Here is a 71876-nt window from a genome sequence, read left to right on the forward strand (position 1 = left end):
AATGTTCTTCAGGACGATCCTTCTCTTTCTTTTTAAAATTTTTATTAAGTCCGTCACAGGCAGGGTCATATCCAGATAGGCCACACTAGCTGTCCAGCGAGCTTCAAGAATCTTCCTCTCTCTGCCTCCAAGCCCTGGAATTACAAGCATGCACCACCGTGCCTGGCTTTGTTTTGCCTTTAGTGTTCTTTTTGCTTGTTTGGGTTTTTTGTTTGTTTTATTTTGAATGTGATTTCCAGGGGTTGAACTATGGGCCCTCATAACTGCAAACATTTCATTGACTAAACTATCCCCCATCCCCAAGCCGTCGTAACAAACTGTGGAAAGAACTGGATAGGTGTTTTAGAAGGTAAAGTCACTTGCTATGCAAGTCTGAGGACCTGAACTCAGTCCCTAAAACCTATGTGAAGGTGTACAAGCACTTGCTTCACACAGCTGCTCACTGGCCTTCACACATGTGACTTGACACATGTGCCCCCTCCCACATACATACACTAGGAAGGCAAAGAAAACCAGAGTTTGGTTCCCAGCATCCATATTGGTCAGCCCAAAACCACCTGTACACTGCAGCTCCAGGGCATCCTTCACACACACACACACACACACACACACACACACACACACACACACACACACACACACACACACACACAGAGTTAAAGATTTAAAGAGGCCAGTAGGAAGTTACTGCAAATCTCCTCGGGGAATGACCAAAATTGAAAAAGCCTCATTAAAAAATGCTGGGGGCAAGAAATGCTCTCAGTGTGACCTATAATCAACAGGACCAACTTCCAGCAGAACCATCCAGGGTGAGGAAGATGGAGAAGCCAAAGTTGTAGTTTAGGAAGTGGATGGTTCTTTCTACCTATCGAAAGTTGAGCGAGGGGCTAGGGATGAGACAGATCCCAGACAGACAGGCAGGGAGAGCTCACAGATAAATAACAGTTGGCAAACTTCTGGCTTCTTCCTCACCGTGCTGACATGAGGCAAAGTCCTTTGTGAGCTTTTCTCCCACCAGCTAGGGCTGCCAGCAGACAGATCAGGCAAGCTCAAGGCTGGACCAGGACAAGTTTACCCAAAGTTGACCACCCTTGGCTTCCCTGATTGTCTCTGAAGGGTGTGTCTGTGTGTATATGTGACTGTGTGTGTAAGTTGTGTGTGACTGTGTGTGAGAGAGAGTGAGTGTATGTGTCTCTGGGTGTGAAGGTGTATGTGAGTGTGTGTATGTGGGTGTAAATCTGTGTATATGTGAGTGTATGAGAGTGAGTATGTGGGTGACTCTGTATGTATGTTGTGACGATGAATGAGTGTGTGTATAGGTCTCAGTGTATATGTAGTATGTGTGTGAGAGTGTGTGACTCTGTATGTGCATGTGTGTATGAGTATGTACGACTCTGTATGAGTGGGTGTGACCGTGTGACTCTGTGTGTGTATGAGTGAATGTGTGTGGAGTTTGTATGCATTTCTGAGAGTGTGTGTATTTGCAATTGTGTGTGACTGTGTGTGAAACTGTGTGTGTGTGTGTGTGTGTGTGTGTGAACACTAGCAGGGACACACAGACCTTCAGTAAAAAGTGTTACCAGTTGAGTGCTGCGATGTCTAGGATTTTCCCTGCTTCCTGTTTCCCTAGAGATTTTAATTCCTTAAATGACAGCTAAAACGAACCAGCCCAGACCCCTAGACGGTAAAGCAGGGACGTACAGAACGAGATCTGTGTAGACGAGATAACTTCAGTAACTCAGTTTAGGACACGGAGAGCGGAAGGGCCCTGCGGGGATACGGTGTAGATGCGCCACAAGCTAGGAACAGGCATGGAGGACACAGGGTGAGAACAGCCAGGTAGAGAGCAGTCCACGACCACGAAGGCTCGCAGCACAAAAGGGAGGTGTCCTGGAAACCCAGATCGGTCATTGGTCATCGTAAACCAACCGCAGCTCCCTATGAAGCCTGCCAGAGACCTGGAGGCTGCATGAGGTGTATGAGGCTGACCTGAGACGCTGTGGGCACCTCTCAGGCTCCCTGCAGGCCTACGCTGATGTGAAGCTGCAGGTTCTACAGCAGGCGCCCAGTACTCAGGGAGCTGCTCCTTATCACCGCTGTGGGCTTAGAATGGATGTGGGCTACACTTTACACCAATGGCACGCAAAGCCCGGCTGGGCTCCCCTTTCCTGTGGATGGCTGCACCCCAGGCTCCCACTTCAAGATCAGAAGCTCATTTGTCCCAACCTTAGACCGAGGGTCTCTGGCACTTTTCAGGGGCGTTGTCAGTGAATGAGCATAGTCGGAGCATTGCCTTCAAACGAAAGGGACAGAGGACCTTGGACAGGAACACGGGAACCTGTGGCTGGCAGGCTGTGATTGGAGATAGGAAAGTCACCCTACATCTGGTTATGAGTTACCTTTTCCATTGCTGTGACAAAACTACCCGGCAACGGGCACTGTAAGTAGGAAAGGGCTTATTTCAGCTTAAAGTCCAAGGTCACAGTCTGGGTGGGGACGGCTGCCGATCACACTGCACCTTGATGTCTCCATTTGATTTTTTTCACTTTCTCCTCTATGTTCAGTCCAGGACCCTAACCACCCACATTTAAGATGGGTCTTTTTTAATTAAAACAATCTAGAAACTTCCTCACAGGTGGGCTCAGAGGCCTGTCTCCTTTATGATTCCAGACCCCACCGAGTTGACAATATTACCCATGGTAACCCTGGTTAGACACTTTCTCTCTGCTTCCCTGGAGTCCCCTTGGCAAAGCTACCTGCATGACTTCTGACATGGAGTCCTGGGCCTCATCTTCTCCATCCTTGGCTGGCATGACTCTCTCAGACCTCAAAAACAAAGAAGAGACCCACAGTTTAAGACAAACGGCTCAGCGGGATCCTCCAGGTTCTAACAGATGGGGATTGCATTTGTGAGGAACGAGTTATGCCAGGCCGCTGTCTGCTACTTTGAATTTTCAGCCCACCTGTGCTCGGTTTCTTCCTCAGCCTCCCATTTTCCTGGGCATGGGTTAAAACCTCAAATTCACGTCTTCACTCCAGAGTCATTGGGTTTAACCCCTTAGGACTACCCAGCTCAAGCCAACACGAGCTGATTCTGAAGAACTTGAGATTTGAGAGCCACATCACAAAGTTGTTGGTGACAAACATTAACACCTGGCCATACTTAATGCAGCCTCAAAATATCGGAATAATAGGATTATCCTTCATTTCTTTCTTCTCTCTCCAGGGAAAATTTTTTTCAGGGCCCTGTGAGATAGCTCAGTGGGTAAAGCCCTTGCTGATACCTGAGGACCCCAGTTCAGTCCCCAGAACCTACATGGTTAAAAAAGAGAACTGATTCCCCAAGGTTGTATGTACACACACACACGCACATGCACACATGCATGCATACACACACACACACACACACACACACACACACACACACACAGCTGCTCTGCTGGGATGGGCAGGGCTGTCAGCTGGTGTACCACCTGCTGGACTTTGCCTTTAGCAACCTTCTTCTTTCCCCTGATAATCACTAGACCACTCCGCACTCGAGGCTTGCAATGCTAATGCCCTTGAGTGATTATTAAACTATGTTCTTTCTGTAAATTACGAAGGATGGTGCTCACAGATACCTCTGGACCATGGCCTCCATCTGAAGACACTCCCTTGATAGCTGGGTGCTGAGACCATCAGAGGGGACTCTCTGCTTCTCCCCTGGCGGAGGAGGAAGGCTGGGGAGAAGTGTTCATCGACTCTGGTTTAGCTGTTTACTTTCCTGCCTCTTCAAAGATTACTCTTCCACATATGTCTTTCCCATCATCCCTCGCTCTAACACTGAGCACACCTGCTGGGCTGTCCCCTGATTGACTGTTCTGTAGACAGTGTTCTCTGTGGACAAGTGACAGGCACGGAGTACAACCTAATTCAATGTCTTTTTGCATTCTAGCCAACTGTAGCCTGGCCAGCCAGTGAGCTGAATTGGGGTTTCTCACAAGAACATGGGCGATAGATTCCTTAGAGAAACATGGACAATTTACCTATGGCTCTGCCGCTGAAGAAAAATCTCTCTCCCAGCAACTGTTAACTATCTAAATCCTTAGGGAGAGGCAGGGCCACATGAGGTTCCCACGCACCCACCCATGACAGAAAGTTAATGGGCCTGTTTCTGGGTAGGTTTCCGGTGGGCAGTCAGCTACTGAGAGTTCAAAGGGGTCTTGGCCACGGCGTGCCCTGAGGACAGCGTCCCACAACACCAGCTCTCCTCCCATTCACTTTCTGTTAAGGGAGAAAGCCAGCTCCTGGTTTCAGGATTCAGGACACAGTAAAGAAGACGAGGACAGTAAAAAGCGTTCCAAGTGTCCGGGATACCATCCCTCACTCCAGCTTCCACGCAAAGAGGGAGTGACTGGAGACACCACAGCGGAGGTGGTCTTGGTGGCTTTGATAGTTCAGAGACTGAGAACCGGGAGAGGAAGAAGAACAATCCAGGAGAGAGCAGAAGGACCAATTGGGGGGTCAAGTCTATCTGGAACGCATTTTCAAATATTTGTTGCTGTTTTAAAATAGACTTACTGCTTCGAGCCGTAACCAGAAACGTTGTTGTCTCGTAGAATAAGGACTTCAGATCTGACAAAGGTGGGGAAAATGTCTGGCTTCCAAGCATGATCTCCTGGGCTAGGTTTGGGGAGTAAATGAATTACTTTTCTTATTGCCCCAACAAAATACATGGCAAAGGCAACTTGAAGAAGGAAGGCTTCATTTTCGCTCACAGTTCCGGAGTATAGTCCATCACGACAGCAGATGCTTGAAGCAGAAGGTCACATTATGTCCATTGCCAAGAACAGCTGCTAGTGTCATCTTAGTCTCTGTCCTTCGGCACAGCGTGGGAGCCCAGCCCATGAGGTGGTACTGCTTACATTCAGGATGGGTCTTCCCATCTGTTGTGGACTTGACTACATGCAACCCAAGCTGCTGGGGACTCCTGTGAGGGATTTTCTTAATCGAATTGTTTGAAGCAGGAAGACCCACTTTAAATTTGGTGGTAGCCAGGAGAGACGGACGTGACCAAAGGAAGCTTTCCATTTTGCCTGCGTACCGTCAGTCTCACTAACGTGTTTACCAATGCTGGTGCTGCAGCCTGCTTTAAATCCAACTTCTTCAGGATTCCAATGTAGACTGAAGACCAGCAGCTCTCCAAAAAATCTCCTAGGACTCCAGCACCAAATTGAGAATACTGAGACATCTAGTCTCATAGACTGAACAACTACCATGTTATCAGCCTTTCAATTTTGAGACAGCCATTGTTATATTACATGGATCACAGCCTAATTAATCCCCTTTTAGTATGTGTATACACACACACACACACATGTATATATATATAATGCATATGTATGTATAATTGATACTTATACTCATTCTATCACTTTCATTCTTTATTGAACCCCGACTAATACACCACCTCAATTAATCTAATCTAGATAATCCCTCACAGACATGCCCACGGGCTTGTCTCTTTGGTGATTTCAGCTCCTATCAAGTTGACGATCTAGAGTAACCGAGACAGGAGATTAGCACCGTCTGATCCCTTCTGATTAAGCCTAATCTCTTCAGACTGGCCTAGCTAAGCAGATCTTTGAGGTTCAGTTCAGGTCTCCCTACTTCTGGAAGCTTTCCTGGTTGTGCTGCTTGGAGAGACTGCATTCCCACATGTCCTTATCAGCCCACAGTACTTTTGTACCACAATGACTTCTTCAGTGTAAGTCACTTCTCAAAAGTCCTCCTCGATGACCACAGCAAGCACATGATGTTTATCTGCTGATCTGTTGAAACACTCAACAGATGGACCACATGACCTCTTGGCAAAAGATGAGTTTTATGTATTTTTAACTTTTGTCTTTGAACATGTGTTTGGGTGCAAGTGCATTTGTACATCTGAGGGGGCTGAGAGAGAACCCTAGTCTCAGAGGACCTTTTATATCAGCTCACAAGTGTTGGGGTCGGAGTCCTATTTTATTTTTAATGATGTACGTGTGTCTGTGAGTGTGCACGTGTGGGTAGTTGCCAAAAGAGTCTAGAAGAGAGTGTTGGATCCCCTGGGGATGGAGTTACAGGGAGTTGTGAGCTGCCTGATGTGTGTGTGTTAGGAATCAAACCTAGGTTCTTCCATACTTTTAACCATTGAGTCATCTCTCCAGCACCAAGTGTCGAAATTTTAAAAGACCCTGGGGACTTTTAAAGTTGAGCTGAACATTACTATATTAACCCCAGTTCCAGTTGGTCCAATACCTTCCAAGGGCACCAGGCGTGCATATGGTACATGGACATAAACATGGTGCACAGGTAGAACATTCATACATATGATTATTTAAATCTTAAAAATATTCTCAAAGCCATGTGCTGAGGGCTTGGTTTGGGGGACAGTGTTTGGATTATGAGAGTCATGGCTTCAGAGATAGATTAAGCTGTGGGTGATGTCGGGGTCCTCTAGAGGAATAGAACTGATAGAATGTGTATAAATGTATATATAATATACACACATCTATACATACATATCACACATGAACACACACACGCAGAAGTATTGCCTACTCTTGGGGAGAGACTTCTCCTTGAAGTTAACCCTTCCTGCAACTACAGGTCCACCCAGAGTTCTCTTAGTTGAGGTTTTAGTTAAATTAACAATCAAGAGTTAATCATCACAAAGAGGCTCATAGTTTCTTTTCTAAACATTTATTTTATTTTTATTTATGTGGATATATATATATACATATATATATATATATACATATATATATATGTATATATATATGCATGCCCACATGTGTGGATGCCCACAGAGGCCAGAAGAAAGTGTTAGGTCCCTGGAGCAGTAATTACAGATAGTTGTAAGCCCCATAACAGGGATTATGGGAACTGAACTTGAGTCCCCTGTAAGGGCAATAAGTGGTCTTAATCTCTGAGCGTCTTCCTCCTGGACTCCTCTGCCCCTAGGTTTTGTGAAACAGGGCCTCACTAAGCAGGCCTGGAAACTGTCAGCGATATGCCTGCCTCTGGCTCATAAATACTTGGATTAAAGGTATCTTCTGCTACAACTCTCTTCATTGAAGCCTTTAAATAAACGTATAAACTTTCTGTTTTTCCATTTCACCTCCACAAACTAGAAACAAAGAACTGACTCTGATCCACACACTAATGTATCACCTCAACTTTATCTGGACATTTTACTGAGCCCCTGATAGCATTGTGAACGCGGAAGATTTCATCACAAGGCAAAGCAGACAAAACTCCGGAGGCCACAATAGCACAACAGAGAAGCGAACAGAAAACAAGGACATGACGCTCCTCGGGGGTTGAGGTTTATTGTGGATGTGAGGGAGGGCACAGCCAGAGACATCTGGGAAAGTGCAGGCTGAACAAAGTCAGCAGACTGGACCAGGCCCTCCGAGGAGGAGTGGACCAAGAGAGGCCCAGGAGCAGAGCCAGCCAGGAGCTGAGGGGACCAGTGGCTGAGGAGATGTGGGGAGCAGAGGCTGGCTGAAGGGAACCCCAGCTGCTGACCTGGAGTGGTTTAGGATAGGGGGCAGGGTAAGGAGGTTGTTCTTCAACTTTCCTCCATGAAGTTGTTTAGTGCAATGATTAAAACTACAACTTATTTTTAATACTGACATGAGGACAGAGTGGCCTGGTGGCATTTGGTTAGCGGCAATATGGAAAGAAATGATGAAGTGAAGGTCTTTAAAACTTTATGTGTATGTGTTGGAGGGAGCCAGAAGAGGATGTCAGATGTGAGGGCATCATGTGGATCATGTGGGTACTGGGAACCGAACCTATGGCCTCTGCAAGAACGGTCAGTGTTCTGAATCATTTAGGGGTCTTGCTGGTTCCAGAGGTATTTCTGAGCCCTCTCTCTTGCTGCTGTGTGCAGTGAGGAGATTTGGAGGAAACCAGATATAGCAAGAGCAACAGCGGGCTGGTGTAGTAAACTGAAGTGATCTAAAGAGGAGGATGGGGCCTGGAGCAGAGTCGCAGAGGAAGAGGATGAAGCACAGGATTCTTGTGCTGTTGGACAGCTCAGGTCAGTTTAGAATGCTTTACCCAGAGGCCGGGAGGAAACGGCCACAGCACTGAGAATTTGGCTGAAGCTATGGAATGGCCATGGGAGTCCCTGAAACAGGTCCTGCTGGAGAAGCTGGAGCTGCCTAAGGTGGATGAGTTCTGTGTGTTCATGTTGAGTCTGAGGTAGCAGTGAAGCATTAATCCAGTCAGGGTGACCGACAGTCACACTGTACAGGTATTCAGTAGTTCAAGCAACTCATCGTCTCTGAGAGCATGATCCAGCCTGCCTGCCCTCCCTCTATTCCTTCTTTCCTTCCTTCTTTTTCTTTATGATATTGATGACGACGTACTAGAATCCACAGTCTTTGTACATGCTGGTCATGTGCTGTACCACTAAGCCTCACCTCCAGCCCACATTTGCCCTCAAATTCTTTAATTTTCTCAAACAATTTCTTTCCTTTTCTCTTTCTGTCTCTCTCTGTCTCTGTCTCTCTGTGTCTGTCTGTCTGTCTGTCTGTCTGTCTGTCTGTCTCTCTCTCTCTCTCTCTCTCTCTCTCTCTCTCTCTCTCTCTCTCTCTCTCTCTCTGTGTGTGTGTGTGTGTGTGTGTGTGTGTGTGTGTGTGGTCTATGTGCAGGACAGGTGTCCTGGTGCTCAAGGACACCTAATGTACCTTAGCTCCCCTGGTCCTGGAGTTATTAGCAGCTGGGAGCCACCTAGTGTGGGTGCTGGGAACTGCTACAAGAGCTGTAAGTGTGCTTACCCTTGGAGCTTTCTCCCAGGCCCCTCCCAATTTAAGATTTGAAATGGACCCTTTTTAGCTTGTATGTGTCCCAAATGCCTAAGGCAAACTCAATTTTAGCTCCGGAAAAGGGAATGTTCTCAGTGAGCGCAGGGATTCTGTGTTGGTTTTTTGTTAAGAATGATGATTTTCCTCTACATGTTTTGTTCCAGTTAAGGTTTCTATTGATGAAATGAAACTTCATGACCAAAGCAAGTTGAGGAAGAAAGGCTGCATTTGGTTTACACTTCCATACCACTGGACATCACTGAAGAAAGTCAGGACAGGAACTCAAACAAGGAAGGAACACGGAGGTAGGAGCTGATACAGAGGCCATGGAGGGGTGCTGCTTACTGGCTTGCTCCTCATGGCTTGCTCCATCTGTTTTCTTACAGAACCCAGGACCACCCACGATGGGCTAGGCCCTCCCCCATCAATCTCTAATTAAGAAAATGTCCTACAGGCCTGCCTACAGGTCAATATTATGGAGACATTTTCTTGGTTGGGGTACCCTCCTCTCTGATGATTCTAACTTGCATCAAGTTGACAAAACAGCTAGCATTTATTATTCTGTTCAGAGTCTGAGAGCCCGGTAGTGCTGGGTAGTAAGACAGAATTTAAACAAAAGAAGAAACTCATTGTTCCCCATGAAATACATAATAAAGGAACTAAACACAAATATGATAATTACACATGAGGCAAACCAAAATTTCCTAAAAGAAGTAACATTACTACAAGGCTGACTAATTAAAACTTCAGTGACTCGAGACATTGTGATACTGCAGATCCAGAGCCAAACTATCTTGGGCCATAGTCCCTCAAATGGTAACTAATTACCAGTCTGTTTGTGAACCAAGAGCTTTGCAATTATTAAGTAAATTCATTCAGCAACCCCCTCACCTCCATCAACCTGGAGGCTAAGAATGCCATCAGAGGAACTGAGGCCTAGAGCAGAGACTTCTTCACTTTGCCACAGCACACCTAAATTGGTATACCAGCCAAAGTATTTAAGGAATGGCTTTCTTTGTTCTGATCCTATGAAAATGCCATGAAATCGTTACTCTATCGGAACATGGGTTTGTGGTAACCTAAATGTGTGTTTGGAGCCATGGTCGCTTATATTTGACTCCAGAATAAACTCTTTTCCCCTTTGAGGTGACAGTTGTGATTTTTATGTAGGCACAAGCAAATAAAAGGTGGAACTGAGGAGGCTGGAGAGGTGATCCTGCAGTTAGGAACACTTAATCCTTCAGAGGACCCAGGTTCAATTCCCAATACCCACATAGAGTACTTTGCCCTGCCTGTAACTCTAGCTCCAGGGGATCGATCCTATGGCCCCCATGGGCACCTGAAATCACATTCACACTCACGGACACACAGACACAGACACACACACAGACACACACACAAACACACACACACAGACACACACACAAACACACACACACACACCCCACTTACTCGCTAAATGCAGATGAGATCAATGCTTTGTGCAATGTACAAACGTGCCAGTTCTGTGGAGTAGTGTAACTTTGCAAATTATGGAGAAGAGGGAAATTATATATGTTTGCACATATAACTTCCTCAAACTAGCGGTGATCCACAGGGAAGCAAGTTTAGTCCCATAGGAGCCACCGTCTGGCCACACCTCATCACACTGACTTCTGGGAGTTGTAGTCATTTATTGTGGGTGTAGACATGGCGGCCTCCATGGCAGAAAGTTGTAGGGCGTCTATGTACCTGGCCTGGAGCTACCGAATGGCCAGGCCACGGCTTGCTGCTCTCGCGTCTGATGCCTGCCGCGTCCACACGGGCCCAAGTCGGTTTCAGAGCACCGGGCCATCCGAGCCCGGTGGGTTCAAGCCGCCGCCAAAACCTGTCATCGTGGACCGGCGCCGAGCCCCAGAGGAAGAGAGAAGGTGAGGCAGCCGAGGCCGCGTTGGGGTGCGCGGGTGCCAGCAGGTCTTGCTGCATGGGCGTGCGCACACTTTGATACCCGCTTTGTAGCTGGACTTCACGAAATCGGGTTTCGTGTCTGCCCTTCTCTAGATCCCGAAGGACGTAGGCTTGGACGCCCTTTCCTCTCAGTTCTGTTTGTCCTAAAATCCACCACAGTTTTAGTGTTGGCCAACAGATTCTATCTAGGAGTAAGGGTTTGGGGATGTCAGGTCAGCTCAAGCATGTGGATCCAGCACACTCTTTCTCGTCTCTGAGGGAAACAGGCCATGCACTGATGCACATACATGTTCAAAAGCTAAAAGTATGGACCAGCAGGGGCGGTTCGGTGGTAAAGGTGTCTCTTGTGCAAACCTGTCCACCCAAATCCATCCCTAGAACCCACAGAGGAAGTAGAGACCCTACTCCAAAATTTGCCTTCAAATCCCTACGTGGATGTAATGGTGTGCACCCCAATCCCAGTACACAATAATTGTATATGTATGTGGGTGTGTGGCTCACCGTGTATTATCAGGCTGGCCTTGAACCCAAAAGAGATCTGCCTGCTTTTGCCTCCTAAGTGTTAGGATCAAAGGTGAGTACCACTATGCTTGGTGGAAGGTTTCTTTTAAAGCCAGTTTGCAATTGGTGATTTGTATATATTTTCTCCATGTTTATAGCTCAGTGGGAGACCCGTACTCATAGGCTTTGCAGACTGAGAGAAACTCAGTGTTTAAACTGTGACAAAATTGTAACCAATAGTAATAGTAATGTGTCAGTGGTTCATCATCTTTAGCTCCAGTTTTGCTTTGTTTTCTAAGGAAGATGACAAGAGAGCATCTAAGTGCTCTCAGGACTAATGTAGGCTACTCTGGGTCAGCTTGCCTCACAAGCTGTGCTGTGACAAACACCCAAGACAGCAGCTTAAAGGGAACAATTTTGTTTGCCTCAGGGTTTAGACAGTTGTAGTTAATTTTGCTTGGCCCTGGTCCTGTCACTTCGGCCCTGCAGTGACACAGTACAGCATGGCAGGAGTCACCAGCTAGGTAAAGCAAAAGGACAAACAGAAAGGGTGGGGTCTTCCGTCTTGCCTTCAAGGGTAGATGCCCAGTGACGTGTTTCCTTTACTGGGCTGAAACTCTGTAAAGCTTCCTAAGCCCCAATAGCTGCTCAGGATGGCGATAAACCCTTAGCACATACGCCTTCTTGGACAAGACCGTAAGGGCTACCTAGGTATTTGACCACCATTTAAACAAAATACCTGGTGAGTACTTGGGAGCGGTGGCAGTTTTCATGAGCAAAACCATGGTTTAAAAAATAACATTTCAATCCTTATTGAAAGAATGAAATACATCTAAATGATAACCCCTCCCCCTTTTCTTATATTGGCCCAAATTAACTTTCATGTTTAACTTTTTTTTTTATAGGTTCCTGAGTCCCGAATTCATCCCTCCAAGGGGGAGAACAAACCCTCTGAAATTTCAGATAGAAAGAAGAGATATGCTGGACAGGAGAAAGGTGCTTCCCATTCCAGAGTTCTATGTCGGTGAGTAACAGTGGGGCGTCTGTCAGCAGGTGCTGGGGGCTAGTTTTCACTGCATAAGGATTATTTTTCAGATGTCTGGGTTGTGCTCTTATTTATTTCTGCCATACTAAGGGATAAACCTTCTTTGCTCATTCCTGCATCGGTGTCAGAGCTTGCTTCTCTTCTGACCCTGTAGGAAGCATACTGCGCGTCACCACAGCCGACCCCTATGCCAGTGGGAAAACCAGCCAGTTCCTGGGGATTTGCATCAAGCGATCAGGAAGCGGGCTTGGGGCTACTTTCACCCTCAGGAACACAATTGAAGGACAAGGTATGTTTCTTCCTGAGCATCCGGAGAGTGAAACCGGGTTTCCCCCAAGATAACGAGGTGTGCTTTGCAGTGGATACAGATTTGTTCTCACTGTTTAGTGTGCTTTGGTGGGGATGGGGGATGGTGATGGTGGTCTGCTTTCTTTTGAGGGCTTATTATATGGGCAACACCCATTAGGACTAGACTGGACATGGCGATATGTCTGTTATCCTAGCACAGGGATGTGCTGAGGCAGAAAGACCTTTCAGCTTAAAGCCAGGTTGAACTACATAGTGAGACCCTGCCTAAAGCCAGGTTGAACTACATAGTGAGACCCTGCCTAAATAAACGTGGCATCTTCAAATATGGAGACAGTGTGTAAAGCAGTGAGGAGAGATCCTATTGTTTTTGTTAGTAGTGGTTTTGAAACAGGGTCTCCCGGGTGGATGGCCAAGAACTTGTTGGTTGACCTCAGACTTAAAGTGTCCTCCAATCTCTGCTTAGAGGATTAGAGATGTGAGCCTTCACATTTAGCAGGATCTTCCTTTTCTCAGCAAATACCCCGAAGTCCCCTAGGACAGACAGGATGGTGTCCTTAGAAGTTTGGCTCCTAAAATGAAGGTCCCTACTTTGCTTTATGTTGTGACACAGTTACTACTGGGTTATGGTGTCAGCCAGCAGTCATATATGCCATGACAAACATAGCAGAAGAACAAATGATAAAGTTCTAAAGAATTGAAACAGCAAGTAAGAGTGCACTTGGGGTTCTCACCAGTGAAGTTTATCTTCAGAGAAACTGCATGCGAGAAGGAGGGTTACATTCAAACAGCACATCGCTCACCGAGTTACCCTTTGTGCCAAGAGGACCTCTCCCTGGCATACTAGTGCAATCTTTGTTGTGATGAAACACTGTGTCCAAAAGCAACTTAGAGGGGGAGAGATTTTCAGCTTCTACATCTTCAGGTCCGTCTCGAGGGAGAGGCAGAAACCATGGCACAGTGCTGCTGCTGGCTCACTCCTGGGCATAGTGTCAGCCAACTCTTCATACATCCTAGGACCAGCTGTCCAGGGATGGTGCCTCCCACAGGGGACTGGGCCTCTGTATATCAGTTGGCTCCACAGACAGACAGGCCAGTCTGATCTACAGTTCTTCAGTTGAGGTTCTCCTTCCAGGGTAATGTATGTTATAAGAGGTGGGATGATGTACTTAGACTTCTTAAACCATATCATTCAGTTTCTGACTTTTGAATTTAGTTTGCTTTGCTTTGATAATCTTGATCTTTAACAATTACACGTGTTTGTTCAATTCCCACTTGCTAGCTTCTTTACTGTATGGTAAGGTATTGCAGGAGTCTGGACTTAGGTGGTAATGCATGACTTGAAGAAGCCTGTTCCCTTTTTAGGTGTGGAGATTTGCTTTGAACTGTATAACCCTCGAATCCATGAGATCCAAGTGGTGAAGTTGGAGAAGCGGCTGGATGACAGCCTGCTGTACTTACGGGACGCCCTCCCCGAGTACAGCACCTTCGATGTGAATATGAAGCCAGTTCCACTTGAGTCCTGCCAGGAAGTGCCTGTGAACACGGTAGGTGGCGTTTGTCTGCTCAGGTGCAAGTGAGAGAGAGGCACCTGCAGAAAACCTGGGGTGGGGAGAACTTTCGTGTGCCTCTCACCAGCCACAATTCCTGGTTTTGTTTTGCTTAGCTGAAAGTTAAAATGAAGCCAAAGCCGTGGTCCAAACGCTGGGAACGTCCGAACTTCAACATTAAAGGGATCAGATTTGATCTTGCTTTAACTGAAGAGCAAATGAAAGAAGCCCAGAAGTGGAGCAAGCCATGGCTTGAGTTTGACATGATGAGAGAATATGACACTTCAAAAATTGAAGCTGCACTGTGGGAAGAAATAGAAGCATCAAAGAGGTCTTGATCCTGGGACTGGGGAATGGCCCAAGAGGTGAACGTGCTTGCTGCTCAGGCCGCATGGCCTGAATTTGACTCTGGAGCCGAGGGTGGAAGGAGAACACTGACTCCTAAAGTTGCCCTTTGGCTTCTACATGCACACCCTTGCATACGTGGACCGCAATGCCTTTAATGTATTGGCTCTAAGGATTTGGTTTGAAAGCCATTAAGTTTGCTTTGTTAGAACACAGTGATTAAAAATGAGCATTCGCCCCTTTTCAGTACCTATTGTAAAGTCTGTACGTCAGTTTATTCCTCTAACAAGAGAACTCACCTAATGTTCATTTCCTTTCTGTAGCCAGCGAAGTTAGCGTCACCAGAATAAGATACACTGGGATCTGAGCAAGGGGAGATTAAGGAAAAAATCATACACAACAGTGTGCAAGTTCAAATGTAGTAACGGGCTGTAGAGGTGGCTTAGTAAAGAGCAGTTGCTGCTTTTGCGGAGGACATTAGTTTAGTTCCCAGCACCCAGGTCTGTATGTGTTTACATGGTTGTCCAGAGACTAGAAGGTATCAGATTGCCAGGAACTGGAGTTACAGCTGCTTATGACCCATGTGGTGGTTTGAATATGCTTGGCTCATAGGGACTGGTACTGTTAGGAAGTGTGTGTGTCCCTGTGGGGTGGACTTTGAGGTCTCATGTATGTTCAAGTCTGGTCAGTCAGGCTCTCCTAGCTGTAGTTGGATCAAGACGCAGAACTCTCAGCTGCATGTCTGCCTGGACACTGCCATGGTTCATGAAAATGGACCGAAGCTCTGAACCTGTAAGCCAGCCCCAATTAAGTGCTGTCCCTTATGAGAGTTGCCCTAGTCTTGGTGTCTCTTCACAGCAGTGAAACCATAGCTAAGACAACCCACCTGACATGGGTGCTGGGAATTGAACTGGCAATTGGTGGAGCAGTATGTGCTCTTAATCATGTGCTATCTCTCCTGCGTGTTAAATGTCTAGTTTTGACAGGCTCATTAGCAGGTGGAAAAGGGAATGTGAGAGTCACTTGTCATCTGGCTTCATTTTCCCCAAGTTTACCAAAGCCACTTGTGAGGAATTCCATGGATAAAATTACAAGTGAAGTCTGCTAAACAGAAGACACCTCAGGGTCCCTAGCAGGGCCAGTGTGGACCAGGTGAAGTGTCCAGCAGGAAGGTGGTCAGAGAGTGTATTTTACTTCCCATATGAATCAAGCTTCAGCTCTTGGGGGGTTACAACAGTCCCTCTGTGGGGACAGAACTGTACTTGGTATTCCATGCAGCTGAACATGGGTTGGGAAGCTGGGATGCGTCACAGAATAAAGGCTAACTCACCTGTAACTCACCTGTGACAGGGCCAGCCTGGACCTCAGGACTGTTTTCTGTTGAGCTGCTCTGCATTCTGTGTTTTCATTTCCTGGCTGTGTACTCCGTTAGAACTAGCTTTCAGAGACGTGCATGTGTGTGGACCTCACTGGACATACATGAGATCCCTCATGATGAGGCTCATAAGTCCTTTCACTTATGTGGCCTGTTTTACACTTGAGACAGACTGTCTGGCCTGTACCTCATTCTGCTCTGAAGTTTCCTTGTTAAAGTCTACTTAGAATAGTTTTAGTGCTTAGTTGAGAAGCCCAGTCCATTTGGGTTTCTGTTCTTAGGTATGACTTGAGAGTGTGTAGTTCTAGCCTTCACAGCAGAGAACCTCAGTGTTGTTCCTTGGTGCAGGTACAGGTACATTTAAATCCATAGCTTAGGGCTTTGGGTAAGCTTCTCAGTGCACTGACTCATGTTCTGGGAGACTTGGCTCTTGCTGTGGATTTCTCTCTGCTTCTGTTTTCCTGGAACTGTTATTTGGAGTTTAGATACTGAGTAACGCTTTTATATTTAAGTGTATGCTTGTGTGACTGCATCAGATCCCCTGGAGCTGGAGTTACGGGTGGTTGTGAGCCACCTAGTATGGGTGATGGGAAGCGAACTCCACTGAGTCCAATCTGAGACACAGGTCTCCTCTGATGTTCCTGTGAGTCTGTTTTGGTGTCTCCTGTTACATCTGTAACTTGTCTGGGTGGATAGAAAGTTGAGATGGAACTAAGGCTCAGTCAGGCATTTTTTTTTTTTTTTTTTTAAAACACTGATCTGGGCCATGAGTAACATGGCCCCAGGTTGTTCTCCTGTATGCTTTATTTCCCTAAACCTGTTTCAGTGTTGACATTAAATTCATGTGTCAAGTTTAAGGAAAATAGGACTTTATCTAAAATTAGTTTTCTAATTCATGAACATTGTCTATCTCCATTTAGGCCTTTTAAGTTTTCCTTGCCAGGTGTGGTAATCCTAAGGCTTGGGAAGCAGAGAGAGGAGGGTTCCAAGATCAATGTTACTTACACTTCAGAATGAGACCCAGTCTCTACGATGGAATAAGATAAAAGAAACCATGAGAGATAGAGAATGAAAGTTTTTGTTTCTGTGGATTAAGGTTTGTGTCATGGTCTCGTGCAGCCCCGGCTGGCCTGCAGCTCACTGGGTCTGGGAGATGAGTCACCAGATGAGTACTGGCATTTGCTATGGCATTTGTCCATTTCCTAGGACTAGGAGGCAGGAGTAAGAACTTTCAAAAGGCAGTAGAATTGGCATCACATTATGTTTCAAAGAAGCATGGATGTTCACATTCCAGGCATAGTGGAATTGAAAAGCAATAGCCTGCTCTTTAGCATCCTGTGACACAGAGAATCAGCCGAGTTTAGGAGGAGAGCATATCCACCCACATGTCTACCTCTAAGAAGCTGAGGCCAGGGAATAGTTTCCAAAAGTGCACTTTAACAGTAAGAAGTTTAGAAAATTCATATGTAATAAAGTCTCTGCCATTTATATACAAAACTTTCTGGACACATATACACATGCTTTTGTAATGAACAAATGTCTAAAACGGCAACATGGAAAAATAAATATAGGGCCATCATTGAGTTGCTTAACAAGTATACTTAAGAATACTAATAAAATCATTTGGAGAAAGTTCTTAATTTCTTAATAACTTTGGCTCAGACTACCTTAATTGGACAAGTACTTTACATTTCTGTATGTAAAATAGCAATGGCCTTAATCCTACCACGAACCACACAAAACAGCAAAAAAGCCTCACTTGCTACCAGCTGATAACTTCATTACCAAAAAAATCTTACACAAAATTTAAAGTGGTCAGTTTTCTGAAAAGCTATTTGTCAGAACATAGGCAGTATTCCTGTAGAAAAAGATGGACACTTCAAAAAGAATTATAGATGACCCAAACCGACACATCTTCATTCTTCAACAGGGGCTGGAGAACAGCGCAGTGGTCAAGATCTCTTCTGAGGACCTGGGTTTGGTTCCCAGCACATCAGGTGGCCCACAACCTCCTGGAACCCAGTTCTAGGAGATCTAATGCCTTCTGGCCCCTACATGGACGTAGTGCTAAACCCAGGAACATACATAAGCAAACATATAAAAATATACCTTCTTTTCAAAAATTTTTTTCTTAATAAATTGTCAATGAATTTAAATCTGGATACTCACTGGCACTCTCTTAAACTAAATTCATACAATCAATCAGTACAGATTTTGAAAGAATAATTTGTATAAAAATGTATTAACCATTTAATATTAATAAGCAATTTCTTACACTTCAGAATGAGACCCAGTCTCCACAAAAGAATAAGACAAAAGAAATCAAGAGATTTTTCCTCATTAGCTGATTTGTAAACAGTTGGAGTTTGTTGAAGATGGTTTTGACACGGGGCATGCTTCTGTGTGTCAGATTTCCTCATCATCTTCTCAGACTGAGAGAATAAAGAGAAGCACACTGAGCGCTAGCCGCCGCTGTGCATGTACTTCCCTCAGACACACAGCAGCAGGAAGCTTTCCACACACCCACGGTGGGCACAGCGGACAGGAGGCGTCATCTGTATACAGGAAAGGCGCTGTCCACTCTCATCATGTACCTCTGTACAGCACGCTCACACACCAGCCGTCTGGGCTGTGAGGGGCTCCAGGCGATGCTCCTCTGTGAGGGATTCAGCTTGACTCAGAGCCTTTACCTTCACCAGGATAAGAATTATTCCATTGAGTTCATTCCTGAAAACAACCAAAAAGCATTTACTCACCCCTTATGCAGTCCAGGCTGGAGGCACATGAGAGACACAAAGTCTTTAGCGGGCAGGGGGCCCTAAATCTGATCCTTAGCACAAAACAAGATGGAATAAAATGAAAGGAAAGAGATAAAATAACAGTACTATAACAGTTCAGAAGGGAGTAACAATGGTGACTGAGGACCCAAGCCAGTATCTAGAGCTGCATACAATACAGAGACGCTGTCCCTTCTGTACCTCATCACACGCAGTGATGCTTCAGTTAAAGGCAAGGTATTGGTCAGTCCCTAGCATGCTGCTATGAAACACATTACGTGCTGTTATGCGCTGGTTGGAACAAATGTGCTGACAGCTCTATAAAAGCACAGCACATGAGCTGTCCACAGAACTGGACACTGTGACCACATTGTGTATTTTTGTATTAGCTACATATACATGTGCATCACAGTCTATCGGTAGCAGCCTGCATCATCCATTTATATACGCACACTGCAGTACTGGCCAGACATAAACTGCCAATGATGTAGTTCTCAGAATGACCACAGTTTCATACACCTCATGATTGCAACTGCAAAGTCCAATACGCAATATTTTGGAAAATTTGTATGCGACGGCAACAAAAAGCAGAACACAGAGCAAGCCCGTCATCAGGGTCTCCACAGTACTGTGCTGTCAGCATCAATGCCACTGTGCTGCTAGCTAACGGGAACAGTCACATCAAGACTCCTCAGCACGACAGAAGGATGGATTCCAGGCACGTGCCACAGTGCCTGTTTCTGAGTACTTGGACTGAGCCCAGGGCCTTTTGTTGCTAGGCAAATGCTCTGCCAGACTGGTTATATCCCAAGACCCAGATTTAAAAAATTATAATATAAGTGCAAAACTTGCTCAAAATTGCTAACAACATTAAAAATCCTCGTACAATGCTTTGGAGGTGAAAAACTGAGCATTACCTGAATTCAGTTGTGGATAATTTGCGTGCAGACTGCAACAAAAACTGAACGAAGTTTTCTAGCTGGGGAAGTGATGTCCTCATAGCAGAGTTCTCAAACCATTTGTCTGGCAGACATGCTGCTATCTGTCAATCAAGACACATGACAGGTTTACAAGATAAGAGCAAAGAAAGTTTGAGATTTCTTTTTCCTGTGTCAAAGGTAACAAACATGGCATTAAAAAGATCACTCTTCAGGGGCTGGAGAGATGGCTCAGTGGTTACCAGCAATGGCTGCTCTTCCAGAGGACCCAGGTTCAATTCCCATAACCCACAATGACAGCTCACAGACATCTGCATCTCCAGTTCCAGGAGATGTGGTGTCCCCTTCTAGCCTCCTCAGGCACTACATTCACATAGTACAGACACACAGAAGCACGACACCCATACATATAGAATAACAGAGTAAAAAAAAAAAGCCCAAAGCCACCTGATTAGCAATCATTCTTCATTGCTAGAGGCATAAAGCAGACGGCATCTGCTCTGCACTTTCTAGCAATGTTTATATTCCACAGTCTACAGACATTGGACAGGAGGAAACGACAGGTGATTCTAAGTCTTTTATCCAACGTGCTATCCATGCCCATGGCTGCCAAACAGATTGATACAGCACATGCAACTGTTTCAAGAAGACAAAGACAAAAAAAATCCTTCTTCAAAAATAACATGGAAGATTAGAGAAGAGTTTGGGGAAAGTCAGAAAAATGTTGAAGACAAGTAACGTCCTCTTAGCAACAGGAAGGAAAAGGAGAGAACTCAATGAGGAGAGGAAAACTTGGATGGCCACAAGATGAGGATCTGAGACCAGAAAGGAGAAAGCCAAAACACCAAACATGCACAGTAAAGGAACACAAGGGCTGGAAATAAAGAAGTCCAGTGCCAGCCTTAAAAGCAGTTGTACAAAAGGGCAGCAGAGGATGTAACCTGGGTATGGTGACAGGTGTCTAAGTCCAGCTTCTGAGAGGCCTGGGGCAGAAAGGACTCTGAGTTCTAAGTCAGCCAGCCTAGTCAGCAGACATAGCCTGCCTCAAGATAGATAGATAGATAGATAGGTAGGTAGATAGATAGATAGACAGACAGACAGACACACACACACACACACACACACACACACACACACACACACACACACACAGAAGGTAGGTGGGTAGTAGGTAGGTGGGTGATGGTGAAGATGGGTAGTAGATAGGTGGGTAGATGGTGAAGGTGGGTAGTAGGTGGGTAGTGGGTGGGATGGGTGGGTGGGTAGGTGGTGGTGGGTGGGTGGTGGGTGGGTAAGTAGATGGTAGAAGGTGGGTGAAGGTGGGTGGGTGGATGGTGGTAGAAGGTTAGTGGGTGGGTGGTGGAAGGTGGATGGTGGGGGTATGTGGGTGGTAGGTGGGTGGTGGTGGGTGGATGGTAGTAGATGGGTAGATGGTGGTGGGTGGGTGGATGGTGGTAGGTGGTGGGTGGTGGGTGGGTGGATGGGTGCAGGGTAGGTAGGTGGTAGGTGGGGTAGATAGGTGGGTGGATGGTGGTGGGTGGTGGGTAGGTGGGTAGGGTAGGTGGTGGGTGGGTAGGTAATGCAGGTGGTGGGTAGGTGGATGGTGGGTAGGTGGGTGGGCAGGCAGACGGATGATGGCTGAAACGGTACAGAGCTGGGTGTGTTGAATGTGTAGGTGGTAGAACAGTGTTAAAGTGTGTGAGGCCTTGAATCTGAGTCAGCAGCAGCACTGACTACAAATGCTAGAGAAAGCAGGTGAAGGCAAGGAAAAAAGGCTCAGTGCATTAGTTTTTAATTGTCGAGGAAAAAAACAGACATGTGACTGCAGAAGGCAGAGGCATGGGAGACAAGCTTGCTTGACAAGCCATATCTGTTTCCCAAAGTTTTAGAACCAGCCTCGACTGGGTTGGAAGCTACTCACTGTACCTGTTTCCCCATGCTTTGCTATCTCACCGTGTCTGAACCAGCAAGCCTGCCCATGTATGAAGTACCACATACTCCCTTCCCCCTCCCTTCTTCCCCTGCCTCCTTTCTTGATTTGTCTTGAGCACGTGCTCTTCCTGCGTTAGCCTCTCACGCACTGAGACGCCACGTGTGTGCTGAGTGTCACTTACTAAATGCTTCTTTTCAATCCAGAATACTGATTCTTAAATATCAAAATAGCGTCTGGGTTCTGCTGTGAAACTCATGTGTTTATTCAGGTGCAAGCTCCACAACTTTAATTATTTGACTGTAATCAATACAGATTTCAATAACTAAATTCATGTCTGTGTGTGCGTCTGTCTAAGTTTCTGGCACTGGATTCCCCATCAGTGTTAAATCACAGGGGTTGTGGGCCACCCGGCAGGTGAGTACGAGCTAACTCAGGTCCTCTACGAGAGCAGGATGCAGCCTTAACTGTCCAGCCCCTGCCTAGTCTCAGCTCGTGTTCTGTCGCTGCTTGGAGAGGGTCTCACCCTCCTGTGGCCCAGGTTGTCTGGAGCTTCCCACACTTCTGCTACCTCAGAGGCTCTAGTGCTGGAGTTAGAGACGTAAGCCACCGCACCAAGCAGTGTGTATAAAAACGTCATAATTAGAGTTGGTTTCTATACAACTTACCTGGCTGCACTTTTTAACAACATCTGGTCCAGGGACGGCGTTAGTAAGAGCAATGATAAGGTAGCGATTCAGCAGTTTCCCCAGTCCCAGATCTTGCAAGATGTCATCTGGGAGAAGTCCATTCCAAAGAAGAATATTTCCGAAGAGCTAAAAGAAAATACGAAGTAATTATGTGTGCCCTCCCTAGAAGCTATAAGAGCTGGTCAAGCTCCCCCACTCTCACTAGTTGGCTCTGTTCATGTCAGCTTTGGAACAGGAAAAAATCCCCAAGTAAACACCCGACTCTCACCCCCATGCATGTGCTCATCCTATTTCCACTCGTAGAGTAACCAACACCACTATGCCCCATGCAACTCCACTGGGGCCTCTCCAGACCAGTGTCCACTTAACCCATCTTCCCTGTTGTCTGGGGCCACTGAGTCTAAGTCTGTGGTTGTCAGGATCAGAAAGTGCTGTCAAGGCTGCTGCCAGGGTGTAGGGACACAGGCAATGCTAGAGACCTCACTGCTGATAGGTAAGACAGGACAGCACATGAGTCTGCTGATAAAGGAGATGAGTGCCCTGCAGTGAGATCGTTGAGTAAATATGGGTTTTCTTTGGAGAGAGGAATGCAGGTGTCTGTGAGTTGTGATGCAAAGTCTCTGTCTTCTCCTAGTATTCGGAGTAGAGAATGACACACACCACACTTTACATTGTGACTGGCATCCCTGCCTGTCCACGAAAGCATCTCCCTGACTTGGCCATGGCACACATACACTCACTGCACTAACACTGCTCCTGCTAAGGACATTTATGTCTTTGTATTCTCAAACATGATGGACATCTTCAGTGCCCTCTGATCCTTTATCATGGCATTTAAATCACGATTTCATTCTAGGGATCAATGAGGCACAAAGGTTCACAATTCATTACAGGGTGTACCTGAAGACACCCCCTCCCCCCAACAGCCCCCCCCACCCCACACCCACACCCACACATACCCACACACACTCTGTTTCCCAGGCTTTATCCCAGTGTCACTCATACGGAAATACAGCCAATGCATAACTGAAGTCGAGGGAATTGGAACTCATACGCCATCTGACTTGTGTTCCATCTCCACAGTTCTGTGCAGTTTACGACAGCCAACCCAGATTTCACAGTCTCCCCGAGCTACTTCCTCCTACATCCTCTACATCTAAGACTGACATGGGCACCAGGAACCGGCATTGGTACTGGGCTATGACAGTCTTGTGCTCCTCACGTGCAGGTAGTCACTGAGGAGTCCTTTCGATGTTTCATTTGAAACAACGCTTGACTCCACCTCCTTCTACCTCCACTGACTTGGATTGCCTTAACTGTAGCTTTTTTGACCACTGGGTCACTGAAATTAAGTTTAACAGGAGGCTTCTTTTGCAGGGTCCATAAGACAAGAACAGCTTTCACATTTTTAAGAGACATTTCAAAATATTAAAGACCAAAATAGACTACAGCTGGGCACAGTGACACACACCTTTAATTCCAGTGCATGGGAGGCAGAGGCAGAAAGGCATACCATGGAGTGTGTGTATGTAAGATCAGCCTGGTCGCCATAGCAAGTACCAGGCCAGCCAGGACTATGTAGTGAGACTGTCTCAAACAACACAACGCAACAAAACAAACTCAGCACAAAGTATTTTCAAAATGTGGAAATTATGTGGTGTTTGAATTCCAGTGCTGGTAAGCAAAGTTTATCCAAACATAGTTCATGCAATTACATGCTGATAGCCTGTTAGTGATTTGTAGTGTAGCAGAGTGGAGTAGTTCTACACATACTATTTAGCTGCAAAGATCAATATAGACACATTTAAAAACTAGTACTCTGCTTACCTTTAGAGCTCCCCAGAACTGTCTTTCTTGGAACTTGGAGTGTGGTGACATTTTCCCTTCTTCAGAGCTAATGTGCACAGTAGAGGGAGGGGAGGAAGTGCACAGGACCATTAGTCTTTCAGAATAAAGGCTCAAAAACAAGATTTTTGGTTTTGTTTTGAATTCTGTATACATTTGTATCTGTGTGTGGTTTGTACACATGAGTGTGGTAGCTGCAGAGGCTGGAAGAGGCCATGGGAGACCCTGGAGTTGGAGTTATAGATGGTCATGAACTGTCCAACCTAGGCGCAGAGAATCAAACTCCAGTCCTCTGGGAGAGCACTGGACACTCTAAACCACCAAGCGATCTCACCACTATTATTCTCTATTATTTATTTGTTTGTTTGAATTACGCAACTAAACAGTCTAAATGAAAAATGAGTCAAAGCACTCTGATGTATCGACCAAGAACTACAAATGCATCCACTCTCAGCCAACAGTGGGTTTCTGCAAGTTTATCACTGCTTTGCAGTTTGCTTGTGATCTCATTGCTGGTCAGTTACAGGACACCAACATGCCGGTACTGGCTGGTTTTGTGTGTTAACTCAACACAAACTAGAGTCAACAGAGGGGAAGGAACCTCAGTTGAGGAAATGCCTCCACAAGACCCAGCTGTAAGGCATTTTCTCAATTAGTGATCAGTGGAGGAGGGCCCAGCCCACTGCGGGTGGTGCTATCCCCGGGCTGGTGGTCCTGGCTTATTTATAAGTAGGCTGAGCAAGTCAGTACACTGCACCCCTCCATGGCCTCTGCATCAACTCCTGCCTCCAGGTTCCTGGCCTGTCTGAATTCCTGTTCTGACTTCTTTGATGATGAGCAGAAATATGGAAGCTTTAGCCAATAAACCCTTTTCTGCCTAAGCTACTTTTTAGTCACGGTGTTTTGTCGAAGCAATAGAAACCCTAAGACAACACCTATCAAGCTTAAAAAAAGCAGAGAAACTTTCTCACATAAGGATATGAAATGACTTAAACTATGTACTTAGTGAAAAAAGTATAAAGCTGCCTGTACCTGCTTATAATCTACTTCACCTGGGATACACAGAGTGGGGAAATAAGGTCACAGCAGAGATAAGGGAAGGCAAAATCTGCACTCAGAAGTCTAAGACTAAATAAACCTCATTTTAGGGACTGGAGAAACAGTCTGGTGGTTAAAAGCACTTGCTGTTCCTACAGAGGACATAGTTAGTTCCAGGCACCCACATCATGGCTCACAACTGCCTGTAACTGCATCTTCAGGAGAGCCAATGTTCTCTTCTGACCTCTGCAGGCACCAGGCGCTCGCTCATGTGAAACATACATACACACAGGCAAATGCTCGCAATATATAAATTAAAAATAAGCAACTTTTTTATTTTAAAGACACACTTGACTTTAGTCGAAGGGCTCAGAAATGACTGCCTTAAATATAAGTAAACTGCACTCAGATTTTGAACTGTGTGAACATATTAGTTACTTAAAATAGTGCAGAACAAAACTTAGTGGGGCATATTTTTATTTGCAGGTATCTCTTTTTGACTCAAATAAATCAGAAAGCCCCAAGTCCCTTCCTGTCTCCCACCCAACTTCACTCCTAGGAGTATCACTGGATGACTACAGCTCAGACGTCATCACTCCTAAGAATATGGCCATAATCAAGCCTCCTGCTTCCTAAGATTAACAGAGTTCCCTGCTGCAGTGTCCTGACCTTCTGTGGTGCGCTAGGCTGTGCTAGGCTCCTTTGCACACGCGTCACTGCTCTGTCCTAGCACTGCCTTCGTCATCCTGCTGTCATGTAGGGTTGTATTGATTTCTGCCTCCTCATACTGATGCCAACAACACAGCAAGGGCCCAGGTCAAATACCCAGAAACACTGGAGCCACGAATCTATGTTCTTCTCTAAGCTACAACCTCCTGATGCTAGGATAAATGTAAACACAAGAAGCACTCAAGCACACAATGTCCAAGTGCTAGGCATCATATATGGCACACAGGAAATTTAGAGACATGTTTGCTGAAATCTCAGTCTGCATCTGAATACAGTGTGTGTATTGTGTTTAGAAACAACTGTAGTGCCTTTAGCATTACATCCTTAAACAGGTCCGTATTCTTTCCAGGCTGGGCATGACAGCACATGGCTCTAGTTCTGGCACTTGGGAGGTGGAGGCAGGAATACAGAATGAAGAGTTCAAAATCATTCTCAACTCCGTACACAGTTCAAGGACACCACCCTACTCCCCACAAAAGAAAAGTTATTTCAAACAGTACGACCACGGAGAACTCTTACCTCTTTGGGTATAGAGGAATAAAAACATCATCTTCTATTGACTTCTTCATTCTTGCAGCAACAGATTTAAGTAAATCCTATTAAAAATTTTGAAAAGCATCAGCAACCCATAATTGGAAATAAAACAGCTAAATCAAGTAATTTTAACAGTGCAAATTGGTCTGCAGTTAGAGCCAGATGTTACAATGCTGTAAGAAACTTAGGAGATGCACTAAATCACTTTCACTGCTAAACTGCATTCTGTTGCATAAATACTACTCGGGAGACATTTGATGGTTTCCACTTAGGGGGTTCATTGTGCTTAATGATGCTGTAAAATACCCTGCAGAAGTCTCAGTGTGTGTAAGAATACTTTATAGGTATACACAATGAAATGGAATTGCTGTAATACAGCTCATGACCTTGTACTCAACTCTGTACGGAATAAGATGGTCATCTGACACTAGAAACCCAGTGGTGGAGATCATAGACCCTAGGGCAACCTCCCCATTATGGTTTAGCTACTGACTTGGCATCAAACTACAGCCTAGATATTTATGCTTATACCCATAGACAAATGGTACTCACACTTAACCTGAGAAGCTCATCTTTGCAGTAAATAACGGTAAATGCAGAGACCCATGTGCTCAGCCCTAAATAGGACATTTCTACCACCCTCGTAAAGGAATGCCAGGAAGAGAGAAAGGAAACAATGTAAGAGCAGAACACAGGGAGAAGAGATATGAAAATGCCATCCTCAGGACATGGCATAGCCAATGCAACCATGAGATCTGAGCAGCAGAGGCTGCCTATACAAGACTGAGCCTGTCAAGAGCCAATCATGGGTGGCAGAGGCCACAGGGCCTGGCCCCTCCCTGATGAACTCCTGGCAGCTGACAAGTTCCCGGGAAAGGACAATTACTGGAGTCCATAATGCTACACTAGAGAGTGCTAAATCCATGGGTGCACAGTCCTGGTTACAATCAGATGGTCACAAAATAAAGCAAAACAAAAAGATGGGAAGAGGAAGGGATGCCAAGAGACGGGTGTGTGTGTGTGTGTGTGTGTGTGTGTGTGTGTGTGTGTGTGTGTGTGTGTGTACACATCTGCCATTCTTACTACACTGTGTTACTCTTATTTTTTTTTTAGCTGTTTGCAAATCTGGAGATGTAGCCCCATCGCAATTTTCCTGAAAAATAGTGTTTTATTTCTTTTTCCATTTAATTTTAAGTACCATATATTTTAAGAGTCCTATATCAATTTTTAGAACATCAAGAACAAAACTCTTTTTGTTTTATCCCATCTTTTAAATTCTTTGAATTCTGACTTAAGAAGAAAGAGTAATATCACCATGTAATGGAATCTGACAAGTCTACATTATTTATTTACTTTTGTGCTATTGGAAATTGCACTCGGGTCGCACGTATGCTAGGCAAGCACTGTGTCACTGAGCTAACCTCAAGTCCGCAGATGTCATTACCTGTTTGCTTTTACTGACTTCAGTTTCAGAAGCAAACTGTTCAAAAGCCACTCTGCAGTGCACTGTTAAAATTCTTGTCTGCGAGGTTGACAGGGGATCCCAGATCATCTCTACAAAATCTGAAACACATTTCAGTGGTTACACAAGCTACTAGATCATGTACAAACAGCCGGTCTTTAGCATACCCTGTCCACACCACATCAAGATACACACCCACAGCTAATGATGACGTTTCCCATTTGTATACACTCCAGATCGCTACTGTTACCATGCCCTCTTTGCACACACCCTCAGCAGTTTTTCCTCCTTGGGTTTTGCTATACCTGCAGGTTAACCCACTCCTAGCTAAATTTACTTCTCACAAACTCTTCCTGTAATGTGCAGCTAAATGTAGCTTTAAAGAAAGGTATACCAAACTAAATTCCCAAAACTCAATAAGCCTCCATATTAGGCCGCCATTAGTCCCCTTGCCTGCTGCTTGCCTGGTTGATTTTCCTAGTTCTTACTTTCAGTTGAAGGATCTTTCTATTTACTTCTTCTCCCTACCCTTATGCTATGTATGCATGCTGACATGTGTGTGGGTGCTTGACTGTGCGTGTATGCACATGAGCACACATGCGTGCGTGTGAAGCTTGAGGTTGATGGTTGCGAGACTGGCCATCCACCTTGCTATTGAGATCCTCTGTCTCCATGTTACAAACATGATACTACACGCCAGCCACCATGCTTACCATGTTTTTATGTGGGTTCTGGGGGATCTGAGTGCTGGTCCTCACTTGAGGGCAAGAGTTTTAAACACTGCACTATCTTCTAGCTCCAAACCCCCTAGCCCTCACTCCAGCACTGTCCACTGCTCCCCTAGCCCTCACTCCAGCACTGTCCACTGCTCCCCTAGCCCTCACTCCAGCACTGTCCACTGCTCCCCTAGCCCTCACTCCAGCACTGTCCACTGCTCCCCTAGCCCTCACTCCAGCACTGTCCACTGCTCCCCTAGCCCTCACTCCAGCACTGTCCACTGCTCCCCTAGCCCTCACTCCAGCACTGTCCACTGCTCCCCTAGCCCTCACTCCAGCACTGTCCACTGCTCCCCTAGCCCTCACTCCAGCACTGTCCACTGCTCCCTTTCCTTTTAAAACAAAATTCCTCAAAGTGCTGTCTGGATGTCTACCTCATATTTTTCTTCCTGTTTGCTCCAGGAATCCTTTCAACTAGGCCTCTGCACCTAAGCCAGCTCTAAAGGTTGATTTTAATACTGTGTGACTACTGTCAACAATCACAAAGAGTTGAGCCCCCACCTTTCTCCCTGGAAATACTTTCTTTGATTTTGGGATGCAGTCCTCCTGGTATCCTCTCTGGTCTTTGCTGATACTTGTCACTTCTGTGGCTTTTAAATGCTAAAAAGGACCTTAGGACTGAGGTAATATCCTTCTCGTTCCTTCTTGCACATCACTTTGAGGTATGAAGTGCCACCCACACCCAGCTGCCGCCTGCCTGAACCCCTCTGATGGTACACTCAGCCACCCATCGAACACCACACCCAGGGACTGGCACCAACGCAGCACAGCCACCAGATGCCGCCTCCTTCAGATTCCCAAGTCAGGAAAAGTTAACTGAGTCAGAAACATCCTCCATGTTCTCCTGCTCCCCTGTACAACAATGCATCCTTCAGCACCCCTGGGACTGCTGTCTTCAGAACGCACAGAACCGATGTTCTCTAGCCACAGGACGGATGGCTCAAGCACAAGAGTTAAACAGAAAACCATTGTCTAGAATAAGTCCTTCCAAGTGTAGCCAAGTTCAAAACTCACTTCTCTGGAATATGTAAAAATACTCTGGTCAAATACTACATTACTGCTATGACAGCCGACATTTGCACAAACAAGCATTTTCCAACCAGGCCGACCTGAAATCTATTGCTCTTTAACACACACAGTATTTCCTGTATCTCCAAAGTTCTAACAGAATCACAATTACCAGGGATACCTGTGAGGCGAGGAATAACTGTTTTGTTGATGACAGCAGACAAGATTTTTTTATCGGAACCATCTTCTTTTCCTCCATCTTCCATGCTGCTCTCCATAAACTCTGTTATGGCTGTGAACCAGGGCATCCTGTCTAGACCTATGGAGTCCACCTATGAGATGAGATAATGAAAGTTTTACATTCTTAAATGTGTGTATTTTCTAAGTTAACTTTTTCCAAAATCCCTAGATTTTTCCTAAGGCTCAAAGAGAACCATCATGTATTTTAATACTATGTATACAGCACTGAGGCAGAATAACTAAGAACTGTGTTTCATGCATCCATCCGTACAACAAAAATGCGGCAATGGCCCACTGTGCGCCAGGACGTTCAGAGACCAGCAATGGCGGCTCTCTGACGGGAGTGAAATAACATCTTTGAGTTAGGCATTTGGAACTGCTACAGATTCACTGGTAAAATTCATTCAACTGCCTCAAGCAAAACTGACTTCAGTCCTTTCACTTAAGAATAAATGTGTAATGTGCATGTGGTTTAGCTTGTTAGCCAATCAGCAAACAGCAAAGGCTATTACTATTTGTAGATCAATGAAATGCCAGAATGGCTAACCCCAGGTGCTGCCCACACACTCCCTAACAGTTCCATAGCAATGACCTTGCTCTAACTTGGGACGGTGCTGTGGTCCCAGGAAGCCTGAAGACACATGCGTAAGGCCAAGGAAGAGACACTGACACTCTCCACCATCTACTCTGTAAGCTCTTGCTGAGAGCTTTCCTTACAGAGCCCCATTCTTCAGCGCAGGATCCAGGCCTTGGAGGGTCTGCACATGGAGAGTTAGAGCTCCTCCCTATTTTACTAATTCTTATTTTGTGACACACTTATAATCCAGCATCCCTTTGTCAGGCTCACCCTGAACTTTGATTATATAAATAGTCTTCTATATTTTATTTCTCTTTCTTCCAGGTTAACTACTTCTAGTGGCTTCCTAAAACACTACTTTCAAGTCTCTGAGATGACTGGGATGTAAAGGTACTTGCTGCCAGGTCTGATGACCTAAGGTGGATCCTTGAGACTCATATAATGGAGAGAATCAACTCCCATATGCTGACCTCTGACCTCCACATGCATGCCGTGGCATGTGTATACCCCACCACACACACAAGTAAATGTAATAAAGCATTTTTAAAACTCCACATTCCCACCAGGTGGTAGTGGTGCACACCCTTAATCCCAGCACTCAGGAGGCAGAAGCAGGCAGATCTCTGAGTTTGAGGCCAGCCTGATCAGTCAGTTCCAGGACGGCCAGGGCTGTACAGAGAAGCCCTGTCTCAACAAATAAAACAAAACATAACAAAACAAATAAACAAAAAACAACTCCAAATTACCTTCTGTATATCACGCTTCCTACTGTTTTCAAAAATGAGTTATCTCCATCCTCATAATCCTCAAAACAGGCTTGCAAGTCAAACTCAGTACTACATAATGTTAACCAAACTCAGTATTACATAGTTCTGGGGACATTTCCACACACTGCAAGGGTATTAAAATGTGTTTGAATTATTAATGTTTGGTCTTCTATGCCTTAAGAATAGAGCAAAAGATGGCTGGGGATGTAGCACAACGGTTTGATGATTGTTTAGCACATAGAAGGCCCTAGGTTTTACTCCAGCTTGTCTCTGTCTGTCTGTCTATCTCTTTCCTTACCACTACCCACCCCCCGACATCATGTAAGTGTCCCAAGCAATACAGTTCAGATACATTTCCAGACAGTTGTTCCAGGGCTCTAAATTTTATCTACAACTTTAAGGGCAAATGATTTCATTTTTACTTTGTAATGTTTATTTACTAATCTGTGCAAGTGGGAGATGGCATGTGTAGAAGCCAGAGGATAACGTGTGGAAATTAATTCTCTCCTTCTATCACATGGGTTTCAGAGTCCAAACCGAGGCCATAACCCTTGGCAGCAAGCACTTTGTATACTGAGCCATCCTGCCAGGCTGAGGTTGTGATATTTTAGACCTAACCTGACAGCAAGGGCAAAAGCAGCTGACATGACCAGGACAGTCACATGTTAAACACTGATACCTTAAGAGGATTCCAATCAAGCAACTGAACTCGTATCAGGGGACTTAAAAGCTTTGGTAAGCAGAAACCAACGAAGGCTTCGTAGTAGGAATCAGGAAACTTTTCTCGCCACTGCTGAAATTTCAATAAAATATTCTGGACGTTACAAAAATCATCATGCACATCTTCAAAAACTTTCTTACAATCCTGTAAAATGTCACCTGCAAACAAAGTAAGTCTCTTTATGTTATGCAGTTTAAGCCTGTTTCTTACCAACAGTCACGAGTTGCTACTTAACCAGCTGGGCTGGGAAATTTTCTATTTCATATATTCATTTTATTTAAAGTCACTTTAATACTGAAAGTCATATTATTGACACTAAGAAAGCGTACCATGTATTGAGTAGCTGTCTATATGCCAATATACCATACACTCACTGTCTCGTTTCATTACCATTGCCCTCTTCCCTTTAAGGCAGAGAAGATACATTGATTTAAACAAAGCAGGCAGGCAAACAACTGAACTGAGGCAGGCAAGGAAAAAGGCCCCTTTCCATTGGATCTAGTAAACAGCAAAGCCCAGAATCTTTTAAAGAGCTGCACTACCAGCCTTCTCAGACCATTGTAAGTAGTTTCACTCATCAGCAGAGTACACAGCCCACAGAACAGGAGAAAAGCCTGACCGGCTGTGCTCAGACACAGGCTTAGGATCTAGAACTTACCAAGACCCACAGAAATTAAAAACCAAGGAAACGAAACTGCCCAACAACAAGTGAGCTACTGAACTGAACAGTTTCAAAAGAAGAAACATGAAAGACCGATAACAAGTTTTAAGGCTGCAGAACACCCCAAACTACTGGGAAACACAAATTAAAACTACTTTGTAACTCTACCTCACCACAGTCAGAAAGGCCATCAAAAAACCCAGTAGCCAATGCTGGAGAAGATGAGGGAAAGGAGCCTTATTCACTGGTGGTGTCTGCTTGGAGGTTCCTCAAAAAATTAGAAATGGCCCAGCAATTTTAATCCTAAGCACACATCTAGAGATCTCCATACCCTACCACAGAGATGGGCACTTTGATTTCTGATGCTCTATAGCTGGAAAATGGAACCAACCAAGGAGCGCATCTTCATCTGAACTGACACTGAGACCCTGGTGTACGTACAACATGGAATACTATTCAGTGCTAAGGAAAGACAGAATCACGAAGTCTGCATGAAAATGGATGAACTTAGAATGTATACTGTTAAGAGAGTCATCCAATGTCAGGAAGAACCTGAGACCTTCTGTTCTGTCTCCTGTACAGATCCTAGCCTACACTGCACAGATATCGAGTGCAGGTACAGTGTAACATTTAGAAAGGAGAGCAAGAAAGGGCAATATTAGGGGATAATAATACAGGTAAACGGCACGCAGCTGTGAAAGAGGACACAGAGTTACATACATGCCTTTCTAGTGTCAGTTCTATCAGTTTCTTCCTTTGTGTGTGCATGAGTGCACGTGTGGTGGACAGGTAAATGAAACGGGAACTAAAAGGATACAGAGCCCAAGTCTTAGTACTCCACATCATCCACACCAATTCAAGGTGCAACAACTCCAATCACTGCCACACTCTGAAGGACAGGCACACTGGGTCCTGCCCAATCTGTCCAACAGGGGCATCTACACCTCTAATAAACCTTACAAAAACGAAACGAAACACCTTGAAAAACAAACATGACTGATGGTGAAAGTAAGAAACCTAAGAGGCTTCAGAACCACCGTGCTGGCTGCAACGTTCACTGAGATGCTCTGCTGGGTTTGAGGGTTTAATCAGCTTCGTGATGCCTTTAAGGCGAGTTCATCACAATCACGTGGTCTTTAAAGCAGCCTCAGTGACTTAGCTGTTTAGTTACAGATGGTACAACATAAGGAAACAGCGCAGTCACAATGCCCACTGTAACCCAGCGGCAGCCAAGAGCCGTGGGAGCAGGAGCTCACACCGCCCCCTTTCCCGAGGCAGCCATCTTACAGGAAGATGTTTCCACTTTGCTTGAATTTTCCTGTTTTAGTAATATAGATTTAAAAGAGGCCACAACAAAGCCTTCCCCGCTATTTCAACATTTCAAAATAGGTTAGAATCTTGGAAAGTGACCTTGGCGCTTGTGGAAGTTAGTCATCTCTGCAGGAGACAGCTCTTCATCACTAGATGTCCCCTCCTGATGGTCACAGTTGCCCGACAGCACCCTTGCCTGTCTTCTCTGCTCCCTGTGTTGTGCAATAAAGTAATCACAATGTTACTATTTTATAATGACACGTCACTGGATGGCACCATGTATGTCACTACTCTCAGACACTCTCTGCTTCCTCAGCTGCTTTGGTTCTAATGCCCCGCTTGGGTCATCCTCTGAATGTAAAGGTTCGTTAGGGAGAGTCCACTAGCTAGAGGTGGTTTCCAGTTCAAAGCAACCCTCCCAGCAATGGCCACCTCACCGGCCCTCCTGAGCCCAGTCTGTTCCTGCGGGAGGCCAGCGGGACTAACTCAGCTGTGGGTTTACATCACGCTTGAAAACTGGGACTACCACACAGCTGATTCTACGGAAGTAGTGGCAAGTCCTTGCTCAGTGTGTTAAGTCCTTGCTCAGTGTGTTAAGTCCTTGCTCAGTGTGTAAGTCTGCACTTCAAATACACACCTTCGAGCTTCAATCTCTTCTAAAATCCGTTGATCCTTTTCATCCAGAGCCAAGCTTCCACTTGCCGATGTCTCATCTTTGCCTGTTAATTCACAAAATTAGCTTTGTACTAGTCTCAAAACAGTGAATCACTGAACAGGTGACTTCATGTGTGTACAAGAACACGTATTGTCTCATAGTGTACATTTGTTATGCCACAGAACGTAACGCCCATTACCTATCAGTATTCACAGCCATCAAGCCCACGGGCCTTGCCGGTGTATGTCACTTACCAGAGCAGGTGTCTCTCTTTTCGAGCCGTTTCCCCCATCATCGTGTACTAGAGATATTTACACCGCCAACATCGTACCTATACTATGGCCCGTCCATTTCAGCACGTTGCAGTGTTTATAGCTGACCAAATGTGGGAGGGAGCTTGACAGTCACTTCACTCTTGTCAGCCACACCACAGAGGATCTCCTTCCCTAAGCATCGTGCTAAGACACAAGTGCAGTGGCAATGTGGTGTGAGGAAGCCGAGTGCCACTCCTTACCAACTCTGCTGAGACCCACCAGTCGTGCAGCCCTTCACCTACAGAGCTCGATTGCTGGGGAGTCATTTCCAATTACTCTGCTTATTGAATGGCACATAAATACTCTGTGTCGAGGGGCCGGGGGAGATGGCTCGGCAGTTAAGAGCACTAGTTGTTTTTCCAGATGACCAGGGTTCAGTTCCAAGCACCCACAGGAGCTTTTAAGTGTCTAGTCTGCCAGGCCCAGGGAAACTTACACCCTTTTGACCTCTGAACACTCCTGCACACATGGTAATGCATTTACATATACTCAGGCACACATACATACCTAGAAAAATATACTTAAGACAGAAGGTCTGTCTGTATGTAAGCCCATAGGGCACTTTCTTAGTTAGTGATTCATGGGGAGCACCCAGCCCATTGTGGGTGGGGCTATCCCTGGGTTTGGCTGAGGAAGCAGGAAAGCAAACTAGTAAGCAGCAACCCCATGGCCTCAGCATCAGCTCTGCCTCCAGATTCCTTCTGTGCTTGAACTGTTACACGGAAGTGTAAGCAAAATAAACCCTTTCCTCCCTAACTCGCTGCTGGTCATGGTGCTTCTTCACAGCAATAGTAACCCCCACCCCAACTAAACAGCTTTTTTTAAAACACAGAACTCTAAAAATATTTTTATTCTCCATATGGCAATTTAGCTCAACAAGTGATGAAATGTAATAAAACACTAACGTGATAACTGTTGCAAATATGAGGATTCACATTTTAGCTCATCTTGCCTGCGTTTCAAAAGTACTTCTGAGTGTTTTAAAAGCAGTGTGTACATGGATGACTCTAGTTCCACAATGCTGCTAATCTGAAACACAAAAGCCAAATTTTGCAGTTCATCAATAATAAATTATAAAAAGGATAAAAAGCATTATTTGTAATCATATGTATACATTCAATTCTTGAATAAATAGTTCCAATATCAGTGCAAGTATCACACATTATGAAACCAAATGATAAGGGGTGAGGAGCATGTGCTTGAGGGATGGGTAGAAGGAAGGACCTTGTCAGAGAAAGGTGAGGGGGAAATGCAGACAGACAGCAAGGAGATACTAGAAGAAGCTGGTAAAAATCTGAAAAGCTGAAGAACGGAGCTGGGCTAGAGCTGAGTGTACAGTGCCTGCTGAGCATGTCGAAGGCCCTGGGTTTGAGTGCCGCACCAGAATAAACTTCATAAAATGGAAGAGAGTCACTATGGACAGAGAAGAGGGCTATGCTCCAGAATGTGTGACTAGATGAAACTGGAATCCTCCTTTTTAGGGAGCAGTTATGTCATTCTTGAGGCTTACTGCTGCTTCCAGGGATACAGGCAACCCCATGTAGGCCGGTATGATTTTAAAAGTGGAGTTCAAGGACGAATGAAGAGAAATTTACACTTAAAAAAAAAAAAACAAAAACAAACCAAACAAAACAAAAACCAAAAACAAACAAAAAAAAACAAACCCAGAAAGCAAATACCAAATGACACCGTGTGGATAAAGCAATATTTTCTGGATAAAATAGATATAGGAAATCAAATTTAACTACTTTAGCAATCTTTTTCTCTTAAAGTTCCGGGATTTAAATAAAGTGCCTTGCAAAAAGGTAATAAAGGGATCCCACATCAGCACTGAGTGTGCACAGAACACAGAGGATCCCACATCAGCACTGAGTGTGCACAGACACAGAGGATCCCACATCAGCACTGAGTGTGCACAGAACACAGAGGATCCCACATCAGCACTGAGTGTGCACAGAACACAGAGGATCCCACATCAGCACTGAGTGTGCACAGAACACAGAGGATCCCACATCAGCACTGAGTGTGCACAGAACACAGAGGATCCCACATCAGCACTGAGTGTGCACAGAACACAGAGGATCCCAAGTCAGCACTGAGTGTGCACAGAACACAGAGGATCCCACATCAGCACTGAGTGTGCACAGAACACACAGAGGTGTCAGCACTGAGTGTGCACAGAACACAGAGGATCCCACACACAGAGGATGCACAGACACAGAGGATACCACATCAGCACTGAGTGTGCACAGAACACAGAGGATCCCACATCAGCACTGAGTGTGCACAAAACACAAGGTGAAATGAGAGATTTAAAAATCTGCTAGTGTAAAAATTTTAAACATACAAACATATTAAAACCATCACAAACAAAAGTGTAAATTTTAGATCATACTGAATAAGCATTAAACATTCTAAAGTAGGAGCCGAAAAAGAAATGACTCAGTGGTTAAGAGCACCGGCTGCTCTTCCAGATCAATTTCAGTTCCTAGCATCCATATGGCGGCCGACCATCTGTAACTCCAATTCCAGGGGATCTGATGTTCTCTGCTGGACTCCAGATACTGAATGCACATACTGCACAAATGTACATGCTGGCAAAAATGCTCATACAAATTAAATAAAAAATGTCTTAAACCATAAAAATTTGTTTAAATTCACTAAAAATCAAGAGAAAAAAATCCCCAGTATGAACCAAGGCAAAGGACTCAGAGAATTTAAAAGAAAAAGTTCTACACAAGGCACAGTGACTCACACACCTGAAATCCCAGCACTCAGGAGGCTTAGACATGATAATCCACAAGTATAAGGCTAACCTCGGCTACATAGCAAACCCTAAGACAGACTAGGCTTCAGACTGTGGCCTTGTTCACAGGCAAAATTACATACAGCTAATCATACAAAGGTCTTTTCTATAATCAAAGATTAACATTTTACAAAACTCATTTTTACTAATCTAGCAAAGCAATAAACCACCATCATTCTGGAGAATACTTTGGGCCATGTCTATCATCAAGAGAATGCTCAATACCATGGTAAAATGTGCGTAGTAGCATATAACTGTAGTCCCAGAACTCAGAGGCTGAGGCAGGGGAATTATGAGTCTCTCTGGATTACACAGTTAAGAACCTGTTGAAAACCCACACCACTATTGCCTCTTTTACTTGCTTTTAGGAATCAAAACTCAGGACCTCACGATTACACAGTACCTTACCCACTGAATCTCTCTCCAGCCTGTCTCTTCTTTACTGACTGACTAATGGGGGTAAGGGGAGTCTCTCTTCATGCATATTTATACATACCTTTTCATTTAGACAATCAATTATATTTTCCACATAAATTTTCATGCCTTTGTAGAATTTGTAGTTTAGAGCTTGATCTGGTCCACTCTCAAGCTTCTCAATAGCTGTCTTTGAACTCTTGATGTCTTGTTCATATTTTTCATATTCTCTCTGGTGTGAGCGATGAGAATCCTGTAGTAATGTTAATCTAAAATAAAAATAAAAGTTTCGTTTTTCATTCTTTGCCTTTTAAGCAGCATTCTAATAAAGATGATTTCAAACACAGAGAAAATGATTACTGTATAAACCTTGATTTATTAGACTTGTGAAGCTAGAGAGAACACAATTACTGTTCTCAAGAGGGAAAGATTAAAAAAAAAGAACATCTCCAGTGACTTAGAAACACAAGGTGGCCATAGGATTTATAAATTTTATTTAATTTTTTTCTTGAAACTGTGTCACTTTAACCCAAACTGGCCTTGAATTCACTATGTATCAAAAAGATCACTTGGCTTTGGGCTAAGATTGACCAGAACTTGTCAATTAAGTGAATTCCAAGAGTAACCAAAGGTTTTATATGAAAGGAAGGAGCACTGTGTTTACTGTTACACAAATCTGTTGTCTTGCCTGGAAAACTGAGTGAGCTGGCATTGACACCACTTAAACATGTTATGGTTTGGTATAATTTATCTGTTTTTTGATGCATGAGTGATTATTTTGTAATTAGAATTTGCTGTTCATGGGTTTATTCCATCTGCTCTGTTGCATGACCCCACACTACTCTGCTAAAGTGAAGACAGCTGACTTGGTCCAGCTCTTGAGAATATCACACACATCAACTCAATGACTGTTTATCTTTTAAAATTAAGTTATTTATCACAAACACATGCCAACAGAAACACATGAAACATATATTTTTTTTAAAGAATCAGGAATATATATTCTATTAGCATTTGAACTTTATGGATGCCTTAGAATTAGCAAATCAATAAATAATGAAATATTATCAAAGTACATGGTCTTTAATTAAAAATTAATTCAACTAATCCTGCTAACCTGATCCTTAAAAGAAATCCTTTAGCCTATAAACAGTCTATCTCTTTTCTAAATTTTGTGGAGATACACTACATGTCTAAAAACTTCTCTTATTTCACGGAGATAAAGGTGCAAGCTGAGCTGGGGAGAAGGCTCAGTCAGGAAAGGGCTGCCTTGCAAGCAGGAGGACCTCAGTGAGAGCTCCAAAGCCACCCAGGGAGGGTGGCATGGAGGCACAACTGTAACCCCAGCAAACTGCTTGGAAAGTACCAGACCAGTGAGAGACCCTCTCAGAAGCCCAAGGGGATCCCGAGCAGGAGCACTGCTAGCTCTAGCAGTGTTTCTAAGCAGTATGTTATGTGAAAAGGCAGGCGTGCACAAGGTATATAATGGCTTTTGGAAAAAAGTGGGGCAATGTAAAATACTACGTACGTCTATAAGATACACAAGCTAGGGGATTTCTAGAAGAAAAAAAAAACTGGCAGTAAAGAGTTTCCTTCGGAAAACCAACTCTTTTTTTTTTTTTTTGGTACCATTTTATACTCATTTATTAAAAAAAGAAAGAAAAAAACATTTAAAATATATTTTCCTCTTAAAAAATAGAATAAAGACAAAAGTAGCAGTTACTTAGTTCAGAGTGACTGAAACATTACTGACCCACTTGTCATTCTTACTTTGAGATGAGTCTCTCAAACACAATCCCTCAAGAAATACCATATGGGTTCTGGTTTATAAACTATTCTAGAGTAATAGCTTTAATTGTTTCATTTTCAGGAAAGCTAATTAAAACCCCAGTCAATGATAATGAACGTGCTTCAGGAATACTGTCGGATCTGTTGAAGTAACTTCACCCAACACCACCATTTCAGAACACGCACCCAGGAGTTCGGAGCTTTATTTTGTAGAAGGGCAGACACCCTCAGCCTCAGCTTTCAGAGCTTCATAACTGCTCTCGGAGCTACTCATCGCTGTGCTGTCACCAACGGAAAGCACTAAACAGGCAGGCAGAGCTGTGCTCCAATAAAGCTTCACTCACAACACAGGGGGGCTGGAGCCAGCCCACCCCACAGAACACAGACGCCAAGCGCTGGGATCCTGAAGATTTCCAGTATTTATCTCATAATATTATAAAGTGACCTTTCTACAAAAATATCTTCATTTAAACAACTACACTGACATGTTCTATGGTATGACTAAGGAACTGAATTACTTTAAAGCTGATTTATAATATGATACAGGAAAACTGAACCTATTCTCAGGTGTATAAGAACCGTATCTTGACTAGTGAGATGGCACAGGGATAATGCACTAATGCCCTGGGTCTAATCCCCAGACCCCACAGAGATGCAAGGAGAGAACCAACTCCACGAAGCAGTGCTCTGACTTCACACATGTGCTGTGCATGTGTGTCACATACACACTGAAAAAAAAATGAAGATGTTCTTTAAAAGGCAGCATAACTGAATGCACCCTTTGTAACAAACTGTCACGTAGGCTACTTAAACCCTGACCATCACACATACTATTTCATAAACACAGGGACCGCAGACAATAGAGTCTCTGTACATTTATAAAATACTTAAAACAAAACAGCTTCTGACAGGACACACCTTATTTGTAGAAAGTGCACAGTCACTAGGTAATTACTGTTTGCTTGGGATAATTATCAATGCCCAAACATTAAAGAAAAAAAAAGAAGGAATTGTGCTTTAAGAAGAAACCATACCAAATCATACAAGTAAACAAGTAAAAATCATGGTGAATTTTTCCTGTTAATGTATTAAAACAAAAAACAAACAAACAAACAAAAAGCTGGGTGTGGTGGCACATCTTGGTCTACAGAGTGAGTTCCAAGATAGCCAAGACTACACAAAGAAACTCTGTCTTAAAAACAAAACAAAACAAAACCCCCAAACCAAAAAACCAAACAAAACCCACATGCACACACACAAAAAGCCAATGTAGTCACACACATTATCTCTAATAGTAGGAGGGTCAAGGTAGGAGGGCCATGAATTCAAAGCCAGCCACAGCTACACAGTTAAGTCTGAGGCTGGCTTGAACTATAGAAAGACCCTACCTCAAAAAACAAAACGCAACGATAAAGCAACATGTTTACTATTATATCAATACATAGATGAGACAGAACAGAGAAATCACTACAGTGATTAACTATAGAACAGACGTGAGATGTGTCTATCTAACACCCTAGAAGGTAAGCATGCTATGACACAGTCCAAGCACACAGAGGTTCCTGTAACCTAGGAATTCAAGGCCAGCTGGGACACAAACTGAGACCATGTCTCTAAAGACAAATCCCAGCAGGGTAGAAAAATGCCTACAGTCATATGAAGGTAAAAAAAAAAAAAAAATCTAATTACTAATTTTAATCATGTAAGGAGTACTTGTCATTAAGACCAACAAGAAAAAGAAAATCTGTTGTGTTTGTATGGTAAAATAAGAGATTATTTTTTCCTAAATATCTGTTTAATATTAATGTTAAATAATTGAAAGGACATAATGCTTTTTTAGTATTAATCACTGAGGACAATGTAAATTACAAAGTAAGCATTACTCACCTATTATTTAACTGTTTCTTTATAATTTCCAAATTTACTGGTGCAAATGTAATGGAAGTATCAAACTTCTTCAGTGTTTGAGACTTACTGCTGTGGAGAAGGTCTATATTTTGTCCCTAAAAAAATGTGAACAATTACTTTTTACCATACAAACTAAGTAAAATTCCCATGCTTGCAATATCACAATAAATCATTAAAAATTAAAAGTCTCCCAGGTCCCACACCACGTGGGGGAGAGAGCTGGACTCTCAGAAGTGTGGACAATCCTAAGAGCTCAGGGGAGACCACCACTTCTGCTCACATTCCTGACCCAAGAGGAACCTGCCTAGAGCCCTCTGGACACAGGAACCTAGGAGCAGTCAGGGACAGGATCCTTCCAGTCTCTGCCTGCACCCAGAGCTGAAAGCCAGTTGCCAAGGAGAACCGACACACCTGAGAGCAGAGGTAAGACCACCACTTCTGCTCCGAGGGACTTGCCTAAAGCCCTCAGGAACACAGGAACCCAGGAGCAGTCTGGGACAGGATCCTTCTGGTTTCTGCCTGCACCTGGAGTTGACCCTATGACACAGGTTCTGTACCCAGATCCCCCTGGGAGAAAGCTGGTCTTCAGGATTATTGACACACAGGCTTACAGGAGAGTCAAGCCACTGTCAGAGACAACAAGACCAGCTAACACCAAAGACAATGAGATGGTGAGAGGCAAGCACAGGAACCTAACAGAATCCATGACTACTTGGCAATACCAGAGCCCAGTTCTCCTACCAAAGCAAATACTGGATATCCCAACACACCGGAGAAGCAAGATTTGGATTTAAAATCACATCTCATGATGATGATAGAGGACTTTAAGAAGGATATAAATAACTTCCTTAAAGAAATACAGGACAACACAGGTAAACAAGTAGAAGCCCTTAAAGAGGAAATACAAAAATCCCTTAAAGAATCACAGGAAAACACAATCAAACAGGTGAAGGAACTGAACAAACCCATCCAGAATCTAAAAATGGAAATAGAAACAATAAAGAAATCACAAAGGGAGATAGAAAACCTAGAAAAGAGATCAGGAGTCATGGACACAAACATCACCAACGGAATACAAGAGATAGAAGAGAGAATCTCAGGGGCAGAAGATACCATAGAAAACATTGACACAACTGTCAAAGAAAATGTAAAATGCAAAAAGCTCCTAACCAAAACATCCAGAAAATCCAGGACACAATGAGAAGACCAAACCTAAGGATAATAGGTATAGAAGAGAGTGAAGACTCCCAGCTCAAAGGACCAGTAAATATCTTCAACAAAATCATAGAAGAAAACTTCCCTCACCTAAAGAAAGAGATGCCCATAAACATACAAGAAGCCTACAGAACTCCAAATAGATTGGACCAGAAAAGAAACTCCTCCTGTCACATAATAGTCAAAACACCAGTGCCCAAAACAAAGAAAGAATATTAAAAGCAATAAGGGAAAAAGATCAAGTAACATACAAAGGCAGACCTAACAGAATTACACCAGACTTCTCAACAGAGACTATGAAAGCCAGAAGATCCCGGGCAGATGTCATACAGACCCTAAGAGAACACAAATACCAGCCCAGACTACTATATCCAGCAAAACTTTCAACTAACATAGATGGAGAAACTAAAAATCTCCAAACAATTTTAGAATATATCAATGCCTATTTTTCTAGTAAGGCATTGTGGTAGCTGCCACACCCAGATAGCAGAGGCAGCAAGGTCTCTATGCTGTTGATGCCTATCTCATCTATACAAGATCCCAGGGCAGCCAAGGCTGCATACAGAGACCCTGTCCCAAAGAAACAGAAGCCAAAACCAATTGAACACAACCAATCAACTGCAGCCCCCAGCCACTCCACCCCCAGCGTGGCTGTACTGAGGACTGAACCTGGGGCCTCATGTATGCCAGGCAGGTAGGTGCACTTTCACTGAGCTACAGTCCTAGCCCTGAGACTATTAAATTCATACGGACATGCCAAATTGCAAAGTTCTGACTTCCATGACAGTTAGTTCCCTGAAGTTTCAAGGCTGGCTTTGCTGACAGTCTGATGCATTTGTGGAAAGTCATGGAGTTCTTGAAGAACTGTGAATGAGTAACACTGTGGAGGCCAGGGTTGGGAACCTGCAGAGTGTGCCTTCCTAAGAGAACATCCTACAGCCCCTCCCACCAGTCTCCCTGACCAAGCATGATGACCACCACCACACTTGCAGTGTAAAGCAGGCTCTCAAAGTCCATGACTTCAGACCAGGAACATGAAGACATGGACCAGAGACTTAGCCACCGCCTCTATTTTCCATCAGGTGTCGCAGCTCATCTCAGTTGTCACCAAGCCTCTTCCATGTCCAATCGAACCTGCAAATCCCAAACAGTCCTGACATCCCTTCAGGTTCCAACTCCCTAAGTCATGCACTGGAAGATCACTCCTGTGAGGACTTTTTACAAAACTGACTGCCTAGCATGTCCCTGTGTCATTGGGACTACATTGAGACTTGTGGCACAGAAGCTCACTGCAGAGATTTTCCTCAGCTGTCTCTCCACAGACCGCACATCCCTGTAACTGGCTGTGGTATGTGCTAATGGAAACCCCATAACACTTCATTTACGTCAGTGTTGCCTTACATGGCAGCAGATACATCTGGGGAGTCGGACTGGATCTGATTATGCACAAAGGGCCCACAGTAACTTGGGTCCTCATGAGCGGCAGAGTGACGCCATGAGAAATTCAGGCACATGCTGAAGAATACCAACAGAACCCACAAGAGTCAAGGAGTGAATTCTCTTCTAGAGATTCTGGAAGAAATGCAGGTCAGCTCATATTCTGATTCTGGCTTTTGTTAGTGTAAACTACCACCAAATCAATGGGGAGCTGTTAAAGCAGCCACGGGAATCAATGACAGACCTCCAACAGGTCGCCATCACACACTGGGTAAGGACGCAAATGAAATAAGCAATCTGCACCCCAAGATGGCAGGACTGAAGTGAGGCATTTCCTAACAGTGTTCACAGAAACAGAGAGATGTTTCCTTTGAAAAGCAGTAAAACATAAGCAGCAAAAACCTAAGAAAGGTTTCCTCCCTTGATTAGGGATGCTATCTTGGCAATCGTTCCAAGGGAGTAGTCCTATGTGAAGAAAAGGAGGAGGAAAATAGTAAATATTTAGATTCTTATTTGCAAGCATGAAAAATCAATTCCTGCTGTAAGTAAGTCTCTAAAATGTTCATCAAAGGAAGGATGGTCAAGTAAATGATGATATGCCAACTCTCACGAATATTAGGCAACCACTGAACTGACTTGCACTATGTAGAAACAGGGTTTCCTCATCAGTTGCTGGGGTCAAACGCTGGTCAAAAGCAACTTGGGGAGGAAAGGGTTTATTCAACTTACAGTTCCAAACAACAGTCCGTCATCAAGGAGACAAGGAAGCTCGAGGCTCCAACCTCTAAACAAGAAGGGAAGCAGAAACTATGGAAGAAGTGTGGCCTGCTGGCTTGCCCACTATGGCTTACTCAACCTGCTTCCTTACGCAACCCAGGACCAGTGCCCAGTGGTGGTACTGCCCACAGGGAGGGGCTCTCTCTCATATCATTCAGCAATCAAGAAAATGTCCACAGACTTGTCTAGAGTCCAATCTGATGGAAGCAGTTCCTCCCTGATGTTCCTTCTTCCAAAGTGGCTCTATTTGTTCCACGGTGACAGAAAGGAAGATGGGTCATGCAAGAGAATCTGAGTTCATTCTCAGTGTACATGAAGATGTTATATTACACTCAAAAGCATGTAGCAGGGACTTATGAATTGCCCAGGAAAACACAGTCATCCCCAATATCTACTGGACTTCAAGCTCTAATGAATTCACAGATGCAACTTTTGTTTTTAAACTTTTTATTTAATGTGTAAAGTTGTTTCACCTGCATGTCTGTGCAGCAAGTGCATGTGGTGGCCCGCAGAGGCCAGACGAGGGCATCAGATCCCCTAGGACTAAGTTTCAGGCGTTTGTAAACCTCCATGTGGATGCTGGGAATTGAACCCAGGTCCTCCTCAATAAGAGCAGCAAGTGCTCTAAACCACTGAGCTGCCTCCCCAGTCTCTACAGCTGTAACCTCTGATGAAGCCACATTTGTGGAGCTGGCTTTTAGGAAAGATACTACATAAAGATCAATAAAGAAACTAGACTTCAGTGTCCAACCTGAGCCCTGTGTTGGAGAAGTCATGCAGCACCAACAGAAGCACACTTCATATTAGTAAGCAGTGTGGTTACTTAAAACAAAATTACTGTGTATTTAATTTACGTATGGGCACACACATGCACATGTGTGTTTGGAGATCTGAGTCTGATCTCCAGAATTTATGTCATTGAGAAGACAGAAGCAATTCTACAAAGTTATCCTCTGACCTCCACACATGCACTGTGGAATGGGCATCCCCACAATAACAACATTTCTAAAGAAAAAATGAAGTCACAGGGCTTGTGGTAATTTGTCACAGTGCCCTCAGGATGCTCACGGCTAGAATACTTACCTCTGTGATCCTGACGGCTTTCCTCATCTGCTGCTGTTCCCAGATGTTCTCGCTTTCATCTTCCTGACTCTCTTCACTCAAGTCTTCATTCCTGATTGCTATTAAAACCAGGAACAAACACATTAACTCAGTATTTTCCCAGTCTGATGGCAGTACTCAGACTCGGGGCGTTATCTTAGGCAGGCTTAGTAGCACCTCACGTGCTGTTTCCTCTTCATAATAATCCAGGAGGGAGAACCAGTGTTACCTTCACTTTAAGAAGGAGACCGACTCAGAACTAAGTAACAGGTCAGAGCGCTGCTTCCTAATGAGAACTCAAATGGAGACACTGGACCCAGGATCAGCGCTCCCTTTCAACCTCCCCGTTTCCCATATGGACGAGGCTGGGGGAACGAAAGGTTGGTTTGCATTAAGGAGGTCTAATTTGGGCCACTGAGGTGGCACAGCAAGCACATTTGCCACCAAGGCTGACACCCAGTTCAACTCTGAGGAATCTCATGGTAGAAGGAGAAACCAACTCCCACAAGCTGTCCTCTGACGCCACGCTTACACTGTGGCATGTGTGTATCCATACTCACTCACAAACTAAGTACGCAAATAGAACTAGCAAGATGGCTCAATGGTTAAAGACACCCGACACCAGGCTTAATGACCCAGCCCATCCCTAGGACCCAGAACAATGATGGAAGAGAATCCCCTACTGCAATTAATCCTCTGGCCCTCCACACGTGCACACTGACCAACCATGCCCACTCACGCACACTTACAGATAATGTGTGAGCTCACACACATAAAGTAAGAAAAAGGGCAATAAAAATTTAAATAAATAAATGTGATTTTCTAAAACGAAAAAGAGACTTAATTCACACCTGAGAAGTGAACATTTAAAATAGATTCCGGAAGCCTAGGACGTAGCACAGTTGGCAGAGTGCTTGACTAGCATGCATGAAGCCCTAAATTCAATTCCCAGGACTCGGTGAGTCTCAAGTAGTTGCAAACACCTATATAATCCCAGTACGTGGGAGGTAGGGAGTGGGGGACCAGAAATTCAAGGTCATTACATGGTAAGTCTGAGACTAGCCTAGATACCTGAGGTGCTGTCTTAAACACAAAAAGAAATTCCTGGGGCGGGGGGGGGAGGATCAGTTTTGTTTTGCAGAAAACCGTGGTAAAACATACACGAGAAATCAGAAGTCCTCTGAAGCTTAAGCATTCCTGACAAGATGAAAGTTTCATTCTAGTAGGGAAGATCTTAGTATATGGTACCCATAATCTCTGTAGAACCTTTCATGCTAACAAAAAAACATCTTTCTAAAAGGTGGCAATGATAATTCCCAACATTGCAAAAAAAAAAAAAATCTGTATAATTCTGTTGCCTGTCAAAAATCAAGGAAAGGATCCGGCATATATTGTGTGGTAATATGAAAAGATAGAATCCTAACATTTAAAAGGTATGATATTGTGGACCATATTAATAATAATCAATACCAACACTCCTAAAAAAATGTGTGTTAGGGATTCAGCTTGGTGCTACTGTGTGTGTGTGTGTGTGTGTGTGTGTGTGTGTGTGTGCGCGTGCGCGCGCGCGCGTTGGGAGGGCAGGGTGGTAAGACAGGCTCTCGCTATGTGCTAAGATTACGGGAATGAGCCATCAGTTGGTTGATGTGGTCCAGGGACTGAAAACACAGGCTTCATACACACTAGGCAAGGCTCTGCCAACTGAGCGGCAGCTCCGACATCAGTTTTGAGAAATAACAGAAAGCACAGTAACGAGAGAAGGGAAGGTTCGCTGCCATGATGAGAAGGTCGTGATCTTTACGCACTGGTAAGTAAGTTAAATACACACTTGATTCCTCAGCCATTCTCTGTCGGAGTGTTTGAGGCTTTGGGGTAAATAGTATTCTTTTTTCGTGGTCATCAGGATCGCTCTCCGAGTCCTCGCCATTGCTTCTCTTACTCTCAGAAGTGGTGGAGGGATGGTTTACATCCAGTGAAATATAGTCCCCCGGGGTCCTGGCCAGCTCACGTTTTCTGCGGGCTGCCTGAATAAAAGCTGCATCAGGGATCTTAACTGAAAAACATGGAGAGGACAATGAAAACCAAACTGTTACAGAGTGCAGGCCGCTCGCATTCAAGGCCACAAAAGGTACCGTGCTCCTAAAGTCACAATTTACACAGATTTATGTGACAGTGATGGACGGCTTAACCTCTGGTCAGGATAGAATATTAATATAATAGATATAAAAAGCACATTAGGGAAATGAACCTAATCTAGTATATCGGGAAATATGCTGACTCCATTCCGTCTTGCCTTTGCTCTCCACTTCTGGAAGTTGTGTCAGGACAGGAGCATGAGAGAGCTGAGCAGTCAGTGAGACTGTAGCAAGAAGGGCAATATCAGCAGTAGAGGCTACACCAGGACACCTCCTCATGAGGCACCTCCACACACAGAAGTGAGGGGCAGATGACGCAGCCATATAGGGCAACAGCCCACACACACACACACACACACACACACACACACACACACACACACACACACACACACACACACACCAGCGCAACCACATGAACCCACATCAGATCAGTTTTTTAGTGACTCAATTGAAAGGAATGAAACGTTGAATGTAAAGAAAATAAGTATTTTTCACCAGGTAAATGAACCTATAACTTTTATTTTTAAATATTTTTATTTTGCTTTTAAAGATTTAGTTTTATATATAGTTATATAAAGATTTATTTTATATATATGGATGTTTTGCCTGCATGTATGTCCATGCACATGTGTGTACCTGGTGCCACAGAGACCAGGAGAAGGCATTAGATGCCTCACAGACAATTGTAAGCTACTATGTGAGTGCTGGGAACCGAACTCGGGTCCTCTGGAAGAACGGCCAGCGCTCTTAGCTGCTCAGCCACCTCTCCTGCCCCTAAATGACAACTTTATTTAATAAAGCTTTATATATTTTTGTTATTTTTATTTGTATAGTATATATTCACTGACATGAATTCTTACAATTTAGTAACAGGTTTCTTCATGCGTGGAATTAACTTTATATTTTATAAAACATATTTTAAGAAAATATCAGTAAATAAGGTGGCAACGTAGCAGCTATGTAGGCAAGACTTGGAACTTCTGATCCTCCTTCTTTCTTTACAGTTGTAAATGCATGGGGCCACCATGCCTAGCTTTTGTGATGCCGAGGATCTCGATCCAGGGTTTAACACACTAGGTGTTCAGTCTACCTGCTCACTACGCCTCAACCTGATCCCCAGTTTTTGAGAAATAAATACAAGGTATGTATCAGGCAAATAGAAACCATGAGATGTGCAAAGGCGCTAATGTTTAAAACACAGGAGAGAAAGTGAGAGATTTTAGAAGTCTCGGTCTTTATACAAGACTCAGTGACCTCAGGCCTAAGGAAAATAAAATGTGTAGTCAATCATGAAACAATACATGGCAATTATTAGAAACCAAAAAATATTCACCACCAATAAGACGATCAACCATGGGGCCAGAAAAATGAATGGCTCAGTAGGTAAAAGCACTTGCTGCCAAGCTTGGTGACTTCAGTTTGACCCCTGGGACGCTCGTGGGGGAAAGAGAAAAGATTCACACAAGCTGTCTTCTGATCTCTGCATATACACTCATGCATGCACATGCATACACAGAGCAGAGAGAGACAGAGGGGGAAGGAGAGGGAGAGGGGCAGAGAGAAGGGGAAACAAACAAGCGAGGAGAAGAGATGTCTTGGCAGTTAAGAGTGCTTGATGATTTTCCCAAGAACCAGCTTGGTTCCCAGCACTCACTTGGGCAGCTGACCACCACTGTAACCCCAGCTCCATAGTCTCTGACACTCTCTGCTGAACTCTGTGGGCACCTGCCATGTGTACTCATACACAGGCAAATAAAAATTAAGTCTTTTAAAAAAATTCAATCATGCTATCAAATTACTTCCTTTCCGTCTAATCAATTTGTTTATTTTGGTCCAGCAGGGCATGGCAAGCTCTGTGGTATAAATGTAGATGTCAGGATAGCTTTTTAGGAATCAGTTCTTTCCTTCAATCACGTGGATCCTGGGGACCAAACTCAGGTCCCTAGGCTTAATGCCAAGCATTTTACCCCCAAGAAGTCATCTCACTAGCCCAATTGTTTGTTCTTCTTTTGAGATAGGGTCTCATGTAGGTCAAGTTGGCCTAGAGCTTATGGTTTTCTGGAATTATATATAGGTGTCACCACACCCAGCTGGACCAGTATTTAGTTAGATATTATCAGGGAGTAAAAGGACAGGTGTGCCTATGTTCCCTTATAGGATTTAATAGATAAAGTGATCGTAAAATATGTGTGGCAATGGGCCACATGCCTGCAATCCTAGCATTAGGTAGCTGAGGAGAGAAGAATGCTGAGAGTTTAAGGACAGTCTGGGCATGACAATGACTTTCAGGCTGGCTATGCCTTGGAAACAATGATACGAAAGAATGAACGATGTACAAATCAAATCATTTGCTCAATTCTTTAATTAAATGAACACTGGAAAAGAAAAGATGTTGCTGACGAAGTTTAAGTAGGGACCAGGCAGAGCTCTGAACCTTCCCTAACCTGGGGTAATGGTTCTGTTGTGAAGTAAAGGAAGGTAAGCCAACATGTCTCTGATAGTAAGTATAGTTATTACTGTCTAAAGCAGATTAAAGTTCCAAATCCATCACAGGAACCAACATTTGAAAATCGAAAGCCCAGGGACAGACTAGAGACACCTGGAAAGCTTGGTATTGGAACTGAGCATGGTTTGTTTGCAGAGCCTCCAAGGAGACTGCAATGTGGGGGTGGGGTTATGAGGCTGCATTAGTCTAGTGCACACAAGTGCACTAGAAAGAAGCACAGGAATTGGAGTGGCCTCACCTGCATGACTTGGTGGGTTCACTTAGTCACAAGCATGGAGCTTATAGGGGAGATGCTGGTGTCACAGAGAGCAATCCTCTCCCAAGTTACATGTGAAAGTTCAGGGAAGGGAAGACTGTGCTTCCCATCCTGTTCCCTCACGTCTCTACAGTTCCCACACAGCAGGTGTCAGACAGACATGGGCTGAGTGGATACAGACACCTCCATGCTTTTTTTTTTTTTTTTTTTGATAACTGACATTAGTATATGTATCACCTAGCAGACAGGCAATCATCTAATAAGCTGAGATCAACCACCATCTCTTTTGTAAGAAGAATCTGCCACAGGGAGCATCTCAAAGCAGACAGTCTATCCCCAGTTAATTCTCACAGACTACCATCCAGACACAGGACAAATATATTCTTTATACACACGAGGCTTTGTGCTTGGAAGACAGGCATGTGCCATCATACCCAGCCCTGCCATCTTCTTTAAAGAGCACATCTCTTGCCTAGATGGTGTATGTGGAGGAATGACAATTCTTTACTGTGGAACTGTCCTGCAGTCTGAAGTGAATTTACCGCCCATTTACCACCCACACTTCAACTCGACTCTCTGTGATTATTAGAATTCTGCCACACATTGTTCTGGACTGGCTTCTCCTCAGGAGAGCAGTGCAACCAGCCCTTCAGAACCAGTCCCTCACACCATCCATCCACAGAAGCACTGCTGAATATGGTAGCCACTAGTCATGTCTGACTATATCGATTTAATCAGATTACAAATTCAGTTTCTTAGTTATCCACATCTTAAGAGCTCAACAGCTACATGTGGCCAGTGGCTACTATACTGGTGGGAAGATACAGACATTTTTCTACCATAACAAAAGATTCTACTGAACAGGGCTGCGCACCCAGAATCTACCCCAAACTGTATTTGCTAACCAAATTCAACTTTTGAAAAGATTTATTTTATCATTTTTAATTAGGCATGTGCATTTGTGCACGTGAGGCCTGGTGCCTGGGGAGGCCGGAGGCACCAGACTCCCCGGAGCTAGAGTTATAAATGGTTGCAAGCAGCCCAACGTGGGTGCTGGAAAATGAACCATTTTTCTCAAAGGGGTCTTAGGTGTCACTAGCCTGAAAACAGAAGGCTCTATATAGCAGGAAACAAGTTATGAACACCTGATTTACATTTAAAAGTCTGCCAAAGCAGACTTAGGTAATTATTATCTTAAAGAGTTTTGATGAGCACTGGCTAGATTTGGCCCAGAGGTGGTTATGTGCTAAGCTAACAACTGACTAAGCAATCTTTCTTTAAAAAAAGCCACTTCAAGTCATTATGAGTCTCCTACATTGTTATACTGTCCTCCTTGAGGTTTGATACGAGCTACATCTGGTATCAGCAACATTCTCAAGATCAACTCTGACTGGCTTCTGGTTATGAGGTGGAGCAGCAAGCACGGTAGTCAAGAACACAGCGTGGAGCAGACTCCCTGATTTGAGGCTCATCTGGGCTATGTATAAGCTGTCTGATCGCCATCATACCGTGCAATAAATAATGACATATTTGTTGCCAACCTTTTACTGCTTTATCAACAATAAAAATTACTGGTGTCTGATGTGCCGATACTAGAGCTGGTCATGTGGTACACACAGGCTCAGGAGGCAGATGGTGAGTTTGAGGCCAGTTTATAGACTACAGAGTGAAATCAGACCTGCCTGGGGCATCAAGTGAGACCCTGTCTCAAATAAAAGGGAGTCAGTTAAGTTAGTTTCACAAAATTATAACAACTACCAACCTATGGGTGAAACTTCTTTTTCTTCCAGAGAGCAAGAGCTATCCGAGGATGGACTCTCATCACCCTTAGTTTCTGGCAAGGGATGTTCTCCTTCCTCTTCATCCGTTGAGAGATCAGCTGTTCTGCATTCTAAAAGGACACCATAAGAAGCAAGGAAGAGTCAAAACATTTGAATCAATAACCAAAATAAACATATACAATCCATAAGATTTCCTCTTAATTCAAGACTTCATGAAAAAAAAAAAGATTGGTGCAAATAAACATTTTGAAGGAGAGGCTGAGAGGTGGGTCAGAGGTCAAGAACACATAAGGTCTCTGCAAAAGACACGAGTCTGGTTCCCAACACCTATGTTGGCATTTAACAACTCCCTGTAATTCCAGCTCCAGGGGATCTGACACGTCTGGCCTCAATGGTCATTGTACTCAACACATGGACACACACATACACAATAATACAATATGGAAAGAGTAAAGCCACAGCTCACATCTTAACTATTGCTGTCAGTGACAACCTCTGCCTCCAGCCAAAGCAGTGATTCTCAATGCACGGTCTCCAGCTACCCTAGGCAGACCCCGAGGTCTTGGCAGGAGGTGTTTGCAACCAAAACTACTTTGATCGTAACACACATATTACTTGTTCTTTTCTCTGTGTTGATACTGCAATAAGGCACAAGTGTGGTGGGTAAAAGCTCTCGCCTCAGCACAAAGGAGCAACACCAGCTGGTAGCTAGTCTTTGTGTTCTTCACCACACACCAAGAAGAGGAAAAATGCCAGTTTCATCACGTTTGTTGATGAAGCAATACAAATTATTAATTTTTAAAATTTTGAACAGAGTACATATCTTCTTAAGGATAGTGGTAACAAAATAGAAATAATCTATGGAAACATGGGTTATTTGGGACCTCTAATTTTAAGTTACAAAGAGAGTTCAAAGGCAAAAGAAATTTGAGATCCACTGCTCTAGAAGGGAAGAGAAGATACTTATTTATTCAAGGTGAACACTGGCATACTTTGTTACAAATACAAAAGATCATTCAAACTGTAGATGAACAGGGCCCCTGATAGTGACTAAGAAATCACTAAGATCCCAAATCTTGAAGACACTATTTTAAGTTCTAGGCACAGAAAGATAAATATGTTAAGCTCTCATCAATGTGTAGAATCTAAACAATTTGAAGGAAATCATAGAGACAGAGTAGAATGGTGGTTAATATTAGCTGCTATGGGAGTACGTTGGTAAAGGTTACAAAATTTTACAAGAATAAGTTCAGGGCATCTATTGTACAACCCAGTGACCAGAGTTAGTACCAGTGTGCTCTATGTTCTACTTGAGAATGGCTGGAGAATTCTAAGTATTCCCACCATGAAAACAAATAAATTTGATCCATGTAAACAACCCAGAGTATACACATATTTCAAAGCATCTCGTACACCATTAAGTATATCCGATTTTCATTTACAAGTCTGTATATATGAGAAATCACTAATATTCTATAATGGGGCTAACAAGAGTAGAGAGAAAAGCCAGGATTTCAAGACTAACGGACTACAAGTGTTCTGCCTATAAGTATGTACGTATGTACACTATGTGTGTGTCTGGTGCCTGACAGAGGAAGACTTCAATCTCCCAGAGTTACACACCGTTGTGAGCCTCCATGTTGGTGCTAGAATCAAGCTCCGGTCCTCTACAGGAGCAGCCAGTGCTCTTAACTGCTGACCGGACTCTCCAGCCCTCAAGTGACTTTGTATTTGATCACATGAATGGAACAACCCTTAGTGTCACCAATCTCAGTCACGGCATCTCGTTTTACACTTTTTTTTTTTTAACTACTTTTCGTTGTTGCTGCAGGTTTTAAAAATGACAGTGTTCTAAACCCTATTCCTTATTCTTTTATTAACTGTCAGGTGTTCTTAGAAAACTGTTAGGCAAGCTCCCAAAGGCAATGACTTTCATGCACATTTAACAGCCTACAGCATCAGGAGTCGTTCAAGACTCCTCTGAGAATGCAAACTGCGAAGTGCCACCAAGACCTACAGGAGGCTTCTGGCAATCCCGGTACTGCGAAATGCGGGTGCGCACGGCCACAGAGACCTCTAGAGCTGGAGACCTGAGGAACAGAGCCCTTCCCACCCCTCGGTCACCTGCGCCTCCGTCCCCGCGGGAAGCAGCTCCCGGGCTGCGCCGGGAACTCGCCCAGACACGACCTCGGCCCCGGGCGCTGCGGGCCCCGCGCGGCCGCTCCGCTCCCTCTGTTCGGCCGCCTGCAGACGGCCTGCCTGACTCCGCCGGTTCCTCGGCACTCTGCTCCTTCGTGCCGTCGCTATCGCTATCGCTGGAATCGACCTGGCGCCGCCTGAAAGTCCTCTGAGGCCTGTGTGCCATGTTCCAAGCAGAATTGGCGCGTCTCCTAAGGCTTGGTGTTCGGCGCGTGCGCAAGCGGCCGCCTCGAGCTGCGCATGCGTGTCTGGGAGATTTCCGCCAGGGGCTGCAGGGTTCTGTACTCAGGGTCAGGATTGGATGGGCTGCCCGCCTTCTTAGTGGGACTTAATTACTGGCCAAACACTCGCAGTTTCTTATGTTCGAGGTCTGGGAGAGTACCTGCACATCTCACTCAGAACAGACAGAAGTGGAGGGATAGACAATGAAATTAAGCATAATTGTTAAGGGCAGGAATAAGCAAAATCGCATCATTGTCTTAGGGCACAGGACTTAAAGAGAATCTAATGGGAGGAGTTGAGAGCTGAGTTCTGGGGACGGGATAAACGGACTTTCCGTTGTTTCAACACATTTAGATGAACAGTTTACAAGCCCGACAGAGCTGTATTTGAGTACACCCAGAGAGGTTTCCAGAAACAAGCGCGTGTTCCAGTTGACTGAGTAAGGAGGATCTGCTCACATTGTGTGTGTGAACGAGAAATCCTGGAAAGACCTGTCTGTAAAGGCTGATTAGAGGGATGGAGAGGGCGGAATGCTATAGGCCCTGAGCCTAGTTCCGCTAATCCAAGGGTCAAGGATGCTTTCAGATAGCAACTGAGGCCTATGACTGAGATTTCTCCACTGCACTCTGCCCATTTAATATTTCCGCCAATGTATTTAAAAGTTCTTTGGCTTATGACTTTCTTTTCTTCTTCCTCCTTTTCTCCTCCTCCTCCCCCTCCTCCTCCTCCTCCTCCTCCTCTTCTTCTTTGTTAGTATAAAAACTATATAAGACTGCCCACGTTAACCATGGAATTTGCAAAGGCAAAAATCTGTTTATGGCCCATGGCCACATATTTGGCTCCAAAATCTTATTCCCTTTGGGGTAAGAACTGTGTTTCCACACTGACATCTGGATGGGTCCCGCGCAATCTAGAGAGTTAAACCTTGGTCTCTCCGAGCAGTGATAAGAGTTTGCGCTGCTTTCTTTTTTTCTTAAAAATTATTTCTTTATTTTTAATGTACACTGTCGCTGTCTTCAGACACACCAGAAGAGGGCATCAGATCTCATTACAGATGGTTGTGAGCCACCATGTGGTTGCTGGGATTTGAACTCAGGACCTCCGGAAGAGCAGTCAGTGCTCTTAACCACTGAGCCATCTCTCCAGCCCCTGCGCTGCTTTCTTAAGCGTCAGAGTCCATGCCTGCAACCTGTGGGTCCAGGCTCACACCTGCAGCATACCCCCGACTCCAGCTGACTATTCTTTTATTGTTTGCTTATTTCTTGGTTGGTTTTCCAGAAGACTTCGGTTGCCATCAAAACATTTCATATGACTCCATTCATAAAGTTGGGTGCATTCAGATACCAAACACTGTTGTTGGGGCCGGAATCAGAAGCATTCTCCATGGCCTCATGTCGTTGAAAACCTGGTCCCTAGGTTGTGGCACTGTGGGACAGATGTGGAACCGTTGGGACTATGGGTCAGTTAGCAAAGGTGGCTTTCTAGAGGCAGGCCTTGCGGGTGATGTATACATCTCCCTCCAGCCAGAGCTCTCAGCCTTCCTGATTGGTCAAGATGTGGAGTTACTGATTGACAATGTTTCTGCCACTGCTGACCAAGGCATTGGCCTTGCCTATCCTGTCATGATGGGGCTAGGGTACCCTCAGAACTATGAGTCAAGTAAACCCTCCTCACTTAAGATGCTTCTGCCAGGTTCTTTGTTATGGTGTCTTGAGAAAAATAACCAAGATAATAATGACATGTATTTATAGTATTTCTTTTCACCCTATTTAGTTTAATTTTTTATATTTATTTGTGTGTGTGTGTGTGTGTGTGTGTGTGTGTGTGTGTGTGTGAGAGAGAGAGAGAGAGAGAGAGAGAGAGAGAGAGAGAGAGAGAGTCATCAGTATGGCTAAGGTAAGAAGATATCAACTCTTTCCTTTCACTGTATGAGCTGGTCATCAGGCTCCCAACCAAATACCCTTATGAGCCAAGCTATCTTACCAACCTTATTTATTTATTTAATTCTATTTTTATTTTTAACCTACTTATGAACCTATGTCATTTGCTTACAATTATGGCAAGTATATTATGCATGCCTATTTTAATTAGGAAATATGCATTCTGTTATATTTGTATATGTCTCTTCAACAAGTCTCCTTTAAAATGAAAATAAATATCTTATAAAAAAACTAAAATTTTTATATTAAAAAATTAGATTGTCAGGATTTTGGTCCTTTGGGAATCTTAGACTTAAGAGGTTTTGCTCTTTGGGGATTTTCCACATTAAACTCGGCATTCAAGAGTGTGTGAGTCAGACTTCTGTTACTGTTACAAACTTTATGAAGAATGACGTTTCATTGTTATTATTGGCTGTCTAGACAATTGTTTGTGGGGTGTATCAAGTAGCCCAGGCTGTTCTTGAACTTGCTATGCAACCAAGGCTGACGTTGAACTCCTGAATGTTTGGATTACAGTCCTATGCCATCACACCCAACTTCTTCCTGTCTGTGTCGAGGTAAGGACAGCATCTGAGCATGTCTTGGCACTAGCTGATAGAGAAGCCACAATCCCTCAGGAGATGAATCACCTCCGGCTGGGATGCCTTTTCTTTTGGATAGGGTCTGATGATGTAGCACTGGCTTGTCATGGTAATGTTCCTACCTCAGATTCCCAAGTGTCAGAACCACAGGTGTGAGCATATGCAGCGAGCTTATGTTTTTTTGGGGCAAGTTGTTTAACCTCCTGAGCTTCAGCAGCAGCAGAGGAGAACAAATTTGCTTCCTTTTGGCCCTAAAATATCATGAAGCCATGGGACATTTGTTCCTCCAGAACCCTTGAATATTCTATCCCCATGATGACTATGAGCCTTCTGATACTGTGAAAATTTTCCATTCATCTCAGAAAGATCAAGTCAGAGGACAGAGAGACCAGCCGAGGCCAGCTGAGGAAGGTTCTTTCCTATTCCTGAAACAGGCAGCTCATGGATACCAGGGCCACCATTGGCTATGACCCAAATACCCAAGAAGAATCTGCTTTTCTACAATCTCCCCTAAAATAGCCCCCTAATGTACTGAGCCATGGTGAGAAGAGCTGGACACAGAAATATTGCAGGTGCCACACTGCAGTTGCACCAAGCTACTGTCCCCAGGATGCTCCCATCAGAAACACATTTTCCATGCAGACAGTCAATGCTTCAAGGCACCACTGCCACTTAGAGCCTTGAAGCCTGAGCTCGACCAATCTCACAGAAGCTGAGTCTGTGTGAAGGCACCTCAGGCACACAGGAAGCAGGGCACCTCAGAGAGGAAGAGGCTGCGGCCGCAGGAACTGCTTGCAGTCAGACCTTTCGTTTATCATGTGCACTTTAATTTTTTTCAAACCTTACTTTTAATGATTGTTCTTAAAAGCTTTACCCTTCCTTGTAGCCCACCACCCACCAGAGGTAGTTGAAAAGAAAGGATACAGGGGGAAATGGACCTTTTTAGAAAGGTTCTTTGGAGCACCTCCCATCTGTGTTGTCTGGAAATCGGCAGTTCAGTTCACAGGTCAGCAGGCAGCGCAGCTCGATTCACGTGAAAACACTTCATGGACACACCAGCAGTCCAGTTTGGTAGAGCCGGGTTAGCAACAGTGGTGACACAACCTAACAGAGACAGTCAGGCCTTAGATTCTGCTCAAGTCAGCAGGAGGGACCAGCGGGAACACCAGGAGAAGTTCTTGCCTGTGCCTCTCTCAGGAAAGTGAGGATCAGGGAAGACTCAAGACTCACAAGAATGCACAGCTAGCTGTACCAGCAAGCCAGACTCTGTCTCCATCACTCCGTGGAGTCCTATTTATATTCTCCAAACATCATGTGTCCTCCATGTGCCTTGCCTCAGCACAGGTCTTGCCTCAGCACACGCATTCAATCAGCCTGAGTCCGTGGAGTCCCAACAAATGGAGCTCAACTACGTAATGTAAGGTGGACCAATACATGTGTGTTGTTAGCCAAGAATCCTTCATCACGTGTCCTTTCACATGCTTGCTTTAGCAGAACATCCTCTGTTTTGTGTCTGCTTCAGTGAAACATTCTGCCTTACACAAGTCTGCCTTAATCTTTCACCTGTGTCCACTTCCTTCATGTATTTGACCAAGCAAAATGCCATCCAACACAACTGACTCTCCAAAGAACCCTTAAAGTTTCCACTTCAACCATGTTTATGTGATTCCTGAGCAGACTGACTATTCTAGAATGCAACACAAATGTTAACTTTTATTGTAGAAGAAAATAACATCCTAGCTTAATTTTTTTCACCCCCGCTCCACATCCTAGCTTATTAAATGTCATGCTATGTAACAAAATCAGCATTTGGGGGTTGTGAGATCCCTGCTTTTTTTTTCCCTGTCTGAATATAAGCTCCATTAGTGGTACTCTTCTGACCTCTGGGAACATTCTCAGTGTGCTATACACGCACACACATGAACATCCATGACGGAGATCTAACATACGCACAGATACATCATACACACACACACACAGTGATTTATGTGTATGGGCTACAACTCACTTTAAATCTGGGACAGTCACTATGCAGCTCAGAATAGTGACATGGTTGTAGTCCAGAAATAGGGGAAATGTAGGTATGGTTAAGGAATGAAAATGTCTTTTTCTGAATACATTTATTGTTTTTATATTATACCAAAAGAGAGGCTCACGTGACCCATACTGAGCCACACTTTCTAGGTACCCCAAGATGATCCCATACTCCTTATCCCCTGATTCCACCTTCAAAATAATGGGTTATATGCCAACACCACCAAAACAGATTTAGAAAGCACGGAGGATTGAACCCAAGGCCTTGTAGTTGAAAGGCAGTCTCCCAACTGAGCCACAACCCCAGCCCCAGGCTTCTTAGTTAAGAAGTTCACTTAAAGGCCAAAGATTCTCAGCCTAGAGGTGACACTCTGATGTCCTTGGCAGCTATGGCAATGGGCCTGGGGACCTCCACTCCTCCACTGCACTGTCTTCCTGCTCTGAATCAGTCTTTCCATCTATACTTGTACGTATTAGTTTATAGTCACTTGCGAAATATTCCTCCATCTTAAAAAAAAACAGAACAAGCAGGTTTACTGCAGTTCAATGATAATATTCAATAATAAAGGTCACTTACTTAGTGATTTGTCAATCTGAAAAAGTCCGGTTACGTAGCACATGTTGGCTTCAAGCTAGTGATCCTCCTGCAGCAGCCTTTTGTGTTCTGGCATTATAGATGTAGCCTTGGCCGGTCTATGTAACTGGGCATCTGGACACTGTGGAAAACACAAGTTTTAATTGGTGTGGTTTCTATCTCAACACCCTGCTGCCTACGGATTTTTGTATCCCATATAGATTGATGGGTTTGGAATAAATCTGCCAGAAATTTCTTTCTTATGTTCAGTTGAAAAATGTTATCTAGGTGTAGTTCACAAGACTGAACAAATGAAATTCAGTGACTAGGTAAACATTAAAAGGAGAAGTCAAATACACATATGCATACATTACATATACACATGCGCATACATATACATCTTGTTGCAAGAGCTGTCATTTCATGTGGCCTTAATTTTAGTGCTGGGAGCAGTGTGAAGAACACCAAAACCCTCGTAGATATAAAAGTACATACATTACTGTTCTACCACACGAAATCAGCTCCCAGGTCCCATGATCTTACTCTCCCATGGGTCTCACTTCTTCCTATCCTTAGATCTTTCATATTTTATGGAGCATGGCTCTGCTTCCTTTCTCTATGTTGCTTCCTTTTCTCTGGACCCAAAAGAAATGGTGTGGTGTGGAGGAAAGTCTCAGAATGTCTTTGTTCCGAGGCTCATCTGACCACTGACATCTGATCAGCTAAACACACTATCACAGACACAACCCGGGAGAAGAAACCCCTTCCTGGGGAGGGGAGACCCCACTTTCTAGGCAAAATCCTAGAATTGTTTTGTTCTTAGTTCACCTATCTGACATGGCTTTTCTCTTTGCATTCAGACTGCTGACGGAGACTTAGTGACCGATGGAGAACAAAGTAACATTTGATAAGGGACAATGCATCGGGTCCTTTGTTATTACTTCCTTTTCCAGTGGTGTTGGGGATTGAACCCAGGATCTCAGGCATGCTGAGCGTGCATACTGTCACTGGGTTACACCAGCGTGCCACTAATTTCATCCTCTCAACGACCCTGTAAAGTAAGTGTTCTTATTATCCCACAGATCAGATGAAAGACCCAGGAAGGGTCTGCATGGGGTGACAGCTGAGAGCCAAGCCTGCTTCCCATGCCTACTTCTTCCTGCATCTATGAGTGTTGAATTCTGGGAAGGTGAGTGACAAGGTTGATCTTCCAGGTGAATAAGAAAGGACCATAATCCACATCAGCTCTATGTCCTGGTTATAAATATGGCCTAGAGTTCTTCTACATAGATATGTACTCAGAAAGAGCTGTGTCTTGTGTATGTGGATTGAGCCCTCTACATGGACAAAACAATATTTTCTTCAAGCCACAGGGGCTACTTTAAAAAGTCTAATTCTGAAATGAGAAAAAGCTGGCTTAAGGTGCTCCTGCACTCCCACATCTCCTTTTGCCTCTCTCCTCTCCCTTCTCTTATACATTGATTCAGTGGAGCAGAGGTAATTTTGAGACAGCTTTCATAGGATGCTAGCTGTCAGCTCTCTTCTCTGGTGCATGGATCATAAAGAATGATTAATCTCTAAATTATAAATACAGACCAAATAAAAATCCTTTAGATGAAGATTATAACCAAAATAAAAACATCTTTACAGGAACTCAGCAAAATGAGAGGGAGAGGAGACTGACTGTGTGGTCCTGACAGGCATGGGACTTACTATGTACACCAGGCTAGCCTTGAATTCATAGAGATCTACCTTCTTCTAACTCCCAAGTGCTGGAATTAAAAGTTTGTGCCATCATCCCTGGCACTGGGAGAATTTTCAGAATTGTAAATGCAAATGGTTTTAAACTGTATTAGGATATGATTGTCCCCAAATTGTTATAGTTAGTGTATCTTTCCTACTCGTTCACTCATTCATTCAATATCTGACTTTTCTGTCAGTCTATCCAGAGTTAAAATTGTGAAAAGTAGTAACATTATATGTAAACTACTTTCAGGAATTTCAAGCTGAAAGGTAAACCCTATAATCCTTACAGCTGTGAGGGAAAGTCTTCCCCCACGGAAGTGCTACGATTCTGTTCCAGAGTGGTTAGGGGTGGGGTGGGGAATGGGAGGATCAGGCAAGTGCAAGTGAAACCACTCTGCTCGTGTGGGGGAAGGTTCTGCCAGCTGAACCCTTAAGGTTCTCTCTGCTCTGCTATGGCGAAGGTTTCCTCACTGCAAGTGTCACAGCTCTGCTGGCAAAGGTATGCTGCCAATCTGGAGCCAAGGAATACAGCGAAACCACACAGCACAACCTACCTCACACAAGAGAGTTATTGGGAGAGGAAAACCCAGGAGTTGCCTTTGTGTGGGCAATGTGTGCAGGGAATTGAGGAGGAGTAGGAGGTAGTGGTCAGGAGTGGCGCTTTCCAGGGTGGCCTGGGGTTTAAAAAAGTCCTATATTTCTGCATTTCAAGCAAACCTCCTCCGCCATTAGCGCCAGTAACCCGTTTTCATCCAGGCTTCCCTGATGGTAATTCAGATATAACCATGGTTTCTTTGTGCATAACGTGGAGTGGACATCTTGGACCTGAGCTTCATTTCAGCTCTGTTATTTTGGGTATTGGCTCAAACAGACAGTCATGGTGTCCACAGCTGTGAAGACACCCGGCGTGTGGTACATGTAAAACAGAGACCGGAAGGATGAGCTGAGAGCATTTTTGGTAGTCAGTTGGGCAGTATTTGTGAACAAAACATTCATTTCCTTCACTTCAGGAATTTCATGTCTAGCAATTTAGACATAGTCTTCACTTATAATGATGTTTACACCGCAGCACTCTCTTTACCAGAAAATGAAAATCGCAACAGAAGCAAATAGAAACCTCTAAATTAGGTAGCGGTATGTCAACATCAGACAGGTTAAACTATGGCACCTTTAGGTATGCTGATTATAGTTAGCAAAATGTTCTGCGGCTTTTAAAACTAGAGTATATACATACATATATCTATATATGTGTGTATCTGTATCTATCATCTATATCTCTATATATGGAGAAATGTATAGAATGTGTAACATAATCGCTTTTGGTGGATAAAGGATATACGTGTGTGAAGTAAATACTTCTATACACTATATAAAATTGACGATGCTTGAGAATGTCATAAAGAATGCACTAGTGTCTGTGTAGGAGTGGATGGAGTACTGAACTTTTTCCTAGTCTGGAGTGATTAGAGCTATAGCTGAGTGGTGGGCAGATTACCAAGCATGCCTGAGCTACCGGCTTTGAGCTACAGATGGCGCTCTGGAGCCAAAGGTCTGTTGACCAATCTATTTCGTGGGCCCGGTGATGTCATCACCGTAGGCGTTGTGCACGCACTTTAGCCAGGCACGAGATTTGAGCTTGGTCGGTTGGCATTCTGCAACTCGGGGACCCTTGTTCTAGGAGATCGCCGTTCTTGCCGTTAGGGCTGCCCGGTGTTGGGTGGGCAGCATCTCAGAGTCCTTATGAGTTGTCTCAGTGGGGACATGGGTCACTGGACGTGCCTCACTCTGGAAGAAGGGAGGAAACTGTCCGGGACAGCTTGGGGTTATGGCTCCGGCCCTGACTTTTCCTGTAGTCTTCGCAGCCATAGGTCTCGGTGTTCTCTGGGACTTCGCTGTCTTTTGCCTCCCAGAGGTTCCTGCACTGCCTTCCCACATTCTGGCGTCTCGGGTTTGTAAAGGTAGGTCTCAGCCTGTGGAGCTCGGGCAGGGCGGAAGGGCGTGGACCTGCCAGTATTGAGTCATCCCTTGATCACAGGGTCCCACAGTTCTAAGGTGGTTGTTTAGGCGCTGACCTTATGAGGGATCCGGTCTGAGTTGGAGACACCCTGCCGTCGTAGCCCTTTATCTTCAGAATTAAGTAATACCCGAAGCCGTCGTAGCCCTTTATCTTCAGAATTAAGTAATACCCGAAGCCGGGGCTGGCCAGATTGTCCTTTCCTCTTCCCATACTTTGGTAAGACCTTGTTTTATTCCCTGAATATATTTTAGTGTCTGTCAGTTTACCCTCTTTGGCGTCCGGGTGCAGAACTTGCCTGACACGCTACAGATGAGTCCTACAGATGTTCAATTATCTACTCTCTTTCCTTCCGATCTATTCTTCCCATACTTCTATGCAGTTAAACTGAAATGCAGTTGAAACTGGGAGACGGCTCATAGAGGGCAAGGTAAAGCATTGCTTTAAGAAAAAAAAAAAAAAAAAAAAAAAGGCAAATCTGTTGTTGTGGCTTCTCACAGCCGGGTCTTGACATTCAGTCCTTACTTTCTGTGCTGGTATACAGAATGATTCTGCTTAGTTGTAATTTATCTACAGAAACTGGCTCAGCTCTTACTCTCCACAGTGACCCCAGGTGTGACTGAAGTTCTGGTTGTCTATTCCTGTGAGAACATGGTAATTTCTCACAGAGTTAATGTCAGCTGTCTGAAGACTAAAACACTGTGTACTGAGTGGATAGGACTTGGGCTCTCTCAGCCAGGGTGCATTACTCCGGAGTGTTTCCATGAATAATTCTAGTTAGCAAACAAAACACAGGGTTTCACATTTTCACGCACCTGATTTCCACACATACTTTGCTCACGTTCACTCCCCCCACTATTATTTGTGTCCTTTGCACCTCCCATTGGTTTTCTTCCCCCAAATTGTCAACCTGCTCACCCATATATATGTGTATGCATATGCACACATGTATGTATATTAAGGTTCCACATGTGAGGAAATAACTACTTGTCTATCTGTCCCCAGTCCCATCTCTTGTTGCCACCCTCCTTTTGACTCTTTCTCTCCCACGGCCACAATATCTGTCCTGCTCCTTATGTCCTTCATGTCACCTTCGTGTTTGATTTCAGGCTGAGTTTTACCAGGTATACAGAAGTTCTGGCCGTCCCTGTTTGGGGTAGTGCTTAATTTTGGAGACTACTACACTTGTATTTTCAAGATAGAGAAACAGGAAGAAAAGTAGAGGTGGTTATTAGAGGGTATATAGAGTGGAAAGGGGCAGGACAGAGAGAAGGGATGTGCTTTTGGGCTTGGTTCCCATGTAAAGACACTTTCATTCCCAGAAGAGGACAAGGATAACAAGCAATTTGGCCAACAATGATCCTCTGTAACAGGTGGAGAGACTATCTCCTGTGGGCAGCAGATTCCTGGGGCTCATTTTGCTGTTTTCAAAGTTCCTTTGTGAAAGGTAAGTGGAAGTTAATTCGGGATTCTTTCAGAAATGCACATTCCCTGTGTAGAATGCTGGTTCTCCATTAGGTTGCACTCCATTTACCCTTCTGAGAGTAAAGTGGCTGTGTGATGCTGTGTTACTAACCAGGACTGAAACTCACAGACCAATAGGATCTACCTTCATGTAATTTTAGGGAAAACATCAGTGTAGCCCGCTGATATAATGAATAAATCAAATTTTTGATAATGTGTTGCAATGTGTGAATGTTCTGGCTTAACTAGAGTAAAAACATAAATAGTTCTTTCTCCTGTATCAAAAGGCAGCTACTATTGGAAATTCAATGAAAATTATAAACATTATGAACATTTGTGAAATGGAATTAGGTGCTAAGATTATATAGGATTTTTTTCTATTTCTGTTTTAATGTTGACATTCTCAACTTAATCGGGTTATGGTCACAAAGAAGCAGGTGTGTGTGTGTGTGTGTGTGTGTGTGTGTGTGTGTGTGTGTGTATAAGTGTATCAAGGCTGGAGATGGGGTACTCTTTGTAATCAGGATCAACCTGGTCTACATAGTAAGTTCCAGGCCAACCTGAACGACAAAGTTAAACTGGCCTCAAAAATCCCAAATTAAGGCTGGGAGATGGGTCAGGGATGAGAGTACTTGCTATGTTAGCATGAGGACCTCAGTTTGAATATCCAGCACCTATGTAAATAACCAGGCTTTACTAAATGTTCCTGTAATCCCAGGATAGAGGCTGATGGAGTAGACAGGTAGATTGAGATCTTTCTGACTAGCCACCCTGATGGTGAGCGTCCCTTTCAGTGGAAAAACTATCTCAAGGCCATAGATGGAGAGCAGCAGAGGAAGACACCCGGCACCCTGTTCTGCCCTCTGCACCCATGTATGCCACACACAGTGTCCCCCATCCTCCCATGACGTACTTTTTTGAAAGGAATTTTCTCTCTTCCCAGCTCTGGAAGAGAGACTGTAATGGAGCTTCCAGGAGAGTAGAAACTGTACTGTGTGTCTGTGTCATTGTTTGTTCATCACCAGGGGCTGGGATAGAAGCATAGCGTGGTGGGTTGACTAGGGATGCCTTCTGTGGGCTACATAGTTGAAATGTTGGTAGAACTGTTAGGAAAGGCGTAGGAGGCGTGGTCTTGCTGGGTGAGCTGTGCCACTGTTGGTGGGCTTGAGATTTCAAAAGACCATACCGTTTCTAGGTCGTTTTCTCTCTCTGCCTCTTGGGAATCAAGACATAAGCTCTTAGTTACTGCTCCAATGCCATGTCTGCTCATCTGCTGCCATGCAACGCATGCTGACGACCATGGAACAATCATGAGCCCCAGACTAAATGGCTCTTTACTAAGCTGCCTCTGTCATGGTGTTTTACCTCAGCAATAGAAAACCAAGACAGGACTTTTAAAAGGCTTTTTAATTCATTAGATTTATTTTATTTTATTTTATTTTTTTGCTTTTGCATGAAATGCTTTACCCTCATGGTTGTTTGTATATGACATGGGTGCTTGGTGCTCACGGAAGTCAGAGGAGAGCCTCAGATCCCCTGGAACTGGAGTTATGGATGGTCATGAACCACCATGTGGGTATGGGGGATGAGACCCAGGTCCTCTGCATGATCGACAAGTGCTTTTCACCGCTAAGCTGTCTCTGCTGAACTTTATGCAAGGTTGTCCTCTCTTCACTTGACAGAAAGTTCTGAAGTGACAAATGTTCCAGAAGAATGTTGTTTTCTCCTTTTGGATCTTTAAAATTGTGAGGAAAAAAAAATGAAGAACTCGAATCAGTTGTTGTTTGTCATGAATTGAGCACTGCTGGGAAGCAGAGGTAAGTGGGACACATGCCTTTTAAAGAATTTTATTTGTGTTTTTGCATATGTGTGTATTAGATATATTTATGTATTTATATAATATATATTTATATATGCATAAATAAATTAGAAGAGGTCATTTTGTGTCCTTCTTTATGATTCTTCCCCTGTTTTCTGAGAGAGGTTATCTCCCCCCAGCACTTGAAATTTAGAGTTCTCTAGAAGAACAGAACTGATAGAATGTCTGTCTGCCTGCCTGCCTTTCTCTGTTCTCTGTCTGTCTGTCTGCCTGCCTGCCTGCCTGCCTGCCTTTCTCTGTTTCTCTATCTATCTATCTATCTATCTATCTATCTATCTATCTATCTATCTATCTATCTATCTATCTATCTACCTATCTATCTATAGAATGACTTACAGGCTATGGTTCAGCTAGTCCTCCAATGGCTATGTACCAAGGGAAAAGACCCAAGATCCAGTAGCTGTTCAGTCCATGAGGCTGGTAGCCCCAGCTGATCTTCAGTACACACTGCTCTCCCAAAGAAATAGGCTTTAAAGCCAGTGAAGGAATAAACTTGCCAGCAAAAGCGAGCAGGCGAAGAGTAAATCCTCCCTCTTGCATGACTTTTAGATAGGCTGCCACCAGAAGATGCGGCTCAGATTTAAGGTGGATCGTCCCACCTCAAAAGATCTGGATTTAGGTTGGATCTTCCCCCATAAAATGATTTAATTAAGAAAAATTCCTCACCGGGGTCCCCAGCTGCCTGGATTTTAGTTAATTGCAGAGGTAGTCAAGGTGCCCACCAAGCATAGCTGTCACAGAGCTACTGTTCTTTGTTTGCTGCGAGGCTTAGAAGTCAGGAAGCCCCAGCGATCTCCCGGTTTCTGCTTTGCTCGGCCTGAGCCACAGGTGCACACGGGCCGCTGGGATTGTTCCCTAGGTGCTGAGATCTGCACTCAGAGCCTTATGCTTGCCTAGTGGGTGCTCTTAAGCACCGAGTCATCTCCTCCTCCCCAGAACTCTTTCTGTTAACATTTTTTGTTGTTGTAGTTCTTTGAGAATTCAGTGGTTTCCAGCTTTGGCTGATGTGGTTCATGGGTAATTTTGACAGGTAACAAAACAGTTGCCTGTTACATGTTTATATTTGCTGCCTCAAATGGAGGTTGGGACTTTGAGACTGAGGCAGGATTATGAGTTCAAGGCTACAGACTTTTTGAAGAGAAAAAAAAAAGTAGGGTTGGGGAGATATCTCAGACAGTAAATGTCTTATCTTGTAAGCCTGAGCATTTGAGTTGAAACCCTATGGGAAAGAAGGGGTAACAGGGCAATGTGTGTCAGCCCAACTAGAAAGATTTAAACAGGAAGGGAGATCTTGGGGCTGATTGACCACTATCCAATTCATTTTGCCCCAGGTTATTGAAAGACATTTGTCTCCAGAAGCAAGCTGGGTGGCTCTCGAAGGTAGGACACTCAAGGTTGACCCCTAGGCCTCAACCTGAGTGTGTACACATAGACATGTGTAAATTCACGCACCTAGAGGAGTGTACTTACACAGACTAGATGCAGTTGACACATGACTGGAGCTGTAATGTTTAGTACATGTGCCTTAACATAGTTCATTCTCCTGAAATTCTGTGACCATTAAATATTGTTCTTCACTCCAGTTCCCAGCTCCCAGTCTAGATGTCTCATACAAATGGCACGTATGTCCCTTTCGCTAATCACTGATATCTGCAAACTTCATTTGGGCTGTAGCATGTGCCAGAACATTCCATTGCCTGTGTGATCCATATTTCATCTGTACTCTGGCCTCGCTGGTCTTCATTCTGCTTCACTGTAAAGGAATTGTTTTTTTTTTTATTAACTTGAGTATTTCTTATTTACATTTCGAATGTTATTCCCTTTCCTGGTTTCCGGGCAAACATCCCCCTAACCCCTCCACCTCCCCTTCTCTACGGGTGTTCCCCTCCCCATCCTCCCCCCATTGCCGCCCTCCCCCCAACAATCATGTTCACTGGGGGTTCAGTCTTAGCAGATCTTACTGTAAAGGAATTTTGAGGTACCATAGGATTTATTTTTTAAATGTTCTGTTCCATCTATTATCCAGGTGGCAAAGCTGAGAAAACCCGTTTCTCTCCCACTGCTTTCTAGACACATGGTTATGGTGGATTTCTAAGAAGGAGGTTGACAATGCCGAACTTCCGAGTGGCCCAGAAAGGACCAACGAGCCTTCTTATCTTGATGTCCTGACTGACAACATGGCTTTTATTTCTTCTACTTTGATGTGTACACAGAACAGTGACATGCTATGTTTATGTGAATGGAACCCTCTACTTGCGCAGAATATTTCAATTCATACGTTGTTAGTTTTAAAAAAAAAATCCAGTTATAAAACGAGAACATGAGAAAACTGCTAAGTCGTTGGGATTTTTCCCGTGAAGCCCTCTTTCCTGATGGCACCACAAAGGGGCATAAAGTCTCTTCTCCAACCTCTGACCACAGCTTACTGAATTTCGTGATCATGGAATTTAGTGTCATCCTAATTGGATAGAGCATTATTTATGGACCTGACCAGGAGGAATTTCTAAGGAAACTGGTATGTGGGTGCCTGGGCTCTATTTATACGGGTGGAGATCATGCAGCCATTGGGAGCTGCATGTGACAAACAGAAAAAAAAAAAAGAGAGATTTTCTCTGTGTTTCTGCTAGGACAGACACACCCTTCTTCTGTCCTTAGACAACAGAACTCAGAACTCCAGGTCTGCTAGACTCTAGAATCTGGGTTGTGGACTTGTGCTGGGTCATCTAGTCTCTAGCCTCAGACTGAGGCTCATACAAGTGGCTTCCCTGGTCCGTGCCTTTCAAACCAAGACTGAGACCAACTACCCATGTTTCAGAGCTTCTACCTTGCAGAAAGCCTGGTGTGGGGATGCTCAGCCATGTAGGCCAGTTCTCCTAAGATCTGTTGGAGAGGAACTTCACTTAGATTTCAGAGCGTGCTACAGCCAGGCTCAGGGTCAACACAGAGACTGTCTCAAGAGTCTCTAAGGGAAAGTGTAGGAGTATGGCAGGCTATTGAGAATCAGAAACAATGTGCTGATCAGTGTTCATCTGTAACCCGGAAAAGCTGCAGTCTTAAGACTTCATCCGTGAGAGCACTGGGTGTTCTGAGCCTGGCAAAGCCATCGTGGACAAAGTGCTGCACTTAACTGGTACTAGTCACCCCCTTCTTGCTTATTTCTCCCTTCTGAATGGAACTGAGCATTTTTCTCTTGAACTTCCATTTTATTTTGCAAGCATGAAACTGCCCAGTACACAGGCTCAAAGCCAAAGAATGCTGATTCTCATCCATATCTGGAAGAGTGTGGACTGCTGAATTCATGGGCTCACAGATGAAATGAGGACTGCCTTTACCCAAGATTTTTCCAAGTCAGAAACCAGTGGTGATTTACCTGGGCTTGTTAGTATGGTGCTCTCTTTAGCCAGAGAGGCTGGTACTGATGTGCTGGGGGGTTCCTTTAGAATGACATTTCTCCGTCATGAAGGGTGATGCCCATATGCTGGGAGCCACATATTTTTAGATGGCCCTTTCCCTGGCCCATCTTACATCTTCACATGCATCATCTTCTGTACCATGCACCAGCAGTGGATTGTTGGAGTGTTTTCTATTTAGGGAGCTTCAGCCTTAGTGGATGACCATGATGTGGTGAAGCCTACCTCCTCACAGGGATTGTCTGCATCGGCAACCATTGGCCTAGTTGGATCCGAGTTACCTTGATGAAATCCCTAGACAATTGTTTAAGTTTCTCAGTTCATATCAGAGGGCAACAGCCTAGGCCACCTCATCTTCTTTCTTCTTCTGCAGAGAGGAAGAAAAATATTTAGGCTTACAGGTAATATCTCAGAAAAGTCTTCTCAACATGGATATGTCCATGCTCTGATTTGATTTGCCTATACTGAATCCAAGCTCTTCTGCATACCCCAGGAACCATGGAGCACAGTCACCATAGCCTTACCTTATAGCTGTCTTTAGGAACAGTGAAATCTCTATTTCCAGGACCTCATTGCACTTTTGTGGGTTTGTGCATGTGTGTGCACATGCACACACACACACACACACACACACACACACAGGATGCATGTGTGTGCATGTTAGTATGGAGCTCAGTCATCAACTTTAGGTGTCTTTAGTTATGCATTACCTCAGTATTTCTGGGAGAGAGTCTTTCATTGGCATTGAAACTCATCCCTTTGGCAATGCTTGCTGCCCAGCATCTACTAGAGATCAGCCTATCTCTTCCTT

General features: G+C 44.3%; 2 protein-coding genes and 1 long non-coding RNA gene across 3 annotated transcripts; 2 read left to right on the forward strand and 1 right to left on the reverse strand.

Moving 5' to 3' along the window:
• Positions 1-10510: 10510 nt before the first annotated feature.
• Mrpl19 (mitochondrial ribosomal protein L19) lies at positions 10511-14782 on the forward strand. Its single transcript, XM_032906308.1, has 5 exons — positions 10511-10744; positions 12188-12306; positions 12482-12616; positions 13999-14180; positions 14300-14782. Exons 1-5 carry the CDS (start codon positions 10524-10526, stop codon positions 14519-14521), a joined length of 879 nt encoding a protein of 292 aa, XP_032762199.1. The 5' UTR covers positions 10511-10523; the 3' UTR covers positions 14522-14782.
• A 2190-nt stretch (positions 14783-16972) lies between these two features.
• Positions 16973-55397, reverse strand: Gcfc2 (GC-rich sequence DNA-binding factor 2). Its single transcript, XM_032906309.1, has 17 exons — positions 55127-55397; positions 52984-53112; positions 48150-48374; positions 46304-46401; positions 41771-41886; positions 38178-38364; positions 35781-35904; positions 34544-34625; positions 34006-34118; positions 31893-32092; positions 29811-29961; positions 27828-27946; positions 26369-26445; positions 24065-24131; positions 22217-22363; positions 19598-19722; positions 16973-18630 (listed from the first exon to the last, which is right to left on the reverse strand). Exons 1-17 carry the CDS (start codon positions 55365-55367, stop codon positions 18513-18515), a joined length of 2319 nt encoding a protein of 772 aa, XP_032762200.1. The 5' UTR covers positions 55368-55397; the 3' UTR covers positions 16973-18512.
• An 11211-nt stretch (positions 55398-66608) lies between these two features.
• LOC116902757 lies at positions 66609-70146 on the forward strand. The gene is made up of 3 exons (XR_004388236.1): positions 66609-66825; positions 67459-67593; positions 69682-70146. It is a non-coding gene; the product is annotated as an uncharacterized LOC116902757 (long non-coding RNA).
• The last annotated feature ends 1730 nt before the right edge of the window (positions 70147-71876 follow it).

The sequence above is a fragment of the Rattus rattus genome, chromosome 6, assembly GCF_011064425.1.
Source record: "Rattus rattus isolate New Zealand chromosome 6, Rrattus_CSIRO_v1, whole genome shotgun sequence".
NCBI classification, from domain to species: domain Eukaryota; kingdom Metazoa; phylum Chordata; class Mammalia; order Rodentia; family Muridae; genus Rattus; species Rattus rattus.

What these genes read in the sequence shown, in the direction of transcription:
- Mrpl19 (XM_032906308.1), top strand. Translation starts at nt 10,524, where the DNA reads ATGGCGGCCTCCATGGCAGAAAGTTGTAGGGCGTCTATGTACCTGGCC. An exon ending in GCCCCAGAGGAAGAGAGAAG is followed by an intron (nt 10,745 to 12,187) that starts GTGAGGCAGCCG and finishes TTTTTTTTATAG; the next exon opens with GTTCCTGAGTCCCGAATTCA. An exon ending in CATTCCAGAGTTCTATGTCG is followed by an intron (nt 12,307 to 12,481) that starts GTGAGTAACAGT and finishes CTGACCCTGTAG; the next exon opens with GAAGCATACTGCGCGTCACC.
- Gcfc2 (XM_032906309.1), bottom strand. Translation starts at nt 55,367, where the DNA reads ATGGCACACAGGCCTCAGAGGACTTTCAGGCGGCGCCAGGTCGATTCC. An exon ending in TAACTTCCACAAGCGCCAAG is followed by an intron (nt 32,093 to 34,005) that starts GTCACTTTCCAA and finishes CTTTGTTTGCAG; the next exon opens with GTGACATTTTACAGGATTGT. An exon ending in AGTTCTGGGGAGCTCTAAAG is followed by an intron (nt 22,364 to 24,064) that starts GTAAGCAGAGTA and finishes ATTTTCTTTTAG; the next exon opens with CTCTTCGGAAATATTCTTCT.